Here is a 60,948-nt window from a genome sequence, read left to right as displayed (position 1 = left end):
AAATGGAACACCATAAAATGACAAAGGAGTCAATATATTCTCTATAAACAGCCAAACACAGCCTTCAAACACAAAAGCACTAACAACTGGTGCCTTGGCATGTTTTGACAGACTGTTCAAACAAATTTTAATTGAAAATAACATATAAATTCTGCTGTACAGCTTATAATCGCAGTGCTTAATATAGTACATACTATCTTACACACAGAAAATGTGACTTTAATGCATACCACTAGCAAAAGTATCTAACTTTTTAATGCCCAGTACTTGGGACATATTTTTGTTAGACAATTTTGATATCACATACTTCAAATGTCTTTTCCAATTTTGCATTTGCTTGGTTGATTTCCACAAGAGACTTGCATGTCTCTTACACATGGTAGCATCCTGGTTGATATTTCTATATGTATCTTAAGTTTGGGAAGGTCACCTGAATGAACAATTCTAGTCTGTGGTGTCACCAGTCTTTCAGTGTGTATGCTAATAACATACATGTGTCATCTCCATCCCTTTTTCCTCAGAAACTGTCAGGTGTGAAATCATCATAGTGCTCTTTCTTGGATGAGTTTTATCATAAAAACATCACATTCATCCTGCATGATTTTTAAAAATTAACTTTACTGGGGTATGATTTAGATAAAATTCACCCATTTAAACTGTACATCTTGATGCACTTAGATAAATGTATACACATGCATTCTGCATGGTTTTTAATTTGGAGAGATGGGTGACCTGAGTTCAATCTTAAACTCGTCACTTACTAGCCATGTGACCGTGGGCAGGTTACCTTAACTTCTCAAAGCCTAGGTTCTTCTCTCTGTGAAATGCGGATAGTGGTGATCTCACAGTTGTGAATGTTCTGTAAAATAAAGAACAGCAAGTGTCCAGCATACAGCCTGTTCTCAATTCACCTTTTACTACTAGGTAGGATTTTTAAAAACCTTCATATTTCTAAATTTCTATTTGGGGTCTTTCAAATAGACATCTATAAACTGATTTCTTCCTCACTTCTGACTGTTAACCATATTCATTTATTCTTTGTCAGAGGCAGAAGGAACACTGGAGAAACAGCCTGAACTTATATCTCGTTTGACAACTCTTAGAATTTTCAGTATGTCCTTGTCAGCATTGATAGGCATATACAATTGTGTGTACCTTTCACTCTGCAACCAACCACTGCTAAGTAATTTCTAAAGGACAAAGTTTCACTAGGAATAGGTAGTCATGAAGTAAGTTTCACAACTACACATTTCCTTAGGCAAAAATTCACAGAAGCTAAAGGATGGCGTCTATAACTGTTTGAGTACAATGCTAAGCACTTGAAGCAGGTAACTGTTTTGTTTTTTTCCTTTAAACTCCTTACAAGTGTGAAAGCAACGTTCTTCAGTGTCTGAGAACATAGGCAAACAACTGTATGTGCTAAACCATCTGACTTCATGTGAATCACAAGGGTTCACACCAGCCAATGAATAACTTGCCCTGACTACAATCTGCTATCAGAGAACTACAGAAGGCAGTGACTAAGTCATTCTTGATTATGTCATTGATATATATTCGTTGGATCTATCTTTCAGATAGATACCCCACTATCCTTCAGATACCTGATGGGAACTCTGAAAACACCAACACCCCATTTTCCTGCTTCATGCCTGCATTTCTCTAAATATTGCCATCTGCACTTCGTTTGCAAACATTAGGTCAGGTGTCTCCTGTAATTAACAGGCATCCTGTGAACTGTAATTAATTAGAAGGCAGTTTGAAATTAGTGATACTTTGATGGTGATTCTAGCCATTTGTATTTTTTTAACTGACAATGAATTGGCCGCCCCAAATTTTACTGCTCCTATGTCCCTGCTCCCTGATTTTTCTTTGGCCAGGCACTTCGTAACTCGGCTGCATTCCTTAGCTTTCAACAGTCTACCTACTCCCCGTCCTATCACTTACACTTGGGGGACATGGGGCTGGTGAGCCAGGAGAAAGAAATTCCCAAACGGATCTTCAGGATCTACCCTCCCCAAAAGGTTCTCACTGCAGAGATGCGCCTGGAAGGAGACTCAACCCCAAGGTTGTCGGCCGTCGCCGCCGGATCCCCAGGCCTGGCCAAGGCCCTAATAAGAAAGCACCCTGGCTTCGCTTCGGCCCGGTCTCTGCCAGAACTTCTGCATCAGGCGACCCAAGGCAGCGCGGAGAAGGCGGAGAGACCAGAAAGAGGAGGAGGTGGAGCAGGAGAGGAAAAGGAAACTCCCTCTTCGAGGCTGGCCAGGCCTAGCGGAGCCTCAGGGGCTTGGGGCCCCAGGGGGCGTGGCCTTAGGGACCAAAACGGAAGGCGGGGCCTCGTGGGGGCGGAGACTCATGGGGCGAACCCAAGCGAGGCGGGGCGGGGCAGCTAGAGCCTCCTCCAAGGGGGCGGTCGGGCTGCACTAGTCCGCACGCGGTGGGAAAGGAGATCCCCCGCCCTTTCCCCAGAGGAGAAGGCAAACTCTTCAGAGGGTCGCCAGCCCGTGATCTCGCGGCTCTTCCCATCCTCTCACACAGTCTGCGTGACCAGCGCGGGTCGCCAGCCGGCGAGGGGGCAATCAGAGCAGATTCTGTTTTCATTTTCACTTTCCCGCCCTGGCCGCAGACTTGGAGGGGAGGAAGTGGCCGGGGCCAGCTCCAGCGTCACCACCTTCGCACCCACGCTGGAGGGCACAGGGGCACTATTGTGGGAGTTAGGTGGTCTGCAGGGCTGCATCATCCAAAACATTACCGGCCGCCCCCGAGATTCCCACCATAGATGCAATCCAGGATAAAATGCAAATGTACTGGGGTCATGATAAGTAACCGAAGTATTTCTGGCCCACAACTATCTAAAACTATTCTATTGATTAAGGGGTTAACTGCTTTTTCTTCTCTCTTTTTTTTTTTTTTTAAAAGACTATTCTTTTTTATTTATTTATTTATTTATTTATTTATTTATTTATGACTGTGTTGAGTCTTCGTTTCTGTGCGAGGGCTTTCTCTAGTTGCGGCAAGTGGGGACCACTCTTCATCGCGGTGCGCGGGCCTCTCACCATCGCGGCCTCTCTTGCTGCGGAGCACAGGCTCCAGACGCGCAGGCTCAGCAACTGTGGCTCACGGGCCCAGTTGCTCCGTGGCATGTGGGATCTTCCCAGACCAGGGCTCGAACCCGTGTCCCCTGCATTGGCAGGCAGATTCTCAACCACTGCACCACCAGGGAAGCCCTTCTTCTCTCTTTTAAGTAGAAAACCTGACCCTTAGAAATACATACCAGATGTGGCGGCCTAGCTAGTCTGAGAGCAACCGAACATGGAGCATCTCAGGGGAAGCAAAGAGAGGATTCTCCCTCTCTCCCAGTTGTTAATATGTTACATAGCTCCACTCTCAGCTCCTCCTTGTAAATGATTCGTGTTTTCAGAAACTTTTTTCCAGTTTTGTGATAACTTCTTAACTGAATTCCTCCACTTTTAGTTCTACTTAAGTCTTTTTTTTTTTGGCTGCATTGGGTCTTCGTTGCTGCTCGCGGGCTTCTCATTGCGATGGCTTCTCTTGTGCAGCACGGGCTCTAGGTGCGCGGGCTTCAGTAGTTGCAGCACGAGGGCTCCGTAGTTGTGGCACGTGGGCTCTAGAGCGCAGGCTCAGTAGTTGTGGCACATGGGCTTAGTTGCTCCACGGCATGTGGGATCTTCCCTGACCAGGGATCAAGCCCGTGTCCCCTGTATTGGCAGGTGGATTCTCAACCACTGCGCCACCAGGGAAGTCCCAGTTCTACTTAAGTCTGCATTGTGTCATTTACCCCAATGCTAGACCAAAGAGTTCAAAGACAGAAAGAAAGTAAGCCTTTTACGAAAAGGAAAAACTATAACGATTGCCTATGCAAAGCATACTTCAGATGCCATAACTGAAAAATATGTGTGGTTTAACCAACCAAATTCTGTGCTGGACCCTGGGGAAAGTCATATATAACACAGATACTCTAATAGGGAAGATGGCTGAATAGAAAAACTATAATTCAGTGTTATACACTTAATAAAAGCATATACTAGATACAAAAGTAGCATAATTGAAGAAGTGACATTCTATGGGACATACAGGGATGAGGGCATAAAATGTTTCACCCAGTAATGATACCCATCTGAGCATAAGCAGGAGTGTTTAAAAAAAAAAAAAAGCTCATGAGGTAAATATTAATAAATGACTAAAAAATGCTGATTGACAATGCAGAGAAGTGAAATATAAAGAGGTGCAGAATTCTATTAATTTTAAATTGTCAATAAAGAAATTAGTTGGAAAGTGGGGTGAAGGGGTAGAGAACTCCTTTTACTCAAATCTGAAATGTTACAGAAATAACAGTCCTCCATAATTCCCATTCCAGGAAAGACCAGTGTTGTTGTACTGGTGTATATTCCTCCAGGTTATGTATTCACAACCGACACTGTATTCTATAGAAATGGCATCTCTAGAACCTGGAGGTGGTATAGGAGAGTGGTTAGTGTGCTGGCTTTGGCAGTCTGGTGTCATCTGGGCTGGAACGCAGCATCCATCACTTCCCAGTTCTGTCACCTTGGGAAGTTATTTCTCTTCCCCTTCGTTTCCCCCTCTGTAAAACAGGGCTAAAACTGTACCAATGATCAGTTGAGATTTTAAATGTCAGAGCGGACTTCTTGTGCACGGGAAGGAACCCATAAAGTTGCTTGTGTTTTAAATGATATTTATTAGGCTTGTAAAATTTAAGTCTAGTCGTTATTAAGTATTTAAACACAAATCAAATTCATTTATAAATCTGTCAATTTCATGTTAAAACACTTTCACTTGTTCTTTGATTAATGCCAGTGAGCATATTAATTTGATGTATTAAACTTCCCATTTATAAATGGGATAGAATTTTTTTAAGCATTACATATTAAAGTCACAAAAGCATACAAATCTAACAAATCACATTCTCTTGCACATTTAGACACTGTTTATAAACCTCATTTATTAAATTCCCTTAAATATGTCAAATGCACACATTGCTGTATCTGATTGTCCCAGGTACTTCACGCTTCTAACAAGTCAGATTTACACTCTGTAAATCATCTTGGGCCATTCTCTGCCAAGTCCTGAGCACTTATCAGAGTACCCCTGTAAGAGTCTTCCTGAGCACTGAGGGGACATTGGTTAGGAGCATGTACTCCCAGCCAGATTGCTCTGCTACTAACCGGCTGCCTGATCTTGGTTCAGTCACATAACTCTTTGTGCCTCTGTTTTACCCTTTGAAAGTGGGAGTAGCAATAATACCAAACTCATATAGAGTTGTTATGAGGTTTACCTGAGTTAGTCCATGCAATGCACTTAAAACAGTCCTGGTAAGTAATAAGCACTTAACAAATGTGTTATTGTAAATATAGTAAATCAGATTCTCTTAGGCATCTATGCAGCATAAAAATCAAACCTATAGTTCACTTAAGCGTTTAAATATTCACTATATCCCTAATTGGTCAAATCCTAAGTATTTCAATGAAAAATCCGTTTAAAATGTCAGATCTTTATCCAGCCTGTGAGATTCTCTAAAACATTTCAAATATCTTAAATACAAAGAACACATACACAAACAGCACAGTGAGTTAAAAATTTGTTACTACATCTTGTAAATATAAGATGTCATTAGAACTATATCATCGTGTATATTATTTGGGATTGCAGTCATTATCCAATGACACTCCAATGGACGGGAACAGATTTATTTTGGGACTGTTAATCTGATGTCATGTATTCAGGGTTGTCAGTCAAAGACAAGATTGGGGTTATGAATTCAGGATTATGGGTCAAAGGTTCCAGATGGGGGTAGGGAGGGTGGGGGAGGAAAGGATGCACCTTCTGGGGATTCCACCTGGTCTGCCAGTTAACAAGCTGAGCCCATTGTAATAGCCGGGAGCTGCCTGCCATGTAGTAGTAACTCAAAGCATTTCAGGTGGGATTTATTTTCACAACCTAAGGCATCACCTATCCCTTAGGAATCTTACAAGCTTTACCTTTGCCTAATTTTTATAGTAACTACCTTCAAATTTTCCCTGCTTGGTTTGAGAGGATGGAATTCTGCACCTTACCACAGGATAGTTCAGCTAATCTCTTTGCTTATTAAAGTTAAATTCTTCACCTTCTTTATATTTGCTTTCTTATCTAATAAACGGATTATTGTCATAGTCCTACATCATCCTTTCATTGTAAGCCTTCCATGAAATTTTGTAAATCCAATGTCTTGTATATAGTAAGTGCTCAATTGATATTAACTATTACTATTATTATGTGGTTACTTTTTTCAGCTTTTTTTCTTTTAAACATTTTCACATTCTTTAAATATTTGATTCAAATGCAAAAGAACAATTGTCCTTCAATCAAAACTCAAACTTACACTGGCTTATGGTAAGACACTGTGTTAGCTTCCTGTTGATGTTATAACAAATTACCATGAACTCAATGACTTAAAATAACACAAATTTGCTATCTTACAGTTCTGGAGAGAAATCTAAAATGGTCTCCTGGACCAGGATCAAAGTGTTGGCAGTGGGCTGCATTCCTTTCTGGAGACTCTTAGGCAGAATCTGCTTCCTTGCCTTTTCCAGCTTCTAGAGGCTGCCTGCATTCTTTGGCTCATGGTCTCTTCCTCAAACAAACAGGGGTCGTATCACTCTGACCCCTGCTCTTGTCATCGTACCTCCTTCTCTGACTCTCCTGCCTCCCTCTTTTACTTTTAAGGAGGCTTGTAATTACATTGGGCCCACCTGGATGACCCAGGCTAATCTCCCCATCTCAAGATCCTTAATTTAATCATATCTGCAAAGTCCCTTTTGTCATGTAAGGGCACATATTCACAGATTTCAGGAATTATGATGTGGACATCTTTGGGCAGCCATTATTCTGACTGCCACAGAAACTATTCCTGAAATTACTGATGATCAGACCAAAGTTGGCGTTATATATCGGCAAAGGGAAGGAGAAAGGATTCTTATTTCACTGTCCTTTAAATAGACCTTGGCCAAATGTTGATAGCACATGAAGACAAACGCTTCAACTATTTGTTTCCTTAGAATTGGGAAAATTTTTAAATCTAAATGGTTCTGAATACCTTCCAGGATTTTACTCTTAGCAATATTTCATATACGGTTGACCCTTGAACAACAGGGGTTTGAACTGTGCATGTCCACTTATATGCTGATTATATTCAATAAATACTACTACAGTACTACACAATCTGAGGTTGGTTGCACCTGAAGATGCAGAACCACAGGTACCAAGGGCAGACTGTAAAGTTATACTCAGATTTTTGACTACAAGGAGAGTTGATGCCCCTAACTTCTGTGTCGTTCAAAGGTCAACTGCATATACACTTATTTATATATAGATAACAGTCTCATCTATCCAGAACATGGCAACATGTTCCTAAGCTGCTAAAGCTTAGGAAGTACATATGCACACACACACATAAACACACACACACACACAAGCTGTCCTGAGTAGCCAAAATAGCTGACAAAAAAGTATTAAGACTCTTGTGTTTCACTCATAAGAAAATCTTAGTCTCAGATCCCATCACTTGCTGTATAGTTCTTTTTTTTTAAAGAAATTCACGTTCTTTTATTTATTTATTTATTTATTTATGGCTGTGTTGGGTCTTCGTTTCTGTGCGAGGGCCTTCTCTAGTTGTGGCAAGCGGGGGCCACTCTTCATCGCAGCGCTCGGGCCTCTCACCACCGCGGCCTCACTTGTTGCGGAGCACAGGCTCCAGACGCGCAGGCTCAGCAATTGTGGCTCACGGGCCCAGTTGTTCCGCGGCATGTGGGATCTTCCCAGACCAGGGCTTGAACCCGTGTCCCCTGCATTGGCAGGCAGATTCTCAACCACTGCGCCACCAGGGAAGCCCTGCTGTATAGTTCTAATAAGCTTGGTTATCTTGTTTTCAATCCTTGGCCAACTTGAAGTAGAAAATTAGAAGGGCAAGCAGGAAAGCTCTAGGCAGGTAAATTGACAGAACTAAGACTTGAGGACACATATCCAGTCAATAATGTGCCTTGTTTGTATGATATAGTCAAGTGAAATAAAATGATAATAGATCTGTGCATTCAAGTCAAGGAAGGAAAGTGAGAAATAGGTGTTTTCAGTAGGATCTATTAATTCTCAAACCTTTGGACAATCATTACCTTTCTGGGCTTTCACTTCTTCATATAAAAAAAAGAAACACTATTTGATGTCTAGGTTCCTGTCTACTCTAGAATTTTATGATTTCAGATGACAACAATATCTTGCCACAGAGGAGACAATCAGAAGTGCTATGTATTGTGGTATGTATTAATACTATTATTTTTTATTGTATTTACTACTAATGTGTATTGTGTTTACTACTTTACCACACTTAAATACCTCAGTTGTCTGGGATAATTAAGAGTGAGGCAGGCAGGGCAATGCACTTTAGCGTCACAGTCAGAACAATAAGTAATATTTATGAAGCTTTAATCTAACCATCAATTAACGAACAGCTACTATGTGCCAGGCATTGTGTTTGCTACTAAGTCGTCATGAGAAATTAATTTATTTGCATGTTTCCAGGAAACAGGTGGAGAGCAGCTTGGCAATAACCAAATTAAAACTTTAGGGAATCCCCTGTGGTCCAGTGGTTAGGACTCCGTGCTTTCACTGCCGAGGGCCGGGTTTGATTCCTGGTCGGGGATCTAAGATCCCACAAGCAGTGTGGTGCGGCCAAGACAAACAAACAAACAAACAAAAAAACCTTTAAAAATATGTAAATGTTTTGATCCAGAAATTCTTCCCAGAAGCTGTCCAACAGAAATTTTCATGCAAGTGCTCAAGATATCTGTTCAAAGATGCTTGCTTATGCATTGTTTGTAATAGCAAAACACTGGAAATGACCTAAATGTCCATCAATAGAATGAGGCAGACCTATATATACCAATGTGAAAAGATGCCCTAGATCCAGTATAAGACGACAAAGAAATTTATGACAGTATGTTTTTCTTTTGTTGATATATATATATATAAGTATATACATAAAAATACCTGAAGGATACATAACAAACAATAAGGAGCAGGATTATGGGGACTTTTTCCTTCTGCATTTTCTATAATGTTCACTTAAAAATAATAAACACATTACATAGGAAAAACAACAAAGGTAAAACAAATGGAATAATACAAAATAAGAGGTGAGACATTAAATAATAAGTTTTAGCAATATTTTCATGAGGCATTATTGAAACTTCATTTAAAACAACATGTTTTCCAAGAATTTGGAATAGATAAGTTGTTTCACCTGCAGTTCTCTGACCCAGTAGCTAGAAGCTGTGAACTTTCACTCAGTTTACCCCTCTCTTCATCCTGGTTGGTTTCAGCTTTCAGTAAAGCTTTTCACCTGAAATTGCTCTTTAAGAGCCCTGGAGTCAGAACATGGGATAATAGTGAGTGTGTGCATGCCAATTTGTTTACCACGAGTCTCTCAGAGGAAATCATGTGCATGTCTGTTTACTTTTCCTTGGAACCTAGAAGGTCACCTCTAAAAATAATCTCGCTCAGTGTCGCAGCTTCCGTGACACAGAGGTACATGCCTCACATGCTCTCTGCAGTTAGTGCCCCATGCCAGGCCTATCCAGTTCCCCAAAGGATTCAGACCAGAGAGGAGGGGAAAGCAGATGCCAGCTAAACTGTCCAGCTATTAGATAATAATGGATAAGCTCTTTAAAAAAAAAAAATGGTACACACCTTTTCTCATGGCTGACATTCTAACTAGTGATGTTGAACTTTTAAATGTTTATTGGCTGTTTGTATTCTTTTGTGAATTTCCAAAGGAAATATTAAGAGAATTTCTGAACCAGAGCACATGGTTACGGTTATTGGACTTTGCAAAAGACACATCTGGGTGGTTAACCAGCCTTTACCTCTTCCAGAAGGGCCCTGAAGCTCCTGTTGAATAGGGGGGCCTGAGAAACTATGCTTTACCTGGGGAACATGTTCCATTTGCCTCTGACCTCCACCCCTCTCCTTCCTGACTGAACATTCCCTTAACTCATGCTGGGCTGGGATCACATTGTAGAAGACCTTGAAAGCCAGACTATGGATTCTAAACAAGGGAGTAAGATGATGAGGGCTCTGCTTTAAGATTAATCGGCATCAGTGTAAAATAGACTTGCAAGGGAAAAGTAAGGAGAAAGATCAGTTAGAAGTCTATCGTCTAAGTCAGAAATAATGAAAGCCCGGGGCTTCCCTGGTGGCACAGTGGTTAAGAATCTGCCTGCCAATGCAGGGGACATGGGTTCGAGCCCTGGTCTGGGAAGATCCCACATGCTGCGGAGCAGCTAAGCCCCTGCAATCACAACTACTGAGCCTGCGCTCTAAAGCCCACGAGCCACAACTACTGAGCCCGCGTGCCACAGCTACTGAAGCCCGCACGTCTAGAGCCCGTGCTCCACAACAAAAGAAGCCACCGTATTGAGAAGCCCGCGCACTGCAACAAAGAGTAGCCCCCGCTCGCCACAACTAGAGAAAGCCCGCGTGCAGCAACAAAGACCCAACACAGCCAAAAATAAAATAAATAAATTTATTTTTTAAAAAAAGAAATAATGAAAGTCTGAACTAAAGTCATGTGCAGGAGAGAAAATAATAAAAAGATGGTAACTGAAGAAGTGGAATCTATGGAATTTTATGGCTGATTGGATCCAGTGTGCAAAGGAGTTCCATGTTTTCTAGAAGGTTTCAAGACTTGGCTAGGAAATTGGTGGTGCCATTATGGAGGAGATGTCCCACACTGGGCTCTGAACTCATCGTCTCACACCAACAACTGTTTTGTCATCTATCTTCAATTGCTCACTTTCACTCAAGCCTACTCAAGAGTCTCCTTTATTTAAAAAAATGAAACAAAACAAGCCTTTCCCCTTGAAAGGTGGAGGGAAGAGTAGGCTACTGACATCCTCATCTTAAATGTAGGGAGCCAAGAGACACTATCTATGATTAATGGAACGATAAATAGAGCATAAGTAGGTCGTGAAGGTGGCCAGCAGAGAAACTGAGAATGGTGATACAACCACTTTGGATGACAGAGGTATAGGAGAATTAAATTCTCATTCAACATATCAGGAAGTTAATAATGTCTAAGGTGAATCAAGAAATAGTCATATTACGAGGTTAATTAGCAATATGGAGGTTACCACAACACAGAAGTAGTTCAAAGTGGTTGCCTCTGGGTCGGGGACGGTGACTCGGAGAGTTGTTGCTTTTTAGAACCAACTGCATGTAGTTCTTTGATGTGGTTTTTGAAGCTTTTTTCAATATAGTAAAGAGAGAGGTCTTTAAAAAATTCTCCCTAAACTCGCATTTTCTTATAGCTACTACTGGCTCTCTTATTCCTTAAAATATATTCCTTAATATATAATAATAACAGCCAACATTTATTGAATTATTGTTATGTGCCATGGACTGTGCTAACTGCTTTATTTTCATCACCTCATTTAATCTTCACAGTGAACTTACTGCAACTAGACATCTTGAAATAGTTGTCTATGCTCACCACCCGCATTTGCTTACCATCTAATCTCTCTTCAACCCACTCCAGACTGGCTTTTGCCACCCAAACTCAGCTGAGACTGCTCTCAGTAAGAGCACCCATAATTTCCCTATTGCTGAAACTGGTTACACTTTCAGCGTCTTAAACTCCACTCCTTCCCTCCCTTTCTTCCGCAAGATCACACTGTTTGGTTTTCCTCCTGTTTCCAATGTTTTTGGCTTCTTCTCAGCCTCCCTTAAGGTAACTTCTTCTCCTCAGCTCCTAAATGTGGGTATGCCTCAGAGTTCCTTCTTCAGCCTGCTCTTCCTCTCCCTTTATATCCCTTTGGAGGATTCAGACTCCTATTGCTTAAGTTACCATTGATGAAACTCAAACCTCCATCTCTAGCCCAACAGTTCTTTCTCCTGAACCCCAAAGGCTGTGATAGGTGCTCCTTCTGTGCATTCCCATAGGGCCCTATCATAGCACTTACCACACCACCATATTTACCTGTATCTTCTGTTCCTCTCACTAAAATTGCAAACCTTTAAGGGGTAGATGGTAGATTATTCATCCTGGCTGAGAGCATCAACCCACTGAATGAATTATGGGAGGTGGTCCTATGCGTTAGAAAGAACATGGAGTCTGGATCCAGACAGACCTAGATTTTGGTCTCTTCCTCGTGGCTTCTTCAGCTATAAAATGCAGATCACAGTTCCTTCCTCACAGAGCCATTGTGAAGATTAAATGAGGTGCTAGCACAGTATGTGGCACTTGGGAGCTTGGGGTCAGTGTGTGTTCCCTTACCCAACTCAGAGCAACCTGGGAACCTGGTTTGAAGGGAACAGGATGAATTCAGAGGTAGGTCACGCAGGAGGAGAGGCCAGTGGGGAGCAGTGAGTTTGGGCCCAAAGCTGAAGTGGGAGCTTGAGGTACAGGTTTAGGAGTCATCAGTTTAGGGGCACTGTGCTGAGGCCTAGGAGTACGCAAACGAGACCGTGCCTTGGGGGAGGTTCAGGCCTAGGGTTGCCTTTGCAGAAGAAGGTGGAAGGGGACTTTCCTGGTGGCGCAGTGGTTAAGAATCCGCCTGCCAATACAGGGGACACAGGTTCAATCCCTGGTCCAGGAAGATACACATGCTGCGGAGCAACTAAGCCCGTGTGCCACAACTACTGAGCCTGTGCTCTAGAGTCCGTGAGCCACAACTACCGAGCCCGCGCGCCTAGGGCCCATGCTCTGCAACAAGAGAAGCCACCACAATGAGAAGCCTGCACACCACAGCGAAGAGTAGCCTCCGCTTGCCACAACTAGAGAAAGCCTGCGCACAGCAACGAAGACCCAATGCATCCAAAAATAAATAAATAAATAAAATAAAAATTTATAAACAAAAAAAAAGGAGGAAGAATGGTCTGAGGGATGTTAGCAGATAACCAGGATGATGAGAGAGAAGCAACAGTGTCACACACTGCAGAGAGGCTGAGGAGAAAGTGTCCCTGGGCTTGGGCTTAAAGAGGTCATTGATGTCCTTGGGAAGAGTGTTGATGGCTGTTTTGTGTGGTTAATCATTTGTTCTAGTTCAGAGCAGAATGAGGGGGGCCATGTGGGACTTGGAGTTCCAGAGCAAAAGCCATCTGAACTGATAAGCTGGGAAGGAAGAGCTGAAGAAAACAGTAGCAGTAAAAACTGTTTGTAAATTAGCCACAAGGCTGAGTTGGGACACATGTCAGTGCCCAGATGCCAGGGCTCTTCCCCACCTCTCTCTCCCACCCCCATTAACTCCTGCCCCACTTAAGAATACCCAGGAATGGGCTTCCCTGGTGGCGCAGTGGTTGAGAATCTGCCTGCTAATGCAGGGGACATGGGTTCGAGCCCTGGTCTGGGAAGATCCCACATGCCGCGGAGCAACTGGGCCCGTGAGCCACAACTACTGAGCCTGCGCGTCTGGAGCCTGTGCTCCGCAACAAGAGAGGCCACGATAGTGAGAGGGCTGCGCACCGCGACGAAGAGTGGCCCCCGCTTGCCGCAACTAGAGGAAGCCCTCGCACAGAAACGAAGACCCAACACAACCAAAAAAATAAATAAATAAATAAATAAATAATAATTAAAAAAAAAAGAATACCCAGGAATAACCACTCCTGGTGGCGGGAAGCTGTGGAAACACATACAAAAGCGTATACAGAGGTTTTTGTTTAAGAGCTACCATTTATTCTTTTCTATGTGGCAGACATTGTGTTAAATGTCTTGTGCACATTACCTCACTTACTCAACAATCCTTTAAAATATCGTCAATTAATTAATGTGAAAACTAAGTCTCAAAGAAGTTAATTAAGCTGTTGGAAGTCAACTGGTAAGTGATGAACTGAGATGAAAACTGGATCTCTGACTCCAGAGCCCTTGCTCTTTACTAGCCTGCTGGGTGTGGATGGAGGGTGGGGCAGCATAGGAGAGGGGACCTGGAGAAATCAGTCTGGGAGTCAATGGAGAGGCGTGGCGAGGCTTCTGGAATCTGTTAAGGAATCTGTTTTATAGATGTAACCCACTTCCCTGACACTGCCAACCAAGTAGTGAGTGAAGTTTACTGTACACCAAAGGCTATGTCTAGAGCTGCATAGTCCCGTAACATTTCTGCACTCATAGAATGTTCTCTATCTGTGTTGTTGAATACAGTAGCCATTAGCCACATGTGGCGACTGAGCACTTGAAATGTGGCTACCGTGACCAAGGAACTGAACTTTTAATTTTATTTAATTTTAATTAGTTTATTTAAAAATTTATTTAAATTTTTATTTATTTATTTATTTATTTATTTTATATTTTTTGGCCGCACTCCATGGCATGCGGGATCTTAGTTCCCCGACCAAGGATGGACCCTGCACCCCCTGCAGTGCAAGTACAGCATCTTAACCACTGGACCGCCAGGGAAGTCCCTAATTTTAATTAGTTTAAATTTAAATTTTAAAACATCTGATTCAGTTACTGGAAATTTTTAAGTATATTTTGAACAATAATATATAAAACTACTTTTTCAATTAAAAAATTTGTGAACTCTAAATACAGTTAGCATTCAAACTGATATTTGTTGTACATGTAATATACACTAGATTTCAAAGACTTATATGAAAGAAATGAATATAAAATAGGTCATTAATAATTTTAATTCACTACATGTTGAAATAATATTTTTGATATGTTGATTTAAATACATTATTAAAATTAATTTCACCTGGTTGTAGAAAAAAATTTTAATGTGGCTACTAGAAAAATGTTAATTGAATGTGTGGTGTGCATTATATTTCTGTTGGACAGCTTGGATCTGAAGGTAGGGTCCTGGTACTAACAGAAGTTTCAGTCAAGTGGTGGGGTTGTAAGGCCTTTCCCCAATTTTTACTACTCTAGTTGTCTCCATTCGTCCTTTCTCTCCATCCTTCTTACTCCTCACACCCTTGAGGTAGGGAAGGGATTAGGTACCTAATCATACCTCTACAGAGTATTTAATTTTAAAAGACAGCAGAGATCATGTGGATGCCTTACATAAAGGAATGGCTCACTGTCAATTGGATTTCAGGCCTCAGTTGAGGGGGTATTTGGCCTTGTAGAAGTCTCTGTTGATAGGTGCTGGTGGCATCCTTCTTGGACTTCAAAGATTGTCCTGATTTACATGTTCTGACCATGTAAGTATTCATACATGTCAAACCTCGGGAATCCCAATTTAAAATTCCAAAATGTGTATCCATAGGAAATTACCTGTTCTGCTTATTTGTAATACCACTTTCTCTATTATTAAAAATGGGCCTTTCTGAGGCATTGAAGGACACCTGTACCTGCAAACCTGTCTTGCTGAAGCCCCAAATCAGAGCTGGCATCACTGGGTGAGAGACTAAAATGCTGAAGATTGATTGTACATCTCCAAAGTTGGCTCTTTGGAGCCTCTATTAAAAGGACATGTAGTAGAAACTCTTATTTATTTTTGATTTTAAAATAAAGTAGCCTTGGGGAAAACAATAGAGAGAGGGCATTTGGGTGGACTCATATTATTGCTGAGAGGACTAAATGAATTCATATATGTAAGGTGCTTGGACCAGTGTCTGGAATATAATAAACCCTCAACTCAATCAGTGTTAACTATTAATATAAAATAAGCATAGGATACTTTAAGTGTGTGCTAGAACTTATGTGGTCACATGTGATCAACATCTGATTCCAATTAATTATTTATTGGAAGCACACTAGACTATCTTACCCAATAGAAAGAAAAGTTAGAACAGTCAGACCCCAGGGAGCTGGGTACAGCTGGACCTCAAGAACTTTGAACGCTGCAGGCACTCTCTGTCTCTTGTCTTTGTGCTTGTGTGTGTGCTGATTTCATTCTTGCTCACTGCAGATGGGCTTCCTCCCGTGGCCAGAAACCAACAACTCCCCAAACTACCTCTTGCAACTTCGTCCACTGGAGAGAGCTTCTTCTGAGTTACAGTTTATTTTATTTTTATTTTTATTTATTTATTTTATTTATTTATTTTTGGCTGCGTTGGGTCTTCGTTGCTGTGTGCAGGCTTTCTCTAGTTGCAGAGAGCGGGGGGGCTACTCTTTGTTGCGGTGCACAGGCTTCTCATTGCGGTGGCTTCTCTTGTTGCAGAGCACAGGCTCTAGGCGCGCGGGCTTCAGTAGTTGTGGTTCGCGGGCTCTAGAGTGCAGGCTCAGTAGTTGTGGCACAGGAGCTTTGTTGCTCCGTGGCATGTAGGATCTTCCCGGACCAGGGATCGAACCCTTGTCCCCTGCACTGGCAGGTGGAGTCTTAACCACTGCGCCACCAGGCAAGTCACCCTGTGTTATAACTTAAAAAAAAAGAAAAAATCCAAGGGAAGGACTATGAGTGGCTTAGCTTGGGTCAGGTACCCATCCTTAGACCAGTCAACTTGGGTGGTGGGAGCCGGGACGTATAAGAGCCTGATTGCTCCTGTGGGAAACCTATGATTGGAGTTTGGGTAGAGAAGTTCCCCTACATAAAGGAGCATGTTGGGCAGACCCTTGCCATGCTCAGTCGTGGGCTGGAGACTGCCAGGGAAAAGCTCGGCCTCAGCTCAATTACTGCAGCATATCCCTACGGTGCTGCAAATTGAGACTGTCAGTTAACTGCTCCCCTTGCAGCTCATCACTAAGTTCTTTCTTGAAGGGACATTTGAACAGCACACCTATCCGCTGTTGCCATGGTTCATGCCTTGTGCCACACAGATTTACTTCTCTGCACAGGTTCAGGGAGCAGCTCCTTCATGTTTCTCCATCCTGTGGCATCTGAGCTTTAGTTAACCATACCCTTCTCAGGCTGGGATTGCTGCACTTGTCCACTCAAGGTTGCAGTTCGATGATAAATTGCTAAGAGGCACCCATGTGGGTCTCTTGAGTTCCACACATAGTCCTCCTTTCTCCCATTGTATAACAGGAGCCCTGCCTCCACTTGCTGATCAGGGACAATGACCACTGCCAGTATGGTGGCTCTTCTTCCTGCCTGTTGGTCCTCAGACACAGGAATCCAAAGTGACCAGGCAGCAGCCATAGTTTGTCATTCACTGTGTTCAATGGCAAGAGTGTACTCCCTGACTAGGCCCTCCAACCCTGAAGAGTCCAGAGTTGCTGTAAGGGGAAACACAAAATCCTCCAGTGAGGTGATGGTGAGTGGAGTCACTCCTGCTTCCACTTCTTGGTTCCTAGGCACATATTTTCCTCCTACTGGGGACACAGCACCATATAGAGGGCTCTGATTCAGTGCATATACTGCATCCAGGAGCAGTGCCCGATCCTTAAGAGTCTTGCCTCTAAGATGGCATTTCAGCTATGCTTTCAGCAGGTCATTCCATCACTCTATCAGGTCAGCATCTTCTGATGCTGCAGCGAATCCCAAGATCCTGGCCCTACACCCACACCTCCTTTGTTGAGAACAGGGTCCCCTGGTCATATCCTATGTTGTGTGGGATTCTATGCCTGTAGACCAAATACTCTTTAAGCCCCTGGAAACCTGGATAGTGGCAATGGCTGCAGCTCTGAGGTTAGGAAAAGCAAATCCATATTCAAATAAATGTCCATTTATGTGAGAATGAATCTCTGTCTTCCGGGATGCAAGGGGCCCAATTATTCTACTTATTACTGGTGGGCCTCCTCAAGGAATAGAGCCATATAAGGGGCTGGGCATTGGTCTCTGACAGGTTGCATATTCAAAGGCAGTAATTGCAAGGCCAGCTTTGATATGTGGGAGTCCATGCCATTGGGCCCATACGTAGCTTCTGTCTCTGCCACCGGGGCCACTCCATTCATGTGCCCATTGTGCCAGTTCCAGTGACAAAGCTTGCACCCACAATTGTGCTGACCTGACTGTAACAAGATTGGCCTTTTTCCTCCTCCTTTAGCTGGTCATACTGGATGCACCCTGTGCCATAGGTGTGAGCTGAGGGAGGAACACTATTGCTCTTATCAGGTCCAGTATGTCCCAGTCAAGTTATGTGGGGATTTAACCATAACTATCAATCTGGCAGCCAGAAGAGGAGGTGGCACAGCTCCTGAGGGGGTATCTGTTGCCTTGAGGAGTGGCCTGTGCAGTGTTGTCCTACACAGCGAGGGGTGGGCCACCTCTGTATATTCTGGGGGTTCAGGGGAGTCTGCCAAAGCACTATATTTGAGGGTATCCACTGAGATGTTCCCATCCCATGTTTCAGGGTCCCAGGTTTTCTCAACCAGGGAATAACAGACCTGCCATGTCTGAGCAGTCAACTGTTTGGGGGGCTCCTAGCTATCAGATCCTGAGTTTACTCCTGTGTTGTGCTAACTTTTCTACTTTGTAAGCTACTAAAGAGACCTTCTGGCTCTTGTATTTAGCCATAACTGTTTGTTAATTGCCCTCCATTTCCAATTATTCCTCTGTAGGCTGTCAATGCAACTTTTAAATGCCCAGCCAATTCCATTATCCTTATGCCTGATCACAGGCATTTAAAAAGGCTTGCATCATCCCACCAGCCAGGGCATTCAGCACTAGGATGTCACTGTCAAGTCACTACTGGTGATATTTTTAGTAACTGGGCTACCACTTGCGGCTGAGACTATCCATGTCCACATACCACTTGGAAGGGATCCTCCTCAACAGGAGGGAGGTATGTGGTCCAGTCCTCAAACTGAGCTTGTCATTTCAGTCCGCTTCCAGTACCATTTGTGTTGGTGGGTCCTCTGGGCAGCAGATATCAAGGCAGAGTTAGAAACGCAAGAGATTTATTGCTGGTAACATCTATTAAAGGACAAAAGGGAAAAGGAGCAGGAGTAGTCAGGGTAGAATTTTAGACCGTGATACAGGTCTGACACCTGGGAAAGGAGAGGGGAAAGGAAGAAGGACTGAGTAGGAAGAGCCTTAGACTGAGGTATAGCTCTGACAAAATCTTGGCCAGCCCACAGAAGGGGCCAATGTTGGGCAGAAATGTCCAGGCACTAGTAGCTATGCCATGCTTAGTCACTGGCTGAGAGCTTCCTGGGAAGAAGGTGGTCATGGTGTGTAGTAACTAGAGGACAGAAGAGGGCTTCTGAGATTTTGGTAATGATCTGTTTCTTAGTCTGGGTTTCATGTGTGTGGTCATTTTATAAAATTTTATCAAGCTCAGTTTTGATTTGTGAACTTTTATGAACATATGCTGTATTTCTATTTTTAAAAAGTCTTAGGTTTTTCTTAGGAAACCTAAGTTTCCACCAGTGCAGGACCTGCTAAATAAATCATAGGACAGTCATACAATGGAATACAATGAAATGGTTTAAAAATAATGATGAAAACCTATATTTACTGGCACTAGAGTATGTTCATGATATAGCATTTTTAAATTTAAAGACGTGACACAAAAATATGTTCAATATGATTCCTTTTACCAAAAATGTAATAAGGCATGTTTTTACACTTAGAAAAAGGATTATGAGTATTTTCCATAAAATATTAATAGTGGTTATCTTTGGACAGTATATTAATAATTATTATTATTTTCTTTATTTTTTTAATGTAGCTTCTAAATTCTTCTAATGAAAATTTAATACTTTTCTAGTCCAAACTCTTCCCCGAAAACTATTTAAAAATAAATAAATTGGTCTATGTTTTAAAATAAGTAATCAATCTATCATTCAGTGTTCACACTGAGCATCTACAAAGAGCAGAACTCTGTGCTAGGTCTTTACAGGGATTTTTTTTAAAAAGAGCCTAAGAGGATAAACTTTGGGAGTTTATCCTCTTCTTGGAGACATGACAGACACACATAGAATTAGAGAATTAGTTTATAGTCAATAGCCAGGTTATGAGATCCTTTAGGGTAGGGAATCAAAGCTTATTCATGTATGTACACCCAGGGTCTTTTGCATTGCCTGTAATATATAAGAGTTCCATAGGTATTATTCAACCAAATGAAGAAATTAACTAATGAATAATAAATTAATTTTAAAAATGAATGTTGGATGAGTATAAGGCATTTGGGACTAGGGAGTAGTATGAGATGGCTACAGAATTGGCAATGTCATTCATAATGTTATAATCATGTTTCAGCTACAGTCTATAAGGTGATGACTCCTGCATCCTTACCTCCTGCCCTTACCTCTTTCATGAGTTTCAGACAAACATTTACAACAGCAAACCTAATGTGGACACCTGGATGTTCCAAAGGCACCTGCAATGTTCAAGGTTGAACTCATTTTCCCACTAACCCTGTTCCTCCTCTCCTGCTGCTAATGCCACTCAGACCAGAATCTTAGAAGTCACCTTGGACTTCATCCTCTCCCTCAGTCTTCACATTCAGTTTGTTAATAAAATGTTGTTATTTCTATTTCTTGAAAAATTTTAGAATTTGGATTTTCCTCCCCTCTGGTTTCTTCCCTCTGGCCATTCTTCCTTACTATCCATCTTCTTTGTCATTGTTAAGTTGATTTTTCTAAAATGCAAATTTAATCATGCTTCTCTCTTCCTTAGGGTTGTCTAATAGCTCTTTGCTGCTGTAGGATAAAACCCGTATTCCTTGGTTAACCTGGCTTACAACATCTTCCACATCAGGTCCTGTCTACCTCGCATATCTCCCCACAAGGCTGGGAGATCCTGGTGGTGGGGATTATATTCTCTTCATCTTCATCATTCCAGTGCCTAACACAGTTTTAAGAATCCAATAAAGTTTTCCTAAATGAGTGAATGAAGAGATAAGACCTGAAATAGGCTTTGAAGTTTAGGCTGAGTGGATAAAATATAGATAGAGGATCTAATCTGGATCCTTCAAACAATTATTGGGCTACTAAGTTGAGCTTATTGATCAAAGAGATTTCTTGTCATTAATTTTTGTATCGCCATAACCCTCCAATGCTTAGCACATAATAGGTATTCAATAAATATTGGATTAACTAATAAATAAATTGATGAATGGCATTATGTATTTAGCCAAGTGAGCATTTCTTTTGGGAAATGTAATGCTCAATTAACTACAGAGCAACTTATTTGGGGAAGAGATGAAAACTCCATTAATTCTTTGTGACAAGGCTACTATGCTGGCCACATACCTGAGCAAACAGACCAGGCCTGAAAAGCACATTTTTTATTGACCAGAATAGGGACCTGCTGTTGGAGAGGACACCTGTCTTCCTGAGGTCAGCAACTCCAGCATTAGATTTAATAACTGTAACCAGATCTGGCTACAGGTGCTGCCAGAACAGGGATATCCCAAGGTGTTGTTACTGGATGCTAATTTTGGATAAATACCTCCTGGAGGCTTTAAGTCTTTCAAAATGAAGACTGTATGCTCTAAGAAGTCATAAATATTATTGGACTTTCCATTTTCAGGAGATAGTTAAACTCATATTTTTTATAGTTGGGACATGTAATGGACATGCTGACATTTTAATACTTATATTGAGGTTTAGAAGTCAAATATTTTACAAGGTCCTGGGAACTCGTTTGCAAAATAGTGTGTTATGAAAAGTGACCCTGGTGCAATATGATCACTCCCTTCGGAGAACCTGCAAGTAAATTTAGTTAGTTAAAGCTTCTGCCAGCATGATTCTAGCCCAGAGAATAACAAGGATATCTTCAGTTGCCAGTTGCTCTTATTTGCTGCTTCTTCTGCTGCCTAATTTGGAGAAACTCCATTTTGCTACAGGTTCAAGTCTCTGGGTTATCTTACACCTGGACTTTTTTTCTCCATCTGTTTGTTTCTCTGGAGCTTTCGAGGAAACTCAGCGGTCCATGATATAGTGGCTTTTACTCAAAATACAACAGGGTAAGCTGGTTAAAATACCAATAGTCAAGACTTTGTAAAGCTTTTTTCTTCCCTTGACAGGAAGGGTATTAATCGACCTTATTAGTTAAGTGAAGAGATTAAAATTTAATAATAACCTTGGCTAATCTTCCATCATTAAGTTGGAATGTGGCTAAATGCTTTCTACTGTCATGCCAACATGAAATGGCTTTTCTTGCTTCCAGTTTAAATAGCTAGTAACTTCAACAAATAAAGCTTAAATCTTAAATTGAGATGGTTTCCTTTTGGCCCTCTGGGGCAGAAAATGGAGAAACAAAAAGGAAGGAGGCCAACTTATTCATCCTGGTCACCAAGAGGCTTGGAGCTTTAGGGAAAGATTTCCCCAGAGATGATAGGATGTCATTTACAGTTCTCTAAAAAATTATTAATTTTTCAAAGGCAATTTGATTTTTAATGCTTCTGCAATCTCAGTGTAGTGGTTTTTTTATAGCCCTGAGCTATGTGTTTAAACACACATCAAAATGTCAAAGTGGACCTCTATACATCACCCCTTCCTGCTGTTTTAAAAATGGTTTCTTTAATTATTTTCAGACCTACAACTTCATTTGAAAACAATGTGAAATGCCTCTGAGTAGTTACGAGCAAAGCTGCTCACCTGGTACCCTCTCAACATTAGTCAGGAGCAAATGCAGCCTTGTTAGAGTTTGGTACCTATGAATATTCATGAGGGACAAGGTATCCTAGTGGTGAAAAGCACAAGCTGTGGAATCTGATAAGCTGGGTTTGAGTCCTGGGTCCACTGCTCAATAGTTATGAGACTTGTGCAAGTTACTTAAACTCTCATTGGTTAAAAGGGAACAATAATAGCCTCTATTGAGCATAACACAGTGCCTGGCACAATAGCAAGTGCTTGTAAATCTTATTAGCAAAAATAATAATAATAAACAGCAGCAGCAGAAAAACATTATACCTACAAGATTTTGCACTAAGTTCTGAGGATACAACAATGTGTAAGATATGTGTTCCATCCTTCCCAGGCTGATTGGAGAGGAAAGGATACATATACACATATGTTTATTTAGACATATATAAGAAGTTGAGATTCACAGCTATGAGTGGGTGAAGGGAAGGTTTGTTGAGGAAGAAAGACAGGAGCTTTGCCTTGGAGGAAGGGCAGGATCCAGATATGCCAACTACAAGACTGAGCGCATTCTCAGGGCTGTCACAGTTGCATAATTGACTCTTCTTGTCAATCTCCTTGAGCATCTCAGGTACCTCAAAGGCTAAGAATTCATGGGGCAGGGAGGTAGGGGGACTTAAAACGTCTTTGGCTATTTTGGTTTTTTTTTAAACTGAATGTTTTCAGTTTGGTCATTTGAAAACAAAGATTTGTTGCTAGTTTAAAAAATACTTCTTTTCCTTAAGTAAAGGAAATATTTTGTAGAATGAAGAACGGAAATAATCCTCTCCCACAACAAAATAAAAAATTATTTATGCTTTTTTTATAGTAAAAATATTATACTTGCCTACCTTTCTTTGGAGATAACATAAACAGATATGATACTTGGCCCTGAGATACAATAAAAACTCTGGACTATCCAAGTTTATATACAGTTTAATAAATAATGCTTAAGGAAAAGTGTGTGGCCCAATTTAGTCCAGGGGAAATATGATAGTGACTTTGATGAGAGTGATGGCAACGAAAAGGGGGGAGAAGTGTATAAATTCAAGATCTTTATAGACAGCCTATTTTAGACATGACATATTGCAAGGAGAACAAGCTAGTAAGTAATATTTTCCAAAAGACTCTTCTCTAGAGACAATAAAGGTATTATAACCAGAAACTTTATCAAAAGATAGTTAAAAAAAAAAAATCCCAAACACTGACATGCTACTTGTAGAACTACTAGAATGTCTGCCTTGGAACCGTACTCATTCATTTATTCTTTTATTCCTTAAAAAAATTAATTTATTATGTTTCCTTCTATGTGCCATGCAGTATGTGTTAGGTACCACATATATGGTTGTGAATAAAACAGATATGTTTCCTTCTCTCATGGAGCTGGAAGAAGACAGACAATAAAATATCACTGTATAGTTATACATTCATCCTTTTACTCCAAGAACTAATTCTTGAGCACATATTATGTGTTGGGGAATATTTTGGGTTCTGGAGATATAATGATGAGCAAAAATAGACTGATTCCTGCCTTCATGGAGCCTACATTCTGAGGGGAGGGGCAACTTAAAGAGTTACACTAAAGATGGTAAAGTTTTAACTATGTAAGAGCTATGAAGGAATATAGAATAAGGGAAATTTGACTTCACAAGGAGGAAGTGAAGAATGGATGGAGGGACTTCCCTGGTGGCACAGTAGATAGGAATCCACCTGCCAGTGCAGGGAACATGGGTTTGAGCCCTGGTCCGGAAAGATCCCACATGCCGCAGAGCAGCTAAGCCCGTGCCCCACAACTACTGAGCCTGCGCTCTAGAGCCCGTGTGCCACAACTACTGAGCCCGTGCTCTGCAACAAGAGAAGCCCACGCACCTAGAGTCCGTGCACCACAACAAGAGAATCCACCGCAAGGAGAAGCCCGCGCACCGCAACGAAGAGTAGCCCCCACTTGCCACCACTAGAGAAAGCCTGTGAGCAGCAATGAAGACCCAACGCAGCCAAAAATAAATAAAATTAAACCTTAAAAAAAAAAAAAAAGGATGGAGAACTGAAGGGTGAGGAAGAGTTAGCTGGCAAAAGGAGGGAGGGCAGAGCATTCCAGAAGGAGGGAAAATCATGTTGCTGAGGCCGTGGTATGTCGTAGAGGCTGAAAGATGGTAACTTTGGCTAGAAGATGAAGATTAACCCGTGAAGGAGACAGAGAGGGAGCAGCTGGAGGTGAAGGAGCAAACCCATAGAAGCCATGGGAAGACAGTGTTTCAAAAAGGAAGTCACAGAGTCAAATGCTGCTGGGAGGTTAAGTAACATGAGAACTGAAAGTGTCCCCTGGATTTCACAACATGCATGTCCATGTCAAGAGCTAGGCTACCCTGCATACGTGTCTATCTTAGAATGCCTAGTGCAATAGGATATTACCTATTTCTGCATTCTACTTACCACTATGTATATTTCTATATTCTACTTATCACTATGGAGAGAATATATCATACTCAATGGGGCAAACAGTAATAATAACAACCACCGTTTATTGCACATACTGTCAATACACGTCAGACACTGTTCTAGATACATAATGGGCTGTATTTCATTTTATCCTTACAACAACCCTCTCAGTTAGCTATTACTGTTCCCATTTACAGAAGACGAAGCTGAGCCTGGTCCAATGAGTTTAAGTTATTTTGCCCAAGATCACACGACTGTAAATGGCCAAGCCAGGATTCTAGCCCATGTGTGACTCCAAACCTACCATTATGTCACGCTGTTCTAGTATGGTGTTGAACCCTTAATGAATGTCACTTAAATGACGATTGAATTGGGCTGCTTCCTTAGTAAGCAAAACTGGGATCACAGCCCATTTCTCAGGATCTGTTGCTAGAAATCACAAGACCATACTGCCCTCTATCAGCTTCAGTGACATCGGCTACTGGTAATTTTCAGAATGAATAAGAATATCTGACATTTATATTGTGATATATACTTACAAAAACATTTTACTCAACCTTACGACATATATTATGAGCACTGAAGCCGACACACTTATACACACAAAAATGAATGCAAAATTTTTAATGAATATGAATTCAATTTGTGGTAAAGTCTAGTTATACTCATTGTAGCATTCACTCTTCCATAACCTGCCACTTAAAGCTTTATTTTTACTTCTAGAGAAGTAAAAAAAAAAAGTGATTTAGGTTTTTCTAACTTTTGTCTGTTTCCTTTTCACTTATTTAATGGAAAATTTCAAAGATATACAAAAGTAGAGAAAATAGAACCTCCAAGTATAACTCAGCTTCAACAATGATAATTTTTCCAGTAAGTATGATGACATGATTTCTGACAAGAGTTATCTTTTAAATCCTTTCTGATTTAATTACTACTTCATTCAGATAATATCTTGGTCTTCCCACATTAATGGTATAATTGCTACCTTATACTAATTAATCATGGCTGATGTAAGGGACTTTTGATATATTGTTAAATGTTATTGTTGGAGTTAGCTCACTATAGCCCACAAAGTATTTCTGTCTTACCTGAGAATATGATTGTTTTGTGTTTTAAGTTTTGGCTTAGCTTGGCTATGAAAATGAATTTGTTTGGTAACTGTTGGCCCTGTTGTGTTGGTCCATGTTTACCACACTGACCATCCAATCTTAACCCTCTTTCTGTTAACACAGAAACTGAGAAAAAAATTTATTCTATGCAAAGATAATCAGAACAGAAAATGCAGCTGCCTGAATAATGTCAGCGTGCATAATGTATTTCACAGCTATTTGTAGTAGGTGCACTCAGAGAGTTATCTGATGCTCATAATCCCCAAAGTTTGATGCCAGTGTGGGCAGGTTGACTTTCCTGGTTCTGATCCTTAGCCAGCCTTCTTCACAATATAACAAAGTGGATCAGGTAAGAGAGCATGAATATTTCAACCAAAACTTATCCTCCTACTGGAAAAAACAAATGAAAACAATAACAACAATAAAACTATACTCAACTCCTGGAATTCTTGAGAGTGGAGCCTTTATATCGTATTTTTATATAAATATGATAAACATATTTCAAGTTTTTTTCCCAGGAATTTTAAGATTGATGTATTTTTTACCCTTTTAGCTAGAAGACAAATACCTCATTAAGATGTAGATTTATTAGAGAATTTTATAAAATATATATATAAAAATATATAAAAATTTCAAGTTAAATTCTGACCCTTTTCCAAGGCCTCAAATGATTTTTAAAATAGATTGATCACATATCCTTTTTTTTTTCTGTTATTTTTTTCTTTCAGCAATAGCGGGATGTCAAATCCCTAATAATCTGAAATTGGTTCAGTGTGATCTGATAGTACTATTTGCTCCCACACCTCTTTTTCTTCTGGTCACTTACTCTAAAGTAATTACAATTTTATAGATTCAGATTTAATGAATTGTATTTCAAGGTACCTGGTGAACTATTTGTTTTAACCCATCCAGTTATATAGTTAATAATTTTTAGTATTTTCTTATAATTGATTTTTTAAGGTAAGAATCTTGACAGTTATTCACCTTCCTAATCAAAACACTGTTTTACATTTTGATATATTCTTAATTAAATGAAAATATTTTCTATTTACAAGAGACACACAAAACAATATGTCAAAGTTAAAAATAAAGGAATGGAAAAAGATTCACTAGGAAAATGCTAATAAAAGGTGGATATAACACTTTTATACTCATTATTCTACTTGGATATTATTTGGTATAGCACTGCAGTATTGTAAATATATAACTTTTATGTACTAAGCAGTCTGAAGCAAACAGGTAATAGCGATGACTTCTCAATCCCAATGTATCATTCTTGCCTACCCCATCCCATTGCCTGTAGGGTCCCCCACAATTCAGTAGGTGCCCAGTGCCAGTTTCCCCAGTGTTTTTATACTCACTCCCAATGAACTCTAGTTACATCCTTTCATGCCACTCTTTCAAAATCTAGCACTGAATAAACCAACTACACTTGCACCTGGAGCTCAACCAACTTCAAAGTCAACAACCTTGATCTTCCCCCATGCCCAGTGATATCTCCACTTCAACTTAGCCTCTTGCAAGCCTGTCCATATCAAATTCCATCACAGGCCCAGCTCAGGCTGAATCTCCATCCAATGCGAAGCTTCCCACGGCCCTGGAGGTCTACCCATTCTGTAGAAACCTCCAGGCCTCGACCTCTGGCCTTACAACACAGGCTCTGAGCTTTCCCTCCTCTGTGCATCATTTAAGGGCTGGCCCAACTGTGGTAGTCCTCCTCCCTCCTTTTCTCATCAACCCAAAACAATTACATTTCCGCCCCCGGGTTTATTCCTTCTAAATACATACTGTGCTGAATGTTATACTCTTATTCTGTTCTAGGCACTTGGTCACCAACACTAGTTTAAAAAAAAAAATTCTGTGGGTAGGGACAATAGTAGGGGATGAAGAGGTATAAACTATTGGTATAAAATAAGCAACAAGGATATATTGTACAATACAGGGAATATAGCCAATGTTTTATAATAACTATAAATGGAGTATAACTTTTAAAAATTGTGAATCACTATATTGTACACTTGTAACTTACATAATATTGTACATCAACTATACTTCAATTAAAAAATAAAATTAATTAATTTAAAAAATTCTGACCATGATCCACAGTAAAAAAATATATTTTAGGGATTTCCCTGGTGGTGCAGTGGTTGAGAACCGCCTGCCAATGCAGGGAACACGGGTTCGAGCCCTGGTCGGAGAAGATCCCACATGCCACGGAGCAACTGAGCCGGTGCGCCACAACTACTGAGCCTGTGAGCCTAGAGCCCACGCTCCGCAGCAAGAGAAGCCACCGCAATGAGAAGCCTGTGCACCACAATGAAGAACAGCCCCCCACTCGCCATGACTAGAGAAAGCCTGCACATAGCAACAAAGACCCAACACAGCCAAAAATAAATAAATTAATTAATTAAAAATATGTATATATATATTTTATATTGTGACAAGGTGCATCAAAGTTTTCCCTAAGCAATACTTAGTTCCTTTACCATGTGGCAATGCAATCTGATATTTTCCTTTTTATTCTATTAAAAAAAATTCAGCCACTAAATTGATTTCACTAACCACTAATGGGTCAAAACTCTCAGTTTGAAAACCCTTGATCTAAAGAGCCTCCCCACCGCCCCCCACTCCTAACCCCACCCCACCGGCTGCCACAAGACTCTTTTGGCATCTTTTTTATCAGAACCAGGTCAGGTAACGTGAAGCCATATTTAAAACAATCACTGCCTAATTTCCTGGATATTCTAAAGAGGAATTCTTTTCCATTGAAGGACAGCAGTTTCTAGGCTATAAAAGAGGTACTTTTAGTGCTTGGAAATGGTGGAGATTTATTTAAAGCCTTCTAGAAAATATCCATGATCTGAAATCTTATTAAAGAATGCATTTTTGAAAGTCAGGCAAACTGAATCCTTGTTTCACTCTGCCATTGAGCGTTAGGAGGTAAATCACTCAGCCTCTCTGAACCAAGGGGTCTCAATCTAGGGAATGATATGTAAATCTGATGACATATAAACCCTATAAATCTAATGATTCATTCACTCATTCATTTGCTCATTCACTTCACAAATGCTTCATTAAGTATGTGCCAGGTAGGCCTCTCACTGCTCATCTGACAATTAAAACTGGGAAGCCCAATGTTATAAATTTATCACATATCACATGTGATCATATGCCAGGGCTCCTTCACATCAAATATATGCTTCACCAGGCACCACAGGCGAATGAGCTGCTTCATACAAGCACATTACCCAGGAAAATGATGATCATTTATATAAACCACTTAATAAAGTCTCTCTAAAATGTATTAGAGATTATACTGTACCTAATTTCATTAATGGTTTAAAATAGTTAATTCTAATAGTAAGGAGCTTAATTTTAAGACTTATGAATTCTTATACAAGTTTAATTTAAAATGTCAAAAATGTAATATTTGCTCTAATTCCCTCTCTTTTCTTTTTTCTTCCCACCACATTTTTACTCTTTTAGTTTAACTGTCACAACACCAGGTGAGTTGGCACAACCAGTGGTTAAGAGAATTACTGAAAGTCATTCCTACACCAACATAGATAGCAATTGCTTAATTGTACACAAACATGATTGTGAACTACATAAAATATCACATAAAACTCAGATTAAATATATCCTCCAACCCCCAATTCAGCATGATCCCCAAAATGTCCACAGTCACTCCAATGCCCCATGATGTGAGGGTAAGTGTGATGGAGGAGGAGTTGGATTGAAGAGACAGCAGTCTTAACTGATTGTTAATTTTACAAAGACTTATGGTCATGTGAACACATCATCATGGACCCCCACTCCCAAGGCTTTGGAAGGGGCTTGTACAAATGAAAGGGCCTGAAATTTAAGCTTCACTAGGTCATGGTAAACCTGCTTCCACAAGTATCAATCACTGAGTGAAAGTGTGAATATGGTGAGCCAGTTATGAGCCTGACTCTGGGGTTAAATGGGTTGGCGTTTGATTTTTAACTTCACTTTAACTAGTTTGTGACTGTGAGTAAGTTAATTTCTCCGTGCCTCTGTTTTTCAATCTGTGAAAAGGGGATAATATCTAACACATAGGGCTGTATTGAGATATTGAAAGATATTGACACAATGTGTAAAGCATGTGGTTTGGTGCCTGGCAGATGGATAACACTAATAATACTTCCCTGGCAGTCCAGGGGTTAAGACTTCGCCGTCCAATACAAGGGGTGAGGGTTCGATCCCTGGTTGGGGAGCTAATATCCCACATGCCTCGCGGACAAAAAACCAAAACATAAAACAGAAGCAATATTGTAACGAATTTAATAAAGACTTTAAAAAAATGGTCCTCATCAAAAAAAATCTTAAAAAAAAAAAACAATAGTTATACGATGATGATGATGATGATATGACTACATTGACTATGATAAGGTGGTCAAAGGATGTTGAAGGGTATAATGCTTTTTGATTCTGTAATAACTGTTTCCCAAACAACTGTGATTTTTTAATTCCTTTGGTTGACTTGGTTTTAGTTTCCAAAGTTTTGTAAGATTCTGCAATAAAAGCTGATGAAAAATGACTTAAGGAATTTTCTCATTTAAACTAAGAAGCAGCATTAAAAAAAAGGGCATTAAGGCAGAAAAAAAATGGCAAAACTTCGGGAAATATTTTCATATTCCTGGGATCCAGAGATACGACTAATTTTCATACTACTGTCAAGTTATTCCAAGACCCCTGACTTCCTTCAGCTCCCTCTCTGCTCTGTGGCCTCTTACCAGTCTTAGATCAGCTACAGCTGTTCTTTGCACAATTTTAGCTCTAATTCCCATGAGTTTTCCTATTCCATGCCCCTCTGTAAACTCTTTGTTTGTTTTTGTATAACTAAAGGTTATAGCACCAGGGAAAAGTTTAGGATGGAAAAAAAATTCTGCCATCCACTTCTTGGCTCCATTTAGGGTCACTCTCTCACTCTTCTGTCAGTTTTACCAGTGTTCAGAAATGACTAGATGCTAGGCTCACACATCTAGGAGCATTAGGAACCTCCAAAATGCTTGTTCATTGATCCAGAGACTCCTCATCCCCCCTCAATCAAAAGTTCTGTAGAAGGGAGAGTTGCAGATATATATACAAATAACTATATGGAACATCTGCAACAGTCATATATATGTATGTTTGTGTATATATATATATATATTTTTTTTTTTTTTCAGTGTCCAGTGGACAAGCAAGTTTAGTGTTTTGAGAAGCTGAAGAAGTGATATTATAAATGTTCTGTCTCTAGAAGCAAAGATGAAAATCTTTGCTTTGGGGAAGAGTTGCCAAAATGGAACCTGCAAAATGCAAATGACAAGCAGGAATCCATCAATTGCTCTTGGAGACACTGTGAAGATAAACTGCAGGCAGTTGTAAAGCATGTGAAAGCTTAAAATATTAAGCCTTTTATTCAGGGAAACAACTGTTAGCAAGACTATATGCTTTCCAGTAAGAGAACTGGTTTTGTTTTTTGTTTTTCTGATTGCAACTGTAGACTGGAGTGTCCCTGAAAGTGATGCTTCTTGGAAGATGTGTGTGTGTTTTTGTTAAAGCATTTGCTCATGGGAGATGGTAAGGTTAGACCGCAGGCAGGTTACTGTGCAGGTCTGAACTTGTCTTCTGCCCATGCTAGAAAAAAAGCCATGAAAAGGACTTAGAGCGTGTGAAATAATTAGAAAATGTATGTATTGGTCTCTGCCCCTGGTTCCCGGCACAAAGCTCCTAAAACTTGTAATTTTCTAACTGATAGGAGTGTCTTTTGTTCTAATGAGGCAGTGGTTGGTGGGCTCCTGGATGGGGGCTGGTCACCAGAAAGACCAAGCTGTGATTAGAAGCTTGGAACTTTCAGCTCCACCCCTATCCTCCCGGAAGGGGAGAGAGGCTGGAAACTGAGTTAATAATCAGTCTTGCCTATGTGATGAAGCCACCATAGAAATCCCAAAAGTACAGGGAACTTCCAGGTGGCTGGACACATGGAGGATGGAGGTAGCAGGAGGGTGGCATGCCTGGCAAGGACATGGAAGCTCTGTGTCCCTTCCTCCATACCTTGCCCTATGCATCTCTTCCATCTGGATATTCATCTGTATCCTTTATCATATCCTTTTAAAATAAACTGGCAAACATGAGTTAAATATTTCCTTGAGTTCTGCGAGCCATTGTAGCAAATTATCAAACCCAAGGAGTAGGTTGTGAGATGTATAGCTGATCAGTCAGAAGCACAGGTGACAACCTGGGACTTGCAATTGGCATCTGAAGCGGGGGGTGTCTTGTGGGACTGAGACCTTAAACTATGGGATCTGATACTGTCTCCAATAGTGTCAGAATTGAGTTAAATTATGGGACACCCAGCTGGTGTGACAGAATTTCTAGATGTGTGGAAAACTCGCACATCTGGTGGCAGAAGTGAAGTGAAGTGTGGTAGTAGTGTGAGAGTACAGGAGACACAGGAAGTGTTTTTCCCTTACAGAGTGGTTTGGCCCAGTGTATAGACTACATTGCAGGGTGGGGTAGAAGATGTCCCACACGTGGCATTATTCAAGACTCAGTAATCAGCTTTGGAAATATTCTGTCATCCATGGTGATTGGTTTATCCTGGCCATATGGAGCCAGACCACATCTGAGAATATCTAGAATCTATAAAGAACTCTCAAAACTCAATAATAAGAAAACAAACAACACAAACATTTTAAAAATGGGCAAAAGATTTGAAAAGATACTTCATAGAGAAGCTATAAAGATGGCAAATAAGCACATGAAAAGATATGCTACACCATTAGCCATTAGGGAAATATAAATTAAAATCATAGTGAGATTCGACTACCTTTATTAGAATGGCTAAAATAAAAGGCTGACCATACTAAGTATTAGCAAGGATATGGATCAACTAGAACTTTCATACATTGCTAGTGGGAATGTAAAATGATACAACCACTTTGGAAGACCTGGCAATTTCTTAAAAATTAAATATATACCTACCATCTGACACAGTCATTCTACTTCCAAGTATTCAGCCAAGAGAAATGAAAGCATATGTTCATGCAAAGACTTATATGCAAATGTTCAATGCAGCTTTGTTTGTAATAGTTCCAAACTGGAAACAATCCAAATGTCTCTCAACAGTAGAGTGGATAAGGAAATTGTAACATATCCATAAAATGGAATACTATTTAGCAAAGAAAAGAACAAACTATTGATACACATAACATGGATGAATCCAAAAATAACTATGTTGAATGAAAAAAGCCAGACAAAAAGGAGTACATACTGTATGATTCCATTTATAGAAAAATTATAGAAAATGCAAACTAATCTATACTGACAGAAGGCAGATCAGTGGTTTCCTGGGAATGGGAGTGAAGGCAGGAAGGAGGAATTACAAAGAGGCATGAGGAAACCTTTGAGTGTGATGGGTCTGTTCATTATCTTGATTTGGTGATGGTTTCTCAGGCTATACATAAGTCAAAACTTACCAAATTGCACACTTTAAAAATGTGCCTTTATTGTATGTCAATAATATCTGACATTAAACCTGCTAAAAATAGCATATTTCCAACTTAACTTTCTTTTTAAAAAATATTTTTGAGGAACATGTACATATAGTGTAGTATTTACCTTCCTCCTAGCCAGATTCTATAAAAAGGCCCATAGCTGCTCCAGTACCACACTAGACAGGAGAGTGCAAAGGAGCAGAAGTGGTAGAAAGAGACAGAAGTCAACTGATTGCTATTAAAATATTTACAAATTTTATAAAATCATACACCCATTTGAATACACAGCCAGGGCTTCTCCCAGGGCCTTGGAGGAGGCCCATGCAAGTGATGGACTGAGGGAGATGAAAAGCAACTCCTAAACGCTCCTTGGATTTGGGGGAGGTGGGGAGGAACGTGTGGATCCAGCAGAGGAACAGACTTCCCAACTCCAGGGGCTCAGAGCTGCAGTTTGGATATTAAGCTGCGTGGCCTTGTTCTGAGGTCACAAGCTAGTAAGGCCTGAGGACGTATCAATTACTCAAGGAATGAGGCAAGTTTTGAAAGGTCAGTGGCACCATCCTCTGGAGTTTATGCATGATCACCCAGCACAGACCTGCATAATTGCCCAGGAGATATACCAGTGTGCTTAGACACAGGAGTGTAAGACAAGACTTGCGGATTCTGTTACTATGCTGCTTTGGCTACTATTTGCTGATTTGTGACTTGCGGCAGTGATATAATCTCTGGGTGTCTATTTCAACACTAGTAAAACAGAATAACAAGAATTACCTATTTGTGGAGTATACCGAGATCTTCCCATGGAAATAATTTTTATCCTTGTTCTGAAATCTGGCTGATCTCTTCTAATATCTAAAGTTGCTTTTGCAATTGGAAGAAAGAGAAATAGGGAAGCGAAAGAGAATTAGATAGCCTAGGCAGATGACCCTAGGTGGGGCAGCACTCCCGCACTCGGCTGGGGCTGCTAACATCTTCCCCTCACTCTAAGGAGCCTCACTGAGCCTTAGAAGGAGACTGTGCCGGGGAAGGGTCCTAAAACTTAAGCCTTATTTGCTTAAATCCATCTCTACCTAGAAGCTTTCTGTTACATTTTCCCCCCAATTTTTTGAAGTTACCATTTATTGGGCACTTAACTTTGTACCAGCCATATATATGCTTGTCAAATTTTCTCAACCTTGTCAATATATTGGGTTGGCTAAAAAGTTTGTTCGGGTTTTTCTGTAAGATGTTATGGAAAAATCCTAACGAACTTTTTGGCCAACCCACTATTTGAATCACCTGGGAAGCTTGTATTTTTTTTTTTTTTTTAATTGGGGTATGGTTACTCTACAATGTTGTGTTAGTTTCTGCTGTACAACGAAGTGAATCAGGTGTATGTATACATATATCCCCTCCCTCTTGGACCTCCCTCCCCCCCACTCCAATCCCACCCATCTAGGTCACCACAGAGCACTGAGCTGAGCTCCCTGTGCTATACAGCAGGTTCCCACTATCTATTTTACACATGGTAATGAATATATCTCAATCCCAATCTCCCAATTCATCCTACTCCCCTTCCCCCCCCCACCATGTTCACACATCTCTTCTCTATGTCTGCATCTCTATTCCAGCCCTGAAAATAGGTTCATCTGTACCATTTTTCTAGATTCCACATATATACATTAAAATATGATATTTGTTTTTCTCTTTCTGACTTACTTCACTCTGTATGACAGACTCTAGGTCCACCCACGTCTCTACAAATGACCCAATTTCATTCTTTTTTTATGGCTGAGTAATATTCCATTGTATGTATGAACCACATCTTCTTTACCCATTCATCTGTTGACGGACATTTAGATTGCTTCCATGTCCTGGCTATTGTAAATAGTGCTGCAATGAACATTGGTGCATGTGTCTTTTTGAATTATGGTTTTCTTTGGATATATGCCCAATAGTGGGATTGCTGGGTCATATGGTAGTCCTATTTTTAGTTTTTTAAGGAGCCTCCATACTGTTCTCCATAGTGGTTGTATCAATTTACATTCCTACCAACAGTGCAAGAAGGTTCTCTTTTCTCCACACCCTCTCCAGCATTTATAGTTTGTGGATTTTTTGATGATGGCCATTCTGACCGGTGTGAGGTGATACCTCATTGTAGTTTTGATCTGCATTTCTCTAATAATTAGCAATGTTGAGCATCTTTTCATGTGCCTCTTGGCCATCTGTATGTCTTCTTTGTAGAAATGTCTATTTAAATGTCTTGGGAAGCTTTTAAAATATACCAACCTGGAACCAATTGAAACCAGATCTCTAGGGGTGGGGCTTGAGCATCTATAGTTTTTAAAAGCCTCCTGGATGATTCTAATATGCAACCAGGGTTGAAACTCTTGGCACACCATGCTACTTTACATATGTTAACTTCTTAAATCCTTATACAAACCTGAGAGGCACTTTACATATGTTAATTTCTTAAATCCTTATACAAACCTGAGAGGTAGGTCTGATTATCCTTATGTGTAAATAAACTGAGGTTCAGAGAGGCTAAATATATTTCTCAAGATCAAATCTCAGAGTCATAATTCAAACCCAGATGGGTCTGACATCACAGAACATTTTGCTATACCAGTTCCCATCTTTATATACCTCTATGAGAAAGAACAACCTTTTAATCCAAACTTTTGCAGTTGGCAAAATATGGTGATGCATAAAATATCATGTAATTATTTTCATAACAAATGTGACTTTCTTAACTCTAACCCTATAAGAAACAATAGAGTAAAGCCATATTCCAGAGTTTAGTTCTGAGTTGGTAGAGTCCCTTATAGCCAACAAAATTTCTGATTATATTTTTTGAAGAGAAGCTTGTTGGTGATGAAAATCTTAAGTACCATCTAGAACTGGAATGGGTCCTATTTGGTGTGGTGTTGGAGGTCTAGGATACAAGGTCATTAGCAGTAATCCAGAATACACTGTACCTCAAGCCTACCCAGTCTCCCCCTCACATTAGTTCCTAAATCCTACATCTTCCTTTTTCTTGGATTCATCATTCACTTTGCTAGAGTACATCCCCAAATAATTATTTCAGTGAAGATCTGGGTGGTGAGGGGTAAAATTTCTGAATCTTTGAGTATGCGAAAATATTTTGTACTCTCACTTGAAAGCTAGTTTTTCTCAGTATCGTTTTTTCCTCAGATCTTAGAAGATATTGTTATGTTGTCTTCCAGCAGTGTTGCCAGTGAGGAATCTGATGCCACACGGATTCTCATTGCTTTGAGCTTAACCTGTTTATTCCTTTGGAAGCCTTTAGAACTTTATCTTTATCCCTAGTGTTTTAAAATTTCACCATGACGAGTCTAAGTGTTGGTTCTGTTTCATTCATCTTGGTTAACATTTTCAATTTAAAGACTTGCATCTTTCATAAACTCTGAGAAATACACTTTTATCATTATTTTTTCCTCTGCATTCCCTCTTTCTCTCTTCCTAGTGCCTCTATTACATAAATATTGAAACTTCTAGATCTATTAACTTTTCTTTGTCTTTTGAAGTGAATAAGGGAAAATTCCTCAGCCTCTATCTCCCACTCATTAATTTATTCTTCAACTATCTCTCTTCTATTAACAGATCATCTATAAACCTGCTTTCCTTGAGTGGACAGATACCACTATATTTTTCTCTTTTTCTTCCCCTCTAGCTTACCTTGCCTCCAACAAACACAGCAGCCAGAATAAGGGCGTTTTAGACAGAAAGACCTGGATTAAAATCCTTTCGCTGGGCTTCCCTGGTGGCGCAGTGGTTAAGAATCCTCCCGCCAATGCAGGGGACCCGGGAAGATCCCACACACCGTGGAGCAACTAACCCTGTGAGCCACAACTACTGAGCCCGCGTGCTGCAACTACTGAAGCCCGTGCACCTGGAGCCCATGCACCACAACAAGAGAAGCCACCGCAATGAGAAGTCCACGCACCGCAATGAAGAGTAGTCCCCACTCACTGCAACTAGAGAAAGCCCGCACGCAGCAACGAAGACCCAATGCAGCCAAAAATAAATAATAAAAATAAAATAGGGCTTCCCTGGTGGCGCAGTGGTTGAGAATCTGCCTGCCAATGCAGGGTTCGAGCCCTGGTCTGGGAAGATCCCACATGCCGCGGAGCAACTAGGCCCTTGTGCCACAACTACTGAGCCCCCGTGTCTGGAGCCTGTGCTCCGCAACAAGAGAGCCCGCGATAACGAGAGGCCCGCACACTGCGATGAAGAGTGGCCCCCGCTCACCGCAACTAGAGAAAGCCCTCACACAGAAACGAAGACCCAACACAGCCAAAAATTTAAAAAAATAAAAAATATAATAAAATAAATAAATTTATTTAAAATCCTTTCTCTGTCACTTATCAGTTATAGAGCAAGTCTGTCTGAGCTTAGTTTCCTTATTTAAACAACACAAAAATATCAACCTCATAGACTTGTATTAAATGTAATGACACATCCAAAATGCCTCACATAGTGGATAGTACATCCACAGTATAAGGTCGCAACAAACATTAGTAACCTTTCTACTCTTCTACCCTTCCCTCCAAGAAGTTTACTGTCTCACATTTCTAACTGCAAACTTTTAAAATGACATTCTGATTATCATTCAGTCTCTTATGCTTGCTTAACATAAGTTTATAAAATGTGTACTTTTGTATATTAAAAAATGATAGAATTGACAGTAGCTTTATCATATATCTCAGTGACTAAACTTTTCAATTTATTCATAAATCTATTCATTTTGAAAACATTTATTGAGCACTTACTTTGAGTCAGACACCATGTTAATCTGTGAAGTAAGTTGACTCCTCGTGGTAGGACCAGGTCTAGGGTGAGGAAGCAGGGCGAGTGAGACATCTGCCCTTAATGCAAAATTTAAGGGATGCCAAAAAACTGAAAAATCAAGATAAATAATATTTAATGCAATATTTTAAAAATCAAAATTAAGGCAAAAAATCCATGATGAACCCATCAAGATTTTAAACAAGGATAGAATTCGTTTTAAGATTTTTTTCTCTTATTTCAGGCCACAATAGGGTTTACTGATCCTATTGTTTTTGTCTGTACATCATCCCTATTTCCTTTGAGGAATGTATCCTCCTTCCCTCCAACTTGTTCCCCTGATGAGATTATCAAGTAAACTCAGACCCCAAGGCCACACAGATGGACAAGTGAACCAAACCCAACCAAACAAGAGTATCTCATTCTCTTGACCATATTGATTGATCGAAAACAGAATAGGTGACCCAGCATGGCCCAATAAGTATCTTTCTGTAGGAATGAATGAGGTCAACACACAGAGGTAAGCAAAGCCAAGAGTTGTGGAGGGTGAGGGACACAGATAGAAAAAGAAATCTGGAGGATGATTTCATTTGAGCGAAAATATGAGAAGCCACATCCACCTCTTCACTTTCCAGGGACATGAGTCAAAAAATTCCCATTTGTGCTAAAGTTTATTTGAGTTGGGACTCTCCACACTTAAAAATAGAGGGATTCTGACTAACACAAATGTCTAAAGAGTATTTCAAACGTTGAGGAGGATTGGTCATCATCCTAAGTTTAGAAAGAGTCTCAAAAGCAGTATGCCTTCAGTATTGTCCAGGGAGATGGTTGCCACAGATATAACCTTATAGTGAAAATGGAATCAGATCCTTAAGATCAGCCAGTAAATCCCCTTCATCTAATTCCAAGCACACCAACAAGCCTTTGATTATAAATTGCCTTCTTAGGTAGAATTGCCTAGAAAGAGCGTAATAAACGAACAAGTGTATCCAGTCTACTTGATAGTTATATTGTTCATTGTTAAGCAATAGGATGGCACCTAATGGGTCAATGTCCTAGAATCAGATCACTTTGGTGGATGCTAATATTAATTTTTCTGAGTCTAGAAAGGTTTAGAGGCAACATAATCTAGTGGCTGAAATATAGACTCTTGAGCCAGACTGCTTGGATTTGAATCCTAGCATTGCCACTTACTAGTTGTGTGACTTTGGATAAGTTATTTAACTTACCTGTACCTTATTTTCTCATCTGTAAAATGGGGATATAATAGTGACTACCTCATAGCATTGTTAAATGAGAATTATATGAGTTAATCTTTATAAAGAAACTAAAACTTATAAATACTATAAAATAAAATAATGCTAAACTGAGAAAGAGACCTGGGATGTGATGTCCACCTTAAGCTGCAGCTACTCCAGGAGACTGGATAACTCTCCAGTACACAAAGAAGTTAGAACTTATTTCAACTAACCGCTTACATTTCTAACTGACCGGTTGGCTTCTAAGCTTCTAGAGGGCAGGGACTGTGCCTTACTTATCTTTGTATTTCTTTTTACTTCTAATGCCTGGGACTTGGCAAGCACAAGGAGACAGAACCCTCTTCATGGAATCCAAAGACTTGGATTTGAATCATCACTCTACTACCTACTATTTATCCTGGAGCAATTTACTTAACTTCCCAGACCCTCAGTTCCTGCAGCAGTAAAGAGGATAATACCTCTTTCAACTAATATTGTGAGGATTAATGTAGATAATAATTTAGGGAAGCAGTATGTGCTCAGTCAACGTGGGTTTCTTTCCAATACTAAAGTTTATAGTTATGTAAATATTTTCAATATTATTTAGATAAAAGAGAATCCACTAATCTAAGTATTCCATAACAATGCCATTTTGCAGAGCTTATAAGATCTGCTATTAATATATGTGACAGAGGTTCTTTAAGGAAATACATAGAAAATAAACTTAAGTCTTTATTAAAGGAAATTATTTCACTTGCTGGATCCTTGGCCAGGACTTTAAGTTTAAATGAGATAGAATCAGGTGAGATGAAAAAAAAATTACTGGTTGATATACAAGTCATTTTAAATGACCTATATGGGACATATGGCAATACATTCAAATTTATTCATTCATTTATACATTCAAAAACTATTGTGATGGGCATTTATTATGAGCTGGGCACTTTGTTAGAGATTTATTACTCATTTTCTATGTTGAGTCTGCACTAAACATAATTTGCATCTTCTTTTAGCTTTAGTTCTTAACAGATGACACTCTGGTCACTCCATAAACATTTTAAACAGCTTTTTAAGCTATATATGACAACATAATACTCAACGGTGAAAAGCTGAAAGCCTTCCGCTAAAATATGGAACAAGTCAAGGATGCCCACTCTCACCACTTTTATTCAACATAGTATTGGAAGTCCTAGCCATAGCAATCAGACAAGAAGAATAAAACGTATCCAAATTGGAAGAGAAGAGGTAAAATTGTCATTACATGCAGATGACATGATACTATGTATAGAAAACCCTAAAGACTCCACACAAAAACTACTAGAACTGATAAACAAACTCAGCAAGGTAGCAGGATTCAAGATTAACATACAGAAATCTGTTGCATTTCTTTACACTAGCAATGAAATATCAGAAAGGGAAAGAAAAGAAAATCCCTTTTAAAATCATATGTAAAACAAAACAAAACAAAACAAAACCTTAGGAACAAACCTGACCAAGGAGATGAAATAACTATAAAACACTGATAAAGGAAATTGAAGATGATTCAAAGAAATGGAAAGATATCCCATGCTTTTGGATTGGAAAAATTAATATTGTTAAAATGGCCATACTACCCAAAGCAATCTACAGATTTAATGTGATCCCTATCAAATTACCCACGACATTTTTCACAGAATTAGAACAAATAACTAAAAAATTTATATGGAGCCTTAAAAGACACAGAATTGCCCAAGCAATCTTGAGGAAAAAGAACAAAGCAGGAGGCATAACCCTCCCAGACTTAAAACAATACTACAAAGCTACAGTAATCAAAATAGTGTGGTATTGGCACAAAAACAGAAATATGGATCAATGGAATAGAACAGAGAGCCCAGAAATAAACCACACACTTATGGTCAATTAATCTTTGACAAAGGAGGCAAGACTATACAATGGAGAAAAGACAGTCTCTTCAGCAAGTGGTGTTGAGAAAGGTGGGTAGCCACATGTAAATCAATAAAGTTGATTTACATGTGGCTGCCCTCACACCCTCACACCACACACAAAAATAAACTCAAAATGACTTAAAGACTTAAACGTAAGACACGACACCATAAAATTCCTAGAAGAGAACATAGGCAATACATTCTCTGACATAAATCGCACCAATGTTTTGTTAGGTCAGTCCCCCAAGGCAATAGAAATAAAAGCAAAAATAAGCAAATAGGACCGAATCAAACTTATAAGCTTTTACACAGCAAAGGAAACAAACAAACAAACAAAAAACAAACAAAAAGACAGCCTACAGAATGGGAGAAAATATTTGCAAAAGATGCGACTGACAAGGGCTTAATTTCCAAAATACACAAACAGCTCATACAAGTCAACAACAACAACAAAAAAAAAATCAAAAAATGGGCAGAAGACCTAAATAGACTTTTCTTCAAAGAAGACATACAAAAAAAAAGAAGACATACAGATGACCAATAGGCACATGAAAAGATGCTCAACGTTGCTAATTATTAGAAAAATGCCAATCAAAACTACAATGAGATACCATCTCACACTGGTCAGAATGGCCACCATTAAAAAGTCTACAAATAGCAAATGCTGGAGAAGGTGTGGAGAAAAGGGAACCCTCCTACACTGTTGGTAGGAATGTAAATTGGTGCAACTACTATGGAAAACTGTATGAAAGTTCCTTAAAAAAACTAAAAATCGATGCCATATGATCCAGCAATCCCACTCCTGGGCATACATCTGGAGAAAACTCTAATTCAAAAAGGTACATACACCCCAATGTTCATAGCAGCACTATTTACAATAGCCAAGACATGGAAGCAATCTAAATGCCCATTGATAGATGAACGGATAAAGAAGATGTGGTATATATACACAATGGAATACTGCTCAGCCATAAAAAAGAATGAAATAATGCCATTTACAGCAACATAGATGGACCTAGAGATTATCATACTAAGTGAAGTAAGTCAGAAAGAGAAAGACAAATACCATATGATATCACTTATATGTGGAATCTAAAATATGACACAAATGAACTTCTTTGCAAAACAGAAATAGACTCACAGACATAGAAAATAAACTTATGGTTAGCAAAGGGGAAAGGCAGTGGGGGAGGGATAAATTAGGAGTTTGGAATTAGCAGATACAAACTACTATATATAAAATAGATAAATAACAAGGTCCTACTGTATAGCACAGGGAACTATATTCAACATCCTGTAATAAACCATAATGGAAAAGAAAAGGAAAAAGAATATGTACATATATGTATAACTGAATCACTTTGCTGTACACCAGAAACTAACACAACATTGTAAATCAACTATACTTCAATTAAAAAAAAAGATTAAACAGCTTTATTGAGGTATAAATGATTTACAATAAACTGAACGTTAAATTTTGACATATGTATACATCTGTGAAACCAACACTGCCACCAAGATATTAAACATATCAAGCATATCCATCACTCCCAAAAGTTTCCGTCAACTTTTTGTGTGAACAAAAACCAAATCTTCAGACTCCTAGGCTGGTGCTGCTTCTCTTATACTTGAAGAAAGTTTGTTATTTTGTATGTTATTCATCCATATTGTGTGCTATTATACACTTATGGAAAAGAACATAATTGAAGATTAAATATTTTATTTGTCGAAGCCCCAAACATATACTGCAGACTCCGTATAAAGTCTGCCATTTGGTAATGAGACCTCTTGCCTGCTTCCTGTTGAATCACCAGTTCACAGTCCTTCCACAGACCTTGCCCTTGGATTCTGGGAGGTAACCAGGTTTGTTGTGTCTTTATAATAACTCCCAATTTGCTTTCTGCTTAGGCAAATTTAAGCAGTATTCTTGCAATTTGTTGCCTCAATTTCTTTCTCTTTATCTGCAAGGGTGGTGGTGAAGTTCCTGGGCTCCCGAGGCAGACTGCCTGGGTTCAAATCCCACCTCTCCCACTTACAAACTACAGAGCTTTGGACAGGTTACCTCTCTGCACAGAGCCTGGTAGTTTGACAGTAAATTCTTGGCAAATATTACATATAAGTATTTTCTCTGAAAACTGGTTATATACTATTCAGACCACACAGCAGAAATGTCCAAATCTCCTGTCTTATAGGATTGTCCCCTCCCCCATCTCTAGGTTTTATATCTGCACATTTTAAGAGACTAGTCCATTAAAAGCAGAATTCCAGCCCACATAATGTTCTAAATTGGGAAACAATTACTAAAACTGATTTCACTTCTATATTTCTTTCTGGAACCAAGGAATATTTTCATGTAAATCTACATTAAAGGGTTTTGGGGAATATATATATGTAAATATATGGAAGCATTAGATGTGAACTAGTTAGTTGCAAAAGAATTAATAGTTTTGCTTTAAAAAAATCAAATCAGATGTACTTTTTGTTATTGCTCTGTAATAAACCCCTCATGTACATTATTTCATTTAATCCTCATGTCTCCACACTGAGGAGGAAGAGGAGGTGTTGGTCTTGTTGTCTTGGGTGGCCGAGGTGGAGGAGATGGAAGGGGAGGCAAGAGAGGCAGGCACACTTGGTGTAATTTGAAGGAAGTACATTGTAATTCCCGAATGACTTTTTTGCTTTTTCATTTCTCTAAAATTGTTTTTATATGGTAGCAAACACCATTTGCTTTAGTTTCAGTGCCCATATCACAGAAGGGCCTAGGTTATAAAAGAAGTCAAAAGTAGTCTTGAATAATCAGAACCCTTCTGCCAGATTGTCTAATGTCAATTGTTTCTGCCACTGCTTCTTCTACGTCTTCTTCCTCATTTCCTGGCCCTGGTTCGGAAGCACTCTTCTCCACCAAGTCATCTTCTGTTAATTCCTCTGGTGTGGTGTCTGTTAGCGCTTAGATTTCTCCAAGATCCATATCTTGAAACTCTTCACCTTCCATCCCCACCTTTTTTGCTGTATATCCATAATCTCTTTCATGATCTCCTTGATTGGCTCTGTCAATCTGTGAAGTCACGAACAACATCTGGACACAGTTTTCTCCAGCAGGAATTCATCATTTCAGGCTTGATGGTGTTCACGGCTTTTTCTATAACAGTGATGGCATATTCAATGGTGTAATCCTTCCAGACTTTCATGATGTTCTCTCTCTTGGGGTTCTCCTCCATAGCATTGACAATCCTTTCCATAAAGTACCATGTGCAATGAGGTTTAAAGGTTCTTATGACCTCTGATTTAGAGGCTGAATTAGAGATGTTGTGTTTGGGGGCAAGTGGCAACTTCAACACACTTGGTGTTGAACTCATGGGGTTCGAAGTGGCCAAAGACATTGTCCAATATCAAAAGAAATTTAAAAGGCAATCACTTACCGGCAAGGTACTTCCTGACTTTAGGGACAAAGCATTGACGGAACCAATCCAGAAAAATGGTTCTGGTTGTCTAGGCCTTCTAGTTGTAAAACCAAAAGACTGGCATCTGGTGTTTATCTTTTCCCTTCAAAGCTCAGGAGTTAGCAGCCTTATAGATAAGGGCAGTCCTGATCATAAACCTGACTGTATTTGCACAAAACAGTAGAGTTAGCCTATCCCTGCCTTAAATGCTTGCTTCTCTTCCTTACTAATAAATGTCCTTTGTGGCATTTTTCCTCCCAGAATAGGGCACTTTTGTTCGCATTAAAAACCTGTTCAGACAGATATCCTTTCTCCTCAATGATTCTCTTAATGGCATCTGGGAACTTTTCTGCTGTCTCTTAGTGAGCAGAAGCTTCTTCTCCTGTTATCTTGACATTTTAAAGCCAAACTTCTTTTTAAAATTATCAGACCATCCTTTGCTGGCATTAACTTCTCCAGCTTTAGATCATTTACCTTCCTTTTGCTTTAAGTTGTCATATGGCTTCGTTTTTCTCTCGAATCATATTAGAGTCTATAGGTATGCCTTTCTTATAGCAATCCTGCACCCACATAAAAGCTGCATTTTCAATATGAGATAAAAAGGTATTTCGCCAAAAGTGCAAAGTTTTGCACCAGCTACAAGTTTTCATGATTTTCCTTTTCTTTTTTAACAATGGTCTTTACTCTGGATTTATTTATCTTGAAATGGTGGGTAACCACAGTTGCAGACCTCAATCTATGCTGCATATCAAGCAATTCAGTTTTTTCTTGTAATGTCATGATTTTGCTTCTTGGGAGGATTTCCAGGATCACTAGCAGCACTTCATATGGGTCCCTGGTGTTATTCAAAGTTTATGGCATTGCACTAAACACAATGAAAAATACTTGAAAACCATGAGAGATCACTTTTTACTGCAATATGCAATTTACTAGGGAGACAAGTGCTCACATGGAGATGATTAGCGTCACACAGCACTGTACTCACAACACGCAACACTTGAGTTCATCGTTATAGCAACAGGAGGTGGCTACGAAATTATTACAGTAGTATACTATGTGCTACAGTTAATTTTATGCAGTTATGATTTAATACTGACTCTTTATGTTTGTTTACCTTTTTCTCAACTGGGAATGGTGCCATGTATGGTCTAAGTGTGTTTTGATAAATTTTAACTTTTTATAATAGATCTGTGCATATTTTATGGTAGTAAATGATAAAATAGACTAGTATCTGCATACATTTTATGCATTCATGACATACCTAACTTCTTCCTTTTTTTATTTTTTGGTATTTCTAGGCTACTCAGTTTGTGAGTTATTTTCAAATTTTCACAAATCTCAAAAACTTTTTCCAATATATTTATTGAAAAAATATGTGTATAAATGGCCCTCACAATTCAATCCCAAGTTGTTCAAAGGTCAACTGTATATATACATACACACATGCACACACACACATATATATACACACAAAGGCATGGAACAAATCTCTTATTACTTAAAACAGACAATCAAAATCTGATATCATATATTCTTTAAATAGTTGAGTTATTTATTCACTTTCAGTGACATTGTTTCACAGGACACAAAATTTAAATGTTAGCTAACATAATCACTCTTTCTGGCATGTAATAGCTAATGAAGACACATTAACAAAGCAGTCGTGTCAAGCATTTTAAACTGTCCTTGAAAGGGTAGACACCAAGAGTTCTTCATGGACTCCCCATTGTTCTTAGGCAAGAGCTACTGACTCTTCTCTTTGCACTTCCTCTTCCCTGATCAAAGCTCTTCCAAAGAATTGTGTATACTTAATTTCCACTGACTCTCCTTTCTCTCTTGAGCCTACTTCAATCAGGTCTTCCTCCCACTGTGTCATCAAAACTGCGCCTGTCAGAATCACCAATGACCTCCATGCAGTTAAATCTCAAGGACGAATCTCAGCTCTTATCTCATTCCACCTATCAGTAGCATTTGACTTATTGGTTGGTTTCTTCTTCCTGAAACAGTTTTTTCACTAGATCTCCAAGATACCTCCCTCCTTGGTTCTCCTCCTACCTCAATGGCCATTCTTTCTCTGCATTCTGCATTCTTTGTTGAGTTCTCCTTTATCTTCCTAACCTCTAAAAATTGGAGTGTCTAGGACTCCTTGTATAGACCTCTTCCTTATCTACATACACTCACTCATAGGAGTTCTCATCCAGTCCATGACTTTAAATGTTATTTACGTGCTATTGCCTCCCAAATTCATACACATAGCCCAAATCCTACACAAACTGCAGACAGGTATACATATCCAACAGGCTATTTGACGTCTCCATTTGGATGTCTACAGGCATCTCAACAAGCCCCAAACTAAACTGCTAATCTTCTGCCCTATTGCTCTTCCTTCATCTTCTCCATTTCATAAAAGTAGCACCATTCTTCCATTTGCTCAGGCCCAAACCCTGGAATCATTCTTGACTCCTCTCCTTCTCTCACACCCCACATCCAGTCCATTAGAACATCCAGTCAACTGTAAACTTATTCACACTACCAGTCACACTACTTCTTATTACCTTCTGCTCTGCCACCTTAGTCCAAACCTCTATCATCTCATGTCCCCTTCACTTGGTCAGTTTTTTATCTTGTGAAGCAATGCATTTAAAATGTAAGTTAGATTGTTACTTTTTCTGCTTAAAACTTTCCTATGGCTTCCCATTTTACTCAAAATGAAAAGTCTTTAATTGTGACCTATAAGCCCCCTATGATGTTTCCACCACCACCACCACCTCCACCAACTCTCTGATCTCATTTCCTACTGCTCTCCCTCTTGCTCAACCCACAGTATCCACAATAGTGTCCTTGCTGTTCCTCACAGACACCAAGCACACTCTATCTCAGGGCCTTTGTACTTCTAACATTCTCCAAGTATTCCTATGTAATGCTCTACCTTCCTTTGTCACCTAGGCCTTTCCTAACTATCCTGTATAAAATAAGTCCCCTCATCTCTCTCGATACCCTATCCTGATTTATTATTCTTAACACCTTTTTATTTTGAAATAATTGTAGATTCATATGCACTTGCAAGAAATAATACAGAGAGATCCTGTGTACGCTTTACTCAGTTTCCCCTAATGGTCACATTTTACAAAACTACAGTGCAATAGTGCAACTAGGATACTGACACTGATACAGCCAAGATACAGAACATTTCCACAGTTCTATCACCTCAGGGATTCATGGTGCCCTTTTACAGCCACGCCAACCACCCTCTAGCCTCTACTCCCTCCTTAACCCCTGGCAACCACCAATCTGTTCTCCACTTCTATAGTTTTGTTATTTCAAGAATGTTATATATATGTAATCATACAGTATTAACCTTTTGGGATTGGCTTTTTCCACTTAGCATAATTCCCTGGAGATGCATCCAAGTTGTTTTGTCATGGCATTTTTTATCACCTGACATATATACATACATATTTATTTGCTTATTAGGATAAGTTCCCTGAGAGCAGGGAACCTATTTTGTATACTGTACTTATAATATAGGCATAAACATTTGTTGAATAAATGAAGTCCAAACTCTTTAACATGACCTATAAGATCCTAAATGAAGCACGCTTACCTTTCCAACCTCATCTTTCATTTCCATGGCTCCTCCACCCTGCCACACCACTCCCATCCAGCTACACTAAATAGTGAATAACGCCATTCAGTTACACTAAACATCTTGCCATTTATAGCAGATTGCCTATGTGCTCTGATGTGTTTGGGTTTTTTTTTTTCCACTTTTGCTGTTTAGAACTGTGGTTCTCAAACTTTAGTGTGCATCAGAATCACCCGGCTGATCAGGCTTATTAAAACAGATTGCTAGGGACTTTCCTGGTGGTCCAGTGGTTAAGACTCTGTGCCCCCCACTGCAGGGGGGGCACGGGTTCTATCCCTGGTCAGGGAACTAAGATCCCACAGGCCGCTTGGTGCAGCCAAAAACAAAACAAAACAAAATAAAATAATGCTTAAAAAAAAAACAAACAGATTGCTAGGCTCCACTCTCAGAGTTTTAAATTCAGTAGGTCTGGGATAAGTCCTGAGAATCTGTATTTCTGACAAATTCCCAGGTGATGCTGATGCTGCTGGTCCATGAACCATACTTGGAAAATCATTGTGTTAGAACATTTTTTATTTCCCTCCCCATTTCACTTGCCTAATTCTTACTTAACCTTCAGTCCTTCCCTCACCCCAGAACACGGTGTTCCACAGCACACTGTACTTACCCTATCCCATCACTTATCACAGGATATTATAAAGTCCTATTTATGTGTGCCTCTCTCCCACCAGACTATATCCTCAGCACTTAGCACAGTCTGACAGAGTAGGCACTCAATGTATATAATGACTGAATAGGTTCCTTAATTTTGATACCTTAAAAGAGTCAACTGAAACAATATCTTTACAGTCATATGTTATTTAGAAGGTAGTGTTTCTATGGGCTAAAAATAAAAGATGAAAACACACCAAGGATCCCTTCATCAATAGGCTTAAGGAAAAATAAGGCAATTTTTAATGTTAAGATTTTCTAGGAAGTGTTATTGTTTATTACAATTCTTTTCAACCAGAACACCTCCCACTGAAATAATGACTGACGACAAAGGTCAAGAATTCAAGTTAAGATACTTTACCCATTACTTTTTCAATAATTACTTCAAAGTCTGTATTTTGTTCTTCTAAAAGTGAACTCTCTTGCCTTCAGACTAAACACCCCAAACCACAAGACTATCTAACATAGCCAGGACTTCAAAGAATGCTTTAATTGAACCCCAGAGCTGGCCAGATATTGAAATCAGAACATACTTGCTTGCACAGGTCTGTAAACCATTATCTAAAATTCCAAATTCCAAAAAACCTCTAGAAACCTAAATTTTTTCACAAGTTTAAGGCAAACTCATTTAGCAGCAAAATCTGACCCAAACAGATATGTAGTTATTATATGTTATATAGCTTTATCCAAATTAGTGTTAATACTAATGCATTTTTGTGGCATGAATATTAATATGTTTGATTCTAAGATGCTACTCCAGACCCCACTGAGGTGTTATAGAAAATATGGTATATGCATTATATTCCTGTCTAAAATCCCAACAATTCTGAGTTCTGAAACACATTTGGCCCAAAGGGTTTGGATGAAGGATTATGTGCCTGTATTGAGTGAGATATCAATTTCTCTAATCCCTGTATTTTTGTCTACTGTATTTGAAATATTTATCTAAATAATGCCCCCTATTGTTTTCTCATTTTGTATCTGAAAAATTGGTCTTAATGAAAATAGCTTTCGGGAATTCCCTGGTGGTCCAGTAGTTAGGACTCTGTGCTCTCACTGCTGTGGGCCTAGGTTCAATCCCTGGTCAGGGAACTAAAATCCCACAAGCTGCACGGTGCAGCCAAAAAAAAAAAAGTTTTCTTCATTTTATCTGTTTTAACATTAGCTAAATATTGTTGGAAACTCAATGTTTCTATTCATATATGATACTTTCTTTTTAAATTAAGGAAATTCTATACTTCTTCGGGATCCTGTGGCTCACTCCCATCAGATGAATCATCCTCCTCCTCACATGAATCATCACCAGAACAACTGACAGTATAGAACTAAAAAAAACTGTCTAGTGGAAACATATCATTCTGAAACACATCTGAAAGGCTAATGTCACACTTACAAGCCACTGACATTTGGCAGACTCAACTGATGAAAGTAGAATTTTTGTAGATTAAAATGTAAAGCGGACAACAGTAACAGATATTATCACTGTAAAGAGCAAAAAACACCTAAGATATATTTAGGAATGAACTGAACAAGAAATGTACGGGATCTATGAAGAAAATGCCACTGGGAAACATTAAAAGAAAACTTGGGTAAATAGAGGGCCACATATTTCTAGATTGCATATTTGGTTTCAAAAGGAAGAGGAATCAGGTGACTTTAAACTGAAAGAGAAGTTTATTTGAAGAGAGGTAACTTGTGTAGGTCCCCAGGAGCAGAAAGGGCAGTAAGACCTTAGTAGGGCAAACCAGGACCTGGAAAGCCCCAGAACGCCAGGCAACTACCCCACTACCCTCTTCGGGGACCACAGGGCTTCCTAACTCTGCTGCTCTCTGTGCATCTGCTGCTCTCTGCAGGCCTGCTTTCTCTGTACTACCTGCACGTGGGTCAAACGTCTCTCCCTGCCTTACCCTTGTGTCATCACTTTCTAGGTCAAGAGCCCAGGTAAGACTGATTGCAAATTTCTTGAGAGAGAATCTGATTGGACCAGTTTGAATCAGTTATCCACCTACTCCTGGTCCAAGCAGCTATGGCAGGGGAAGGGAGAGGGTTAAGTGGCTATCTGCTTACTAACATGGGATAAGGATGCAGACTGGAACATGAGTGAGTGGTGCAGGCAAATTGAATGACATGTCCATTACAGATGAGCAGATTCCACATTGTGGAGAGGCAATACAATACAGAGGTTAAGAGCACAGGCTCTGGGACCAAACTGCCTGAGTTTGACTTTGCCAACTTATTTGTTGCTTGACCTTCAACAAGTTATTCAATCTCTTTACGCTTCAGTTTCCTCATCTGTAAAATGAGGGTGATGATAATAGGGTTGTTGCATGGATTAAATGAATTAACACAAATAAAGCACTCAGTAAAAACCACGTATTTTATTACTTTTATAAAGATGCCCATTTCCCCTAAATTAGTCTATAAAATTAATGCAATTCAAATCAAAATCACAACTCTTAATTTGATAAAATAATTTTAAAGTTACTATGGAAGAAATATCTATGGAGAGAATGGCATAGGTAGAATGGGAAGAGCACATAGATTGATGCAAGTTATTGGTTATGTTCTAGATATTACATTGGTGGTTTGTTTCACATTATGTTTTTTAATGTATATATATGACAAAATTTTCTTTTATATATATCAAATATATTTTTGAAAGACACTTTTTTTTTTCTTGGTAAAACACCAGTAACACCACTTTTCCTATGTCAATGATTCTGATTATTCCCTTTTTTCTATGCTTATAAGAGGGATAATGACTAACACAAACCCCAGTGTCTTTTTTTTTTAACGTCTTTTTTTTTTAACACCTTGCTTTACAATGGTGTGTTAGTTTCTGCTGTATAACAAAGTGAATCAGCTATACGTATACATATATCCCCATATCTCCTCCCTCTTGCGTCACCCTCCCACCCTCCCTATCCCACCCCTCTAGGTGGTCACAAAGCCCCAAGCTGTTCTCCCTGTGCTATGCGGCTGCTTCCCACTAGCTAGCTATTTTACATTCGGTAGTGTATACATGGTCCATGCCACTCTCTCACTTCGTCCCAGCTTACCCTTCCCCCTCCCCGTGTCCTCAAGTCCCTTCTCTACAAAAAGACACTTCTTAAAGAACTACTCCAAAAGAGAAGATCATTAAGCAGGGATTTACCCTACCAGAAATTTAAAAATAATTTAAAAGAACATTAAACCAGGGGCTTCCCTGGTGGGTCAGTGGTTGAGAATCTGCCTGCCAATGCAGGGGACACGGGTTCGAGCCCTGGTCTGGGAAGATCCCACATGCCGCGGAGCAACTAGGCCCATGAGCCACAATTACTGAGCCTGCGCGTCTGGAGCCTGTGCTCCGCAACGGGAGAGGCCGCGACAGTGAGAGGCCTGCGCACCGCGATGAAGAGTGGCCCCCGCTTGCCACAACTAGAGAAAGCCCTCGCACAGAAACGAAGACCCAACACAGCCATAAATAAATAAATAAATAAAACCCAAAAGTTAGGGGAAAAAAGTGACTTTCTTTAAAAAAAAAAGTACATTAAAACAATAATATTATTGTCCAATAACAAATAAATCAATGGAACAGAAAATAAAGTACATATGGAAATTTAGTACTGTATAAAGGTAGAATTTCAAATCTACAGGGAAGACTGAGCATTCAATAAATGGTATAGGGCAACAATCAAGTCGTTTAGGGAAAAAAAAATTAAGCTAGATTCTTCCTTTCCTCCTCCTAAACAAATTTCAGGAGGATTAACTATTGAAATATTTTTAAGAAGATACCTAAAAATGTTAGAAGAAAATACACACTGGTAAGCATGACATTAAAGCTGGAAATGTAAATAAAGGAAAAGACCTACCTAAAAATGAAAAACTTCACAAGAACCCCATCACCTTAAACTTCTTACTCATTTGCACCTATTTATGGGTTCTAATTCTGATTAATTCTATATAAAGTTTTTAAATAATACAAAACTGAACATATATAATTTTATGGTATACATTTTATATAACCTTATCATGTACTTTTCTTGTACTCCTATTGTCTATTTAGCCCACGCATCATGTCAGGATAGTCCATTCTCTACTCTGCTTCTCTCTCCCCTTTTAAAATAACTTTCTTTGAAAGTTAAAACCATGTACTTTTTCTTAAGTGAATTTTAGTATTGTTTTCTTGAGATCTATAAAGTATCTTTTTTTTTTGCATTTTAATTGAAACTGATAATATACAAATAACCTAGAGATGAACTGTATCCTTTGCTAATTGTATTAGTCCATCTGGCATCCTATGTTCTTTTTGCTAGACGCCCCTTTTTTTCTTCCAATAAAAGTTTCATTGGGTGGAAGCCATATAAAGAAAACAAAGGAAAGAAAAACTTCCTTCGGCAAATAAACACCACAAGCTATATTCAAAGATAAATTTAAAAATTGAAAAATACTTGTGATTATGTTTCAGACAAAGGTTAATAGTCCTAATTTACAAAAAGCTCTTGTAATTTAAAAAATGTGACTATTTCAAATAGGCAGAAATCATGAACTGGCAATTCACAGAAACAGACCCAATAAGTATACGGAAGATGTTCAGTTTTACACTTAGTCAACAAAATGCAAATTAAAACAAGACGATAAAGATGATAAAAGATTTTTTTAAAGGTGACAAAGATCACAAAGATTAACAATACTCGATTGGCAAAGAGAGGAAGACCCAGCTGTCGTTCACTAGCTACTATGTTGGTGGAAAAGTATTCTATACTCTTCAAGGGAAGAGTCTGGTAACAACATCTAGAATCTTACAAATGTGCATTCCCTTTGATCCAGTAATTATATTTGTATGAATTTATAGTAAGGAAATTATCAGGGATATGTACAGGTTTATGTATAAGAACACTCATCTAGTTTTGCTTGCACAAGTAAAAAACTGTAAATACCCTAAAAGTCCAACAATTTAGGGGTTGGTTGTACATATTATAACCATATAGCCATTAAATGCCATTACATCCACATAGCCATTAAAAATGATTCCGTAACCTACTTTATCTGGAAAGATATGAAACATTATTTGGAGAATATAACATGTTCACATTCTCCTATTTTTAAAAAAGCTTTACGTGTATATATGGAAAAGTCTCCAAGTTTATACAGCACTATGTTAATACGGTTATTTCTGGGTGACGAGATCGGGTGAGTTTAAGTTTCTTTCATACAGGTTTATGTACTTACTACTGGACAGTTGCAGGGAGTAGGCATTTTTTTAAAAAGCAGTATTCTTCTTACAATCACAAAATACAAGGAAACTGTTAATTTGCGGAGAGAAACTGCAAACGGGTGAGGATCCCGCCGGAGCGGGGGCTGAGAAAAGCGGATGACGCTCGTCCGAGCCTCGCCCTGCCGCTGCCGCGGGAGCACAGCCACCGGAAACACGCCACGCGAGACCTCGGGGATTCTGGGTACGCACGGGCTCCGCATTACCTCACAAGGAAGAAACTGTTACATTTAAAAGAAAAACCATCTCTTTCCTTTAACACAACACCATTAGCTCAGTCAAGGGACGTTTCTATCCTGAGATGAGTGCGGGGGAGGTCGGGAGGGCGAAAGTTTTTCTTGAAAATGAAAGTCTTCCTTGTCTCCCCCTCCCCTCCACCAGCCTCTTCCCGTCACTCTGCAGGAGCTTCGAGGCCGCCCCGGGGAAGGCTGTTTCTACGGGTGACGACTTGCAGGAACACGGCGAGCTTAAATTCCGCGAGCCGACTATTGTGTGCTAATGCCGCCCGGAAAGGTGGACGGTGCGCGGCGGAGCCCGGGGCGCGGAGGCGAGGCACGCTCTGACTGGCCCCCGGTTCCTCAGGCCGATGGAAGGGCGGGGCGGCGCGGCGCGCGTGCGGAGAGGCGTTCTCGCGCTCCTGCCGGTCTCCCCGGTGCCTGTGTGGGTGCTCCAGTCGGGGAACTGGGCGGAGCGAGGGCATTTATGAAGGCCTGGCGAGGCTTTTCTCCGAGGCCGGGCCCAGTGCAGGCGAGGAGCTGCAGAGGAGGAAGGAGAGGCGAGGCCCAGGCCGAAAGGTCGGGTCACTTGCGGGCCGCTGCCTGCGTAGCGAAGGGCGGGGAAGACCTGGGCGGGAAAGCGGGAGTGGAGGGACCCACTGCCCCGAACCGCCCCCGCTAGACCGCACTGATACAGCGAAGCTGATACGAGAGAGTAGACTGTTAGGAGGTGAGGGGCCCGGCAGATGAGCAGGCCCACACCCTCGCGTTAACTCGTGAGGGTCACCGTCCTGGTTACTGGGAACTAGATAGACCTGACTAAGCTTGTGTTTGGGGCGGGGGTTGATAACCAATTTTTGAACGACTGTCATTCAAGATAAATGGCCGTTGGGTTTAGGGTATCAATAGGACATTTGGGTAGAAATGTGGACGTGAGGTCTTTTAAGGCAGTCTTTGTGAATTGCCCGTGGAAAGTGGTTCCCTGATTTGTGTCTTTAGAATACTAAAAACAGCCGGTAAATAGCGTTGTAACATTCATTCCGTTCACTTTGGCTATTATCTAACTTTATGGTGATGAATTAGTAGCTTTGCTAAAAGTCGTTTCGAGCCCCAGAGAGTGGGCAAGAATCACATAATGTTTCTAGAGAGTAATACCTCCATGGGAGACCTGTCAGACGGGTAAGGCTTCCAGATTTCCAGACGATCTGGTGAATGATGTTCAAAGGAAGAATTGAGGGTGTGCTCATCTGTGAAACTCTTCAGGCTTAAGTACCTGTTTATCTTAAAACAAATTACAAAACTAAGTGATGGAAACTTTATGGTAGGTTATACCGACTCGTTGGCTACTATTTATTATAATTTTAAATTTCTCTTAATTTTTAGATATCAGAGAGCCTTTTACTATTTTATTCTTGGAAATTTTTTTTTAAATAAATAAATAAATTTATTTATTTATTTATTTATGGCTGTGTTGGGTCTTCATTTCTGTGCGAGGGCTTTCTCCAGTTGCGGCAAGCGGGGGCCACTCTTCATCGCGGTGCGCAGGCCTCTCACTATCGCGGCCTCTCTTGCTGCGGAGCACAGGCTCCAGACACGCAGGCTCAGTAATTGTGGCTCACGGGCCCAGTTGCTCCGCGGCATGTGGGATCCTCCCAGACCAGGGCTCGAACCCGTGTCCCCTGCATTGGCAGGCGGATTCTCAACCACTGCACCACCAGGGAAGCCCCTGGAATATTGTTTTAAGTGAAAATTTTCATTTCAAAAAACTGCAAAAAGAAGACTTTGTATATAATTACACATATTTTAAGGAAGATACTTATAGTTTAACATTATAAGTTTTTTTAAATAAAGTTCCAAAAAAAATAAATTAGATGTTTATTTGGGCACATTAGAAAATACAGATAAACAAAAAGGGAAAAATCCATTAATCCCACTATCCAGAGTTAACTGTTGTTAATATTTTAATATCTTTCTGTTGTTTTCTCCTATCATATGTTTTATAAGCATAGAATCACTAAATAGTATATTTGATAGAAACCAACCTGTGACTTTATCTAGGGTTAGGACTATTAGAGACTTTCTCTTTGTTAGATATTTCTATATTATTTGGATTATCATAGTTAGCAAGCATTACTTTTCTAATCAGAAAAAAAGAAAGAAATGGAAAACTGCATCATTGATTTTAAAAATTCATAATTTTGGAAACATATTCCACAAAGTGACTTTTGATTTAATTTGAGAGGTGAAACTTGTTATTTTGTTTCCCTGTGAAACCCCACTGAAATAAGAAAATGTAAAACCCACAAAGACAAAGAGTGCTGAAGAGACAATAGAGAATGAGAGGTGTTAGTGTGTTCTATTGTAAGAACTGTACAGAGCATCTCAGCATCAAGCTGCCATAGCTTTGAACTGTGTCTTTGAGCATCTCAATTTATTTTGTGCATCTGTTAGCAAGATGTGTCCCCGAGGTAATTGTGTCTTCACTTTATACCATTTCAGTTTAGGAAAGGTTTCATGGGAATGCTCTCCTTTCGGATAATAGGGGAGGGAAACCTGTAATTCATACTTCAGAACTCCAGAAAGGCTCTGTAAAGGGAAATTTTATTTTTCTCTTCTATTCTCAGTACTCCTGACACTAGGTATGTGGGGGTTTATCTCACACCAAGCAGTTCTCCAATTCTTGGCCGACGCTGACTAGATGTCCTACACATTTAACTGAATTCTGACACTGTCCGCCTGGAGATAGCATCAGATCCCAGAGGTTAAAATGTTATGGCTCATTTTATGTGTCAACTTGACTAGCCTAAGGGATGCCCAGTTAGCTGGTAAAACATTATTTCTGGATGTGTCTGTGAGGGTGTTTCTGGAAGAGATTAGCCTTTGACTCACCAGACTGAGAAGACATCTGCCCTCACCGATGTGGGTGGTCATCATCCAGTCTGTTGGGAGCCCCAGTGGAACAAAAAGACAAAGGAAAGGCAGATTCTCTCTTCTTGAGCTGGGGTGTCTATCTTCTGCCCTCACACAGTGGTGCTCCTTGTTCTCAGGTATTTGGAATCAAGCTGAATTATACCACCAGCTTTCCTGTTTTTCCAGCTTGCAGACAGCAAGCAGTGTATGGGACTTCTTGGCCTCCATAGCCATGTGAGCCAATTCCTGTCATAAAACTCCTCTTATATCTATCTATATACTATTGGTTCCGTTTCTCTGGAGAACCCTGACTCAAGACTACCCCCACTTCAGGTGCCGATTACAAGTCCAGGTTGCGACCTCTACATCTGACCAACCAGCTATAAATTGAGCTTCCCATGACTCCTTCCTCAGGTTCAAGAATTTGCTAGAATGGCTCCCAGAACTCAGGGAAATATTTACTTACGTTGGTTGATTTACTATGAAAGGATACACTCAGTAACAGCCACATGGAAGAGATGCATATGGCAAGGTAGGGGGAAGGGGCACAGAGCTTCCATGCCCTCTCTTTGTGCACCACCCTCCCAGAACCTCCACGTGTTCACTAAGCCAGAAGCTCACCAAATCTCCTGTTTAAGAATTTTTTATAGAGCTTAATCTCTAGTCCTCCTCTCCCTTTCCTGGCAATCTGTGGTTGGGGCTGAAAGTTCCAGCCCTCTAATCACCTGGTCTTTCTGGTGACCAGCCCCATCCTGCGGCCATCTAGGAGCTCTCCCCTAAATCACCTCATTAGCATAAAATCATGTGTGCTCAAAAGGGGCACCTTCTGAGTAACAAAAGATACTATCAGTCAGGAAATTCCAAAGGTTTTAGGAGCTCTGTGTCAGGAACTGGGGACAAAGACCAAATATATGGCTCATTGTACCACAGGCTCATAAACTGGAAGTACCTCATCAATGGGAAGGTGTGGAAGGAAAGACCAGAGGATTGATTGAAAATCTGTACAAAGTAGTTAGACTTCTAGGTCTAGGTCACCATCCTTAGGACACGTAGCCAAGTTACTAGCTCACCCCTAGTCACTTCTGTGAAATACGGGGATTAGTTGGTGGAGAGTTTTAACCAGAGGGGACCCAGATTCAGGGACCTCATGTCAAGCAAAAAACCAGATTAAATGAAAGTCTCTGTACTGAATAGTGAGACCCACCCCAGCCCCTTTCCACTCTTTGCTCTCAGAGCACTGATAGCCATGTGTGTACACCCCATGCAATAGATTTTTCTCTAAATAAATCTTGAGGTCTCAGAGGAAATAACCTCAAGGTGATATTTTGGGAGTACCCTCAACAAAATGGTCAGGTCCCTTAGCGCCCTCCCCAAGTTGACAGTAAAGTCCTTTAATTAATAAAATGCCCACATAAACAGATAGTCTAATCAACTTACCCTTTAATTATGAATGGAAAGCCAAGGATCACTAGACATTTAAAGAAAGCCTCCAAGATAAATACTGAGGTCCGAAACTATTCCTTTGAATATTTCCAGTGACTACCATTAAACCCAAAGGCTTAATTAGTCCGCATTTACCTTTTTATCTCATTTGATGCTGATCACCCACTTTTTTCACCCTTCATCTTCATGATATAATATTCTATCCTTTCTAATTTTTTTATTTTAACATTCTTCACTCTTCTTTAACTATCATTATCTGAGCTGATGTCCTAGACTTTCTTTTTCTTTCTATCCTTCTATGAGTTCATCCAACAGGCTGTCATGTCACACGATTAAACTCTGACCAACCTTCAAGTCTCATATTTTCAGGTTTTAGCTGAGTTTATACCTTTTATATGCCACATGAGTAAAAAAACCAAATCCAAACAGCTTTCCAGTATCCCACTTGAATAGGTTGTAGAGTAGATGCTCTCTTCTCTGATGCCGTTAGGGCTGGTTAATTGGTTAATTAATTTTAAGTCACTAAATCAGGAAATCATTACAAAATTGTATACACTGGGAGGGCCTGTTAGCTGCCTAAATAATTTTCATTCTTCCCTTCATTCTTACCAATAAAACTGAGGTTTCATTCTGCGTAGGCAGTGTACTAACCAAAAGACATTTCTCAGCCTCCTCTGCAGTTAGAGCTGGTCAATGAGATATAAGTGGATTCTGTTGAGTGTGACTTCTGGGAAATAACTTTTTCATTCTTCTGCCTTTCCTCTTGCTTCCTATCTGGAATTCATTTATGATGGTCAGAGCCCTGGCAGCCATCTTATATGCCACTAGAGATGGCATAAAAGGAGCCTGATTGCTGATAACTTTGCTGCCAAACTCCCCCTATCTCAGGCCTTCCTTTCAGTGAGAAAATAAGACCTTGTGTGACTTATTACACAGTAAGTGTGGATCTTGGATATTAGTAGTCAAATGCAAATTCTAATTGACACATGTATACTTAAACATTTTATTTTAACTTAAGATGTATGAATAATTATCTTCTAATGCTTTGATGTAGGGTCAAAACTTTTTGAATTTGGGTTCTGGTTGGAGTTCCTCAGATAACCTCTATAAACCATACTCGTAACACATTGCCTATTGTTGCAAGTTTTAATTTTTTTTCATGTGAAGAACTTAAGGATACTCACAGAGCAATGAGTGTAGAATTCTAAATTTCTACAATTGTTTTCTTCTTTTAAACTTCTCTTGCCCTAACCTAATTTATAGTCATTGTATTAGTCTGCCTTCTGGTCCCCCAAATTCATGTCTTTCTTACATGCAAAACACATTCATTCCATCCCAACAACCCCAAAAGTCTTATCTTGTTCCAGCATTAACTCTAAAATCTAAATTCCACAGTCTCATCTAAATATCATCTAACTCAGACATGGATGAGACTTGAGGTATGATTCGTCCTGAGGCAAAATTCCTCTCCAGCTGGGAACTTGAGAAACAAAGCAGTTACGTGCTTCCAAAATACAGTAGTGGGACAGTTATAAGATAGACATTCCCATTCCAAAAGGGAGAAATAGAAAAGAAGAAAGGGGAATGAGGGGTCTCAAGCAAGTCCAAAACTTAGCAAGGCAAATCCCATTAGATCTTTTTTTTTAATTAAAAAAAAATGGAGATATAATTGACATTGTATTAGTTTTAGGTGTACAACATAATGATTTGATATAAGTATATATTGTGAAATGATAACCACAATAAGTTTAGTTACCATTCATCACCACACTTAGTTACAAATTTTTTTTTCCTGTGATGAGAACTTTTAAGGTCTACTTTCTTAGCAACTTTCAAATATACAATACAGTATTAACTATAGTCACCATGCTGTACATTACATCCAGGACTTATTTATAATATAATACATTATATATATAATATATAATACATATA

General features: G+C 39.7%; 1 long non-coding RNA gene across 1 annotated transcript; it reads right to left on the bottom strand.

The window, feature by feature from the left end:
* Window positions 1-767: 767 nt before the first annotated feature.
* LOC118906070 lies at window positions 768-56,042 on the bottom strand. The gene is made up of 3 exons (XR_005022408.1): window positions 54,403-56,042; window positions 38,276-38,402; window positions 768-859 (listed from the first exon to the last, which is right to left on the bottom strand). It is a non-coding gene; the product is annotated as an uncharacterized LOC118906070 (long non-coding RNA).
* Between the last annotated feature and the right edge of the window lie 4,906 nt (window positions 56,043-60,948).

Source organism: Balaenoptera musculus, chromosome 13, assembly GCF_009873245.2.
Source record: "Balaenoptera musculus isolate JJ_BM4_2016_0621 chromosome 13, mBalMus1.pri.v3, whole genome shotgun sequence".
NCBI classification, from domain to species: Eukaryota; Metazoa; Chordata; class Mammalia; order Artiodactyla; family Balaenopteridae; genus Balaenoptera; species Balaenoptera musculus.
The sequence above is the reverse complement of the archived record's forward strand: the minus strand, read 5'-3'. Positions and strand labels throughout refer to the sequence as shown.